At 60.9% G+C, this 68,226-nt stretch overlaps 1 protein-coding gene, 1 long non-coding RNA gene and 1 pseudogene across 5 annotated transcripts; 1 reads left to right on the forward strand and 2 right to left on the reverse strand.

Annotated features, from left to right (window-relative positions):
- The first annotated feature begins 5,598 nt into the window (after positions 1 to 5,598).
- On the forward strand, positions 5,599 to 29,116 carry FAM53A (family with sequence similarity 53 member A). 4 transcript variants are annotated; one of them, XM_029236017.1, is made up of 5 exons: positions 5,599 to 6,160; positions 15,562 to 15,809; positions 18,701 to 18,755; positions 20,014 to 20,723; positions 28,410 to 29,116. In XM_029236017.1, exons 2-5 carry the CDS (start codon positions 15,732 to 15,734, stop codon positions 28,701 to 28,703), a joined length of 1,137 nt encoding a protein of 378 aa, XP_029091850.1. In that variant the 5' UTR covers positions 5,599 to 6,160; positions 15,562 to 15,731; the 3' UTR covers positions 28,704 to 29,116. The 4 variants fall into 4 exon arrangements, with proteins under 4 accessions (XP_029091850.1, XP_029091848.1, XP_029091847.1 ...); XM_029236015.1 differs by lacking the exon at positions 28,410 to 29,116 and having other exon boundaries at positions 5,599 to 6,169; positions 20,014 to 24,422; XM_029236014.1 differs by lacking the exon at positions 28,410 to 29,116 and having other exon boundaries at positions 20,014 to 24,422.
- A 7,329-nt stretch (positions 29,117 to 36,445) lies between these two features.
- LOC114903326 lies at positions 36,446 to 36,541 on the reverse strand (annotated as a pseudogene).
- A 4,795-nt stretch (positions 36,542 to 41,336) lies between these two features.
- LOC114903191 lies at positions 41,337 to 43,739 on the reverse strand. Its single transcript, XR_003795649.1, has 3 exons — positions 43,451 to 43,739; positions 43,208 to 43,336; positions 41,337 to 42,354 (listed from the first exon to the last, which is right to left on the reverse strand). It is a non-coding gene; the product is annotated as an uncharacterized LOC114903191 (long non-coding RNA).
- Positions 43,740 to 68,226: the final 24,487 nt, after the last annotated feature.

Raw genomic sequence — 68,226 nt, forward strand, 5'->3', positions numbered from 1 at the left:
TGTAACGTTGGGGGAGAGACAGTTACAGAAATGGAGCAGATCAGTGGTTGCCAGAGATCCTATGTATGTATTGTGTATCTATACGTCACCTATATTAACCGATATCTATATCATTCTTATCTCCCTCTAGCTCTGTGCTGAAGGTCTAGAAACAGTAAGCAACCTGGCAGTGCCCATCCCTTGCCCCCATGTCGTGGTCTTTTTTTTTTTTTTGCGGTACGCGGCCCTCTCACTGTTGTGGCCTCTCCCGTTGCGGAGCACAGGCTCTGGATGCGCAGGCTCAGCGGCCATAGCTCACGGGCCCAGCCGCTCCGTGGCATGTGGGATCCTCCCGGACCGGGGCACGAACCCGCGTCCCCTGCATCGGCAGGCGGACTCTCAACCACTACGCCACCAGGGAAGCCCCACATCGTTGTCTTGAAATAGCATTTCTCACGATGAGGGCCTCTTGGAGAGGCGGCCTGTCCGAGGCATGGGGCAGGAGTGTCCACCGCGAGCCTGGGCACAGCATCAGGCCGGGGGCCTTGCGTTGAGGTCCAGTAGCGTCATGTCCAAAGCAGCTGGCAGTGGCCTGGAGAGACCCCCTCACTGGCCAAGACTGCAACAACCTGATCTTCAGTGGCGATAAAAAATGCCATGGATTAAAACCCATCAAAATGTTTAAGTTCACGAGTTCAGAATGATACCTTGGAAAAAGAGAAATGGGCCACTTCTGGAGGCTGGTGGGAGCTACCTCACTCGTGAGAGCCGGTGGCGGGAGGGGATGATCCCAGCGTCTCTCCGGCGGCCACCGGACCAAGCTGCACCCTGCAGGGCCCACACTGGACGGTGTCTGCACGAGGACTCCGACGATCAGTGACAAAGAAGGCAGTGGAGGGTCTCCCCTGGGACGGCCACTCAGACTTCCAAGTGACACAGCCAGGCATTTGAGCCGCCCCAGCCTTGCCCAGCACCACCTGTAGTTTGGCCAGTTACCAAAGCTGAGTCTGACTGAAGCCCTGGGTCTGACTGCCGGTCGGCAGGAAACCCAGAGGAAGGAGCCGGCGCTGGGCTTTGCCCACAGGCTGCAGCAGCCACGTGCAGACCGTGGACCACTCCAGGGATGGCACAGTGGTCCCGGCTCTGCAACTGCGTGGAAAGGAAGGGAAAGGGATGGAGGATGTGGGATCAGAGATGCCAAAGGGACTCCAAGTAGGGAAACGGACAGGACTGAGCTCCCGTGGGGTCTGGGCGCTGCCCCCAGGGTCCGTCAGCTGCTTCTAAGGTCCAGGAAAGGAGCGTTTCTGGTCCGGCTGGGGGAGGGTGTGCCTCTGGCCCTGACGAGCCCCCTGGGGAGGCTGCCTACGTCCCGATTTCTCTCTTTTTTAAGCAGCATTGTTGAGAACAGTTCACATACTGTGCAATTCACAAAGTGCACAATTCAGTGGCTTTTAGGGCCACTGAGTTGCGTGTTCCTCACCACAGTCAACGTTTCACATCCACAAAGAACCCTGCACGCCTCCGCTGTTCCCCGGCCCCCAGCCCTGGACAGCCAGTAACCCCCTTTCTGGTCTCTGTACGTCTGTCTCACCTCGTGATGTTCCTCGAAGCCCACCCCTGACTTGGGGCTGGGCTGTCCCACCGCCGCCCCCAGCGCCCAGCCCTGGCCCGTGGTCTCTGCTTGGACCTCCTCAGAGCCCCCGTGCTGGCCTCCTGCCGCCCTGGCCCGATGACCGGCTCCACCCCTGCCCTCGGCCCTGCTCGTGAGGCCCCGCTCTGACCATCAGCTGCTCCCCTGGGGCTTCCCGACGGCCCAGCCAGGGGGCAGCTCCCCCGCCCCACAGGGACACTCAGCCACCCCATGCAGCCTCCTCGCAGTGGCCCTGCTGGCTTGCCCTTCTCCCAACGCGAAGCCCGGAGCACCTCGGGGCCTGGGCACCGGCAGACCCCTCTGGAAGGAGGGAGGCCCCAGGGCCGCCAGGTGGCTCAGGTGCATGAGTGGCACCCCGGAGTTGGGCTGCCTGACTTGCTGAGCCCGTCGGTCCAGACTACCTCGGTGGCTGTCAAGGCTGGTGCTGGGCTGGAGGAGGACCCGGACCCCAGCTCTGAGTGGCCGGTTTCCAGACCCATCTCTGGCACAAATGTCACAACCTCCCTGGGTCTCGGTTTTCTTATCTGAGAAGTGGGAGCTGAGCCTGAAGGGAAGGACTGGACCCAGGACTCTCTGGAAACAGGATGGCTGCACCCAGAGGCGGACACTAGTGGATGGCAGGCCAGGGCAGCCCAGGGTAGGCTCTCGCTACTGGAGGTTAGCCCCTGGGTCAAAAGAGGGGTTCCACTCCTGCCCTCCCATCAGAAAGCCATCCAGGCCCCTGGGGACCCAGAGAGGCTTGTCTAAAAGGCTCTCTCCTCAGCCCAGTCTGAGTGCCGGGCGTCAGCGAAGGGCACCCTGGGCCAGGAAGGCCAGGGAGGGACGGGGCAGGGCCCTGGGTGGAGGGTGGAGATGTCCCCTCAGGCTTTGGGGCCGAGAGGGGCCTCCTGGAGACTCTCCTTCCAGGGCTCAACCTCCTGACTTTTGCCTGCTCCTCCTCTCACTTCCACTGGGCTTTAAACCCCCAAGGGACATCCCCTCCTCCAGGCCCTTCCTAGCCCAGATTAGGAGCTCTCCCACCAGCCCACCCGCCCTCGTATTCCTTAGCTCGCTCCATAGTGCATCGCGGCTGGGCACCAGTTACTGCCTTTTGTGCGTGTGGCAGGTCCCGGGCCTCACGGCCCCTACGTAGGGCACAGCGTAGAGTGAGCATCTGCCCTCGTCCGCCCGTGTGCACAGTGCCCAGCCCTGTGGCTCCTGGTGAAAGCATGAAAGCGCTGCTGGCTTTAAGGCAGCTCCAGCTCCGCCTCCTGGAGGGTGCCCCCGCACCTCCCACCCCCAGCAGAGGTCAAGAGCCACCGTGCATGCGGTGTGCCCCTTCTGCTGCTCCTGGCCGCTCTGGGCGGGGTCACAGGCTGGGGGGGCTCGTCCTCACTCCTAACAAGGCTCCGGCAGAGGGAGGATGAGCACCGGGGTGGGACGAGTCCCTTTGCTCTGTGCCTCAGCCTCCCGATCTGAAAGGGTCGGTTCTAGCACCTTCCCTCCCTCGGGCTAATCCATGCAGGGCCTGACAAAGGGCACTAGTGTGGGCCAAGCCCTCCTGATGGGACAGCCACAGCGGCAGGAGCCAGCAAGAGCTGGCAAGGACCTCTGGTCTGTAACTCCATCCCCACAACTTTGTCCCCGGTTGCAGGAGGGTTCTGAGATGCTCTTCAGTTTTATGTTAAATCATTAAATCCAATGAGAGACATTAATGGGGCACAGACTACCTCTCTTGATCCACTGGAAACCTTCAGTAAATATGCAAATAAGGGCTGAGCGGCAGGGGGATACAACTTAATCAGTCCGGAGGCTTCTGACAAACACAAAGGTGACCTTGGTGACTTGAGGTGGTCATCACGGGTCCAGATGGGCTACAGCAGAAGACCCAGCTCCCCTCCCCCACACAGGTGCCCCCAGGTGTCTGTGTCCTGCTCCGTCCTGGATCACAGAGCCACTTGTCCTCGGGGAACCTGACCAGCACCGCTTGACTCTTGGAGGGGATTAAAGGATGGCGGTGTGGATGCCCGTGGAAGCGGCCTGGGCGCCCACATCGCCGTGCCCCCCGCCTCCATCTATCGCTGGCCCTGCTCCCTGCACCAGCTATGCCGGGACTCCAGTTCTTCCAGGTGCCTGCAGGGGGACTCTTCCCCGCCAGTCCTGGTGACAGGTGGCTTGGCTCGGCTCTAAAACCTGTATAGGACAGGCCTCACCAGGCCCAGAAACTGCATGGAGGCCCTGGCCTGGCGCTCAGGGGCCACACCCCTGATGTCTCCCCCAACACCCAACCCCAGGAATGCCCAGGAGGCTTACATTCTCACCTCCTTCGGGTTTCTTCCCAATGCCACTCCCTTTTCCACCTAAAAGAGCCACCACCCCATCCCTGTCATGCATTTGTCTGGCCTCAGGGCCCACTGCAGGGCCTGGTCAGCGTGGAGCCCCCTCGTCAATGCCCCTGCCCCCAGGCCAAGAGTGGCAGGTGGCTCTTTCCCATCTGAACCCCTTCTTACTACCTGCACAAAGCTCAGGGCCTGGAGACTCAAGTGGGGGAACTGTGGACCACAGGGTCCCTAACGTTTCTCCCAGCCCCAGTGACCCCCTCCCACGAGTGAGGAGCGTTTGCCTGCCCTTACCCGTTTAATGAACCATCTCGTCTGAAACAAGCCCACGCAGACGCCCGGCCTCAGAGCTGCCCCCTGAGCTGGGCCGGCAGGGCGGGTCTGATGCGGGGGCCAGTGGGCCAGTGGGCCTGTGGGCCTGGGTCAGGACCCAACCGGCACCCAGGATGGAAGGCTGGAGGGCGAGGCAGGGCCCCTTCCAAGGGCCAGTCCCCTGACCGCCAGCCTCACCTCCCAGAGGTCCGGTCTCAGCCGTCACTGTGCTCGGACGAAGGCCCACACTTCTCTCCTGCCAGGAGCGCTAACCACGGCCTCTGAGCCCCTGCCGCCCTGCCGGTCGCACAGGGCGGAGTCGCCGGGAGACCGGAGAAGGCAAGAGACTTGCTCGAGGTCACACAGCAGGTCACAGGCAGGGCGCGGTGGGCGGCGAGGCCGAACCAGGGCTCCGAGCCGTACGGTGTGGGGAGTGGGGACCCCGAACGGCCTGGCCGCCGGCGGGGCCGAGCCCTTCGCGCCGGGGAGGCCACTCGCCCCTGCGCCGAGCGTGCCTTCCCGCTGCCTCAGGTCGCCGTCGCCGCCCGCCTTCGCCTTCCTGGACACTGGCTCACGCCCACCGCCCGCAGGCGGGCAGGTAGGTGGGTGGGTGTAGCCCCGAACCCGGGGCCGGGGCCAGCACGGCGCACGCGCCGTTCGCCCGCCCGCCGCGGAAACAAGCTCCGGCATGCGCAGGCCCTGCCCCCTTGGCTGAAACCCCGCCCCACAAGGCACGCCCCTTCCGCCGTAAGTCCCCGCCCACTCGCCGACCGAGATACCGCCCCCACGACATAGGCCCCGCCTCTCATGCGCTCGGAGCGGCGCGGCTGTGGGAAGGCGAGTGCCGGCCAGCTGATGGGCGGGGCGGTGGCGCGGGGCGGGGCCTGTGTCGTGGGGGCGGGGCGCCGGCCGCGGTCCTGTTGCCTCTGAGGCGCGACGTCCTTTGAGGGAGGAGCGCGGCCTGAGGGCCGGCACCTCCCTCGTTCGGCCCGCCCGGCCGAGCTCAGGTGCGGAGCCCGGCGTGGCCCGCGAGAACCCGGGGCGTGCGTGCGCGCACCCGGGGCCGTGCGTGCGCCCGCCCGCGCGGGGCCGCGCGTGAACTTGGGCCAGAGGGTGCCCGCTCCTGTCAGCGCGCTCAGCCCGGCCCGCGCGGCCCGATGCTTTTCCACTCGCGTCGGTGCCGAGCGTTTTCGCCGCTGCACACGGAGAGCGCGGCGGGCGGGTCGCTGAGGGCGCGGGGACCCGGGGGCTTGCGACCTGGGGTTGGGACTCCTGCCGCGCGCACCACCCCCGGACCGGCCCGGGCCCCGGGCCCCCCACTCCCCGGTCCCCCTGCACCCCAAGACCCTGCCCACTTCGGGGCCCCCTGCGCGCCCCAAGAGCCCCGGGCCCCGGGCCCCCTGCGCCCCGAGAGCTCCGCGCACCCCGGGACCCCCGCGCGCCCCGAGAATCCCTGGCCTTGGAACTCCTGCGCCCCGGAATCCCTGCTCCCCAAGAGCCCCGCGCCCCGGGACCCCCGCGCGCCCCGAGAGCCTGCGCACCCGGGGCCCCGTACACTCTACGCGCCCTTTGGCTGTAAGGGGCCCTGCCTGGGGCGCGCTGCCACTTGCTGAACCGACTTTGGGTGTCGCCTTTGCGAGCTGTCGTCGTTCCGGTGCCGAGACGCGCGGCCTGAGCGGTTCCCGGGACTCATGTGCCTGTCATCTTGCAGCGAGAGAGAAGCAGGAAGTTGGACGTGATAAACTGTGCGTCAAGGGAGCCCAAAGGTGGACCCGCACGACGGGGGAGACCAGAGCCTCCCCGGCGAACTGTGGAAGGTGATTGGAAGTGGATTCCGAAGCTGCTTTCTCTGCATAGACGAGGGTTGAGTCTCTCAGACTTTTCCTGGGAGTGGAGAGAGGTGCGTTAGGTAGAGTGTGTTTTTCTTTATTTCTACTTTATTTTCCCTTTACTCCAAGTACAGTCGCAGATCTGAAGTGTTATGTCTGTGTTAAATTGACTCCAGTTGTTTGCATTTGGTCATGGGCTACCTGTACTTGACTCTAAGCTTCCACAACTTTACTTTTGTTTTTAACTCAGTCACTCACTACTTAGTTGAGTTTATGATGACCTCTTTGTATTGAGAGCTTTTCTAGATAGGTTTGTTTGACTTCAAGAATGGCTTCAGTTTCACAATGTTTAAGAAATTTAACTTGAGCTTATAGGTTCTGCTTCTTCATCTCACTGTCTTATCAAAGCAGGTCCGGACAGGGAAGCGCAGCCTTAGCAGTCGGATGGTAGAAGGCCGGGAAACAGTTTGATTTTGAAGTTCTGGAATATTACCCCCCAGTTGAAATTGAGATAGCAGTTGGTTAGGAACAGTGGCTTTTCTTTAAACTGGTCTCCTTCCATGGTTCACTGTCCAGAGAACCATTAGACCTTGGTTAAGGATCACGGGTGGGTGGCACGTGTGGTGTAAAGGGTTTGCTCTTTGGGTGGATCCCTACATTTTTTTGACTTACTTTGGATTTGGGGAGAGGAGAGGCGTTCTTGTAGCTGCTGGGAATGTGTAATGGAGAGGCTGCCAACGTTATTGTCTTTTTTTTCCTTTTTAAGTGGGTGCATCAGGACCTTTCCTGGTTATGGAGACATTTGCTCATGCGCACCTGGGTGCACAGGGAGCAGGCACATAGGAGGCCTGTTTGTTTGCTGGTAGATAAAAGAACCAGGGCAACAGTCCGGTGTTTTTTGTTTATTTTTGCGTTATGCGGGCCTCTCACTGTTGTGGCCTCTCCCGTTGCGGAGCACAGGCTCCGGACGCGCAGGCTCAGCGGCCATGGCTCACGGGCCCAGCCGCTCTGCGGCATGTGGGATCTTCCCGGACCGGGGCACGAACCCGCGTCCCCTGCATCGGCAGGCGGACTCTCAACCACTGCGCCACCAGGGAAGCCCCAGTCTGGTGTTTTTTACAGGTGCATTGCAGACATTCAAAAACGACTTTTTTTTTTTTTTAAAGCAAATTAAAATTTTTATATAAACCCTTTTGGCTTTTTCTGCTGTAATATTTTTGAAAGGAAAGTGGACTTTCACAGTCTTTTAAGCATTTGTTATAAGTGGTCGTAATTTAACACGTGTGCCGGGGACCCAGCACTTTCACGCGTGTTTCTTAATTTGATTCCTTGCAGCCTCATGATGTGGCTGGTTCTTTCCCAGAGACGTGACGTCACGGACCTGGGAGAGCCCAGCTCGAAGCAGGCCAGCCGGGGTCTGACCCTGGGCCTTCTGTCCAGCTGATCAGAGCCCACCCTACATCCTTTCTCAGAACGATCTTTCTGGGTGTGGTGTCTCTTCTGCAGCGCGGTGCACTCTGCACGCACTAGCAGGGAGGTAACGGGCATAGTCTCCTTTTTATTGATATCATGTAAGTTTCTTCTCCTTGTTGCCTTGCAAAGGTCACAGTTCAAACATGGTTTCCGGGCAACTTTAAACTAAAACTCCTGTTGTCTAAACCCTCCAGTTGTGTATTTTAATATTAGCAAGATGTTGGTTAGTTAGGACAGGTGATTTCTGTCTTCTTTTCTCGTTTTGTTTTGAAGTCTTTTCGAAAAGACTTCGGTGGCCTTGCGCACAGTTTTTCGGTGGCACTGACACAGGGCTGTCTTTGCCTCAGACTTTCCCAGGGGTCATGAGTGTGGCACCGAATGTGCCCTGTTAGGGAAGGCACCGAACCCCTGACGTGGAGTCGTACCCCAGACCCCGCCAACTGAAAATCATCGGGCGTTTGCGGCGGCTGCAGTAACTTTTCCCTTGTGGCCTGTATGCAGCGTGGGGACATGGCCACTCCCCTTTCCTTCCCCGCCTCCATGTGATGCAGGAGTCGGGACCGTGACTGGCTCCAGCAGCTCGAGGGGGACGCTTGGCTCCCTTCGCTTTGCTAAGTGTCACTGCTTTGGTTACTATGACAGCACAACAAATTCACTCCAAAACTGGTGGCTTCAAACAGCAACGCTCATTTATTACTGCTCAGGGTCTCAGGGCCCGGAATTTGGAGGAGCTTGACTGGCCAGGGGCTGGGGCTGAGCGTCCCTTCGGGGGACATTCTGGCTCCGGGGCTGGGAAGATGTGGGGATCGGGGTGGCTGGCCTCTCCGTCACTGTGATCGCCCCGTGCGTGGTGCCTCCAGGGTGTGTCTCTAAAGGCACCAGGCCTCTGCAGCGCCCGGAGGTCACCTCGCCTCTGTCCGGTCGAGGGGCACCTCAGCTCCACCTTCTCCTGGGGGCCGCTGAGACCAGCACACAAACGGTGCTAGTTAATAACTCATGTCCAGTCAGGTTCCAAGTTTTGTTCGAGTGTTCTTGGTGAGGAAATGAAAGAAAATCTCTGAGAAGCTGGAGGTGGTGCCGCTGTGCCGGCCTCGAGCTTGTGACTGCATGACGCGCCTGGAACTGGGGACACGCTGCTGGGTCTGCGGCGCCAGGGGCTCCGTGCTGTCTTTTCTGTGAAAACCCCAGAACCGATGCTTTTGGGTCTAAAGTGGCCTGGCTCTGGCCTCCCCGCGCTCTGGCACCACTGACTGAGCAGGTCCTGGAAACTTTTCTCCCCGTTTCGCGCTTCAGGAGCTGGCGGGGGAGCTGGAGCAGCCTGTCCAGAGCCCAGGCTCGGGCCCGGGGTCTGGTTTGCAGCCAGGGCTGGGTCCGGCTTGAGGGCTGGAGGGAGGCTGCATTTCCAGTGGCCCTGTCCCCCCGCCCCCAGCCCGGGCTGCTGCCGTCTGCAGCCTGCTGTCCACGCGGATCCACCTGTTCGGCGTGTCCTCACTGACCTCCCCGAGTGCCGGGTGGCCCTCGATGGAGACGCCGTGCAGGCCCCTCCCAGCGTGAAAGGGGAGCAGGGTGATGGGCGCAGGGGACACCTCCGGCCTGAAGCTGAGTCCAGCTGAGCAGAGTTGGCTGAGGGAACCGAGACACTATAGCAGGGACAGGACGAAGAAACTGTTAGGAGGAGAGCCCTGTGCTGGGTCAGAGCCTCATAGATGAGCACACACGGAGGCTCACGGCGCTCAGAGGCGTGCCGGGGCCCTCGGGTTAAACAGGGGAGCAGAAATAAACATGTCACTGGAAGGCGTGGAAGATGAGGTGTTGGCCATTGTGGAAACAGATCGACAGCAACAAAAACGAGACAGAGACGGACGATCAGGGAGGGCCAGCCCAGGAGCGCAACGCAGAGCACCGGCTGTCCCTGAAACAGACCAGGGCAAGGGGGGACGGGAGGGGCTCGGCAGTGACGCTGTCGAACCTCCGAGGCCCCAGTGGCTCGGGTTCCTGGTTAAGAAGACCCTGCTCAAGGCCCTGTGTATGTTTCCCAGCCTTGGGAGACAGAAGAGTCAGAAAGTCCGGCAGGCATCCAGGGAGGAGAGAAGGGGCGCGGGCATCACACGCCCGCCAGGCACCCTGCTCAGGAAGCCACAAGGTGAGGGTGAGGCCCAGGGCCCAGCTGGCCAGCGCCACTCCGGCCTGAGCAGAGGCCGGGGGTCCAGGAGTGCACGGGCTAACGGCCGTCCTGACGTCTTTGACCAAATGAAGCTTGCTTGCCGAGTTGATAATTCTTTGGGGGAGTTTGAGGGAAGAGTTTGTATCGGGCAGAAACTTTGCGTAGGAGAAAAAGGAGACAAGTATTAACCTGAGGAAACGGGCTCCCTGTGTGGCTCGGCTGGGGATGCTGTTTACAATGACAGAGTGATGTCGGCGATGACTTACGGAAGTGTTGGTGGGCCGCACTGGGAGGCTGGGAGGCGGGGGAGGCAGGGAGTTGGTGTGGGGACGTGCTGGCAAGACCTCAGCCCTGATGCTCCCCAAGTCAGAGACAACCAAGGACAGCTGTGCGCATGCACCGTCCAGCATGGACTCGGGGTACGAGTGCAGAGCTGCGGGGAAGTGCCCTGGCAGAGGCGCCGCTGGCGCCCGTCCTCTGCGTTACAGAAACGCAGCAGTGTTGGCTTTTAAACCTATGCGTTGCCGTGATACGATAGACGTGGCTTGTTGTAGGCTGAATTGCGTTGAAATCCTAAACCCCAGTGCCTTGGAAATAGGGCTGTTGCACATGTAATTAGTTAAGGTGAACTCATGCTGGAGGAGGGTGGCCCCTAATCCAAGACGATTGGTGTCCTTATAGTAAGGGGGGTTTTGGACACAGACACAGTGAGAGTGAGGCTGCCACAGGCCAAGGAGCTACCAGGAGCCGGGGCAGAGCCCGGAACAGACTCTTCCCCGGTACCTTCAGGGGGAGCACAGCCTCCAGAGTCGGGAGACAGTAAGTGTCTGTTGCTTAAGCCCCCAGCGTGTGGCCGCCCTCAGACACTCACGTATGGCTTTACAAATGCTGTCTGACTCTATGTCAATAAACTGAAATGAAAAGAACAGAAAAGCAGAGCCACTTTGGCGCCCTTGTGGAGGGTGGGGTCCAGAGGATGAGATGGGCCAGAGCGGCCGGCCAAGAGGCCCTCAGAGTCTGGGTCGGGCCACGCGCGGGGCTGCCCGTTGAGCAGTTACTGTGTGCGTGACACCCCTGGGCCTGGAGGGTGCCTTTGTGGGGATGTGAGGGGCCAGGAGGCCCCGAGTGAGGATTTTGGCCTCTGTCCTGCAGCCACGCAGGGTGTTTCTGGTGGTTGGAGCCCTGTGGCTACTTCTTGTTGGGGCCAGCTGAGGGCTGCTGAGTGGACGGGAAGGGACAGCTTTGCTGCTGCGGCCGCCCAGGCTCACAGGGGTGGGCAGGGAGAGGAGCCCCGGGAGGTGGGCAGCCGGGTCACTGGTTTGCTTGTGAGGAAGGACCAGCGCCTTTGGAGGAAGGACAGCGGCTTTGAATTTCTCACGGTAGGAAAAGTGGCGAGGCGTCCACAGTCGGGCCTCCTCTGCGGCGGGTCCGCCTGACACGGGAGGAGACTGTCCCCTGGTCAGGGGATGCTCCAGTGTGTGTGCGTGGGGTCTTGGAGCTTCTGAACTGGGGCTGTGGGTGGAGTCAAAGGTCACCTGTGCTTCCAGGGGTGCCGAGGAGCCCTGGCCACACGTCTGCCTCAGTCGTCCTGGGGCTTGTGGGACGGATCCTCTGTTCCCCGGCCCTCAGCGCCCGGCCGGCAGGGCCAGTTAGTCCTCTCACGTCTGGCGTCTGCGTCCACCTGGGCCCCCAGGGTCCTGGGTTTGTCCCTCTGTCCTGGCACCTCCTGCTCAGATTTCAGTGTTGGCTCCATCGTCCTCCCAACAGGCCGCCCTGCCGTGGATGGGGTCCTGCTCGCTTCCTTCTAGCACCTGCCACCAGCTGGCATTGTTCCCAAGGAGAGCTTGCCTCCCTCAGGGCCAGGACGCTGTCCTGAGCTGCTCCAGCCCCGGCTCGTCATGCTAACCGTTGAGCAGGGACCTGCAGGGCATTATGCATTGTGCCTGTGAGGTTCCATCCTGATCGTTTGATTTCTTATAAGGGGAACTGGCTTGACCTTGAGGGTTGACACAGTGTGTCCTTCCAAAAGGTCTGCTCAAGTCCTGACCCCAGGACCTTTACATTAAGATGTAAATTAAGATGTAGTCATACTGGGGACTTCCCTGGTGGCGCAGTGGTTAAGAATCCGCCTGCCAATGCAGGGGACCCAGGCTCGAGCCCTGGTCCAGGAGGATCCCACATGCCGCGGAGCCACTAAGCCCATGTGCCTCAACTACTGAGCCTGCACTCTGGAGGCCGTGAGCCACAACTACTGAAGCCCGGGCACCTAGAGCCCGCGCACCACAACGGAGAGTAGCCCCCGCTCACCACAGCTAGAGAAACCCTGAGTGCAGCAAAGAAGACCCGACACGGCCAAAAATAAATAAATATTTTTAAAAAAGAAAAAAAAAAGATGTAGTCATACTGGATTAGGGTGGACCTCAACCCAATCACTGGTGTCCTGATAAGAAGAGATACAGAGATACAGGACGCACAGGAGAGGCTGCCTGAGGATGGAGGCGGAGGTGGGTGTGATGCCGACACAACCAAGGATGCCAAGGACCGCTGGCCGCCACCAGAGGCTGGGAGGGAGACAGGGAGCGGATCCCCCCTTGGAGGCCCCAGGAGGAGCCAACCCTGCCGACACCTCGACTTCTGGCTTTGGGTCTCAGAGCCCGGAGGAAGTAGGTTTCTGCTGTCCTAAGCCCCCCATTTTCGGTTCTTCGTGGGGGCAGCTCCGGGGAGCTGGGATTTGAATCTGCATATTAGCAACTGTGAGTGGCACGCGTTCCTTCCCCAAGACGAAAATGAAAACGTTACCCAGGATGGTCGTTCTCCTCTGCCCGGTGCTCAGCCCCCACCCCCAGCCCCGGGTGGGCAGCTGGGCGTCCCCACTGGGCGTCTCTTACTTTGTCCGCAGCTGCTGCGCCCTGCGCACACCGGCCCGCAGCAGCCGGGAGCCGTGTTTGCCCTGACGCTGTTTTGTTGCCTTTCTTGCACATCTGCAGTGGTGGCGGAGGACCATTCCACGTGGAAGCTGGCCGTGCCCCCTGGGGGCCGCGTGGCTCCTGGCGTCCGTGTCGGATGTGGCGCAGCGCGAGGGTCGCATCGGGACCCGAGGTGCTGGCTCTCACCGCCGTGCCGATGCAGATGTCGGGCGTTGTCCCCTGGAGCCCTTTTTCTGACCCAGGACCTCGTGTCCTCCCAGGGTCATCAGCAGGGCAGGACCCCCTTGTGCGCATCTTTCCCGGCCCTGACACTGCTGATTGCTGCCCGTCACTTTGCACAGTTCACCTCATTTGGGTTTGTCTGACTTTTCCTCACAGCTAAATTCAGCTTCTGTGTTTCTGACAGGAATCCCGTGTCCCATGCTGTCACTGTGCCCTGGAACAGGCTGTGCTCACCTTGGCCTCTGGCTTTCACGGTGGCCTCCAGGCTCCTGTGCTGTGCGGTCCACGACGGAGAGCCTTGCAGGGAGACCCTTTGGGGCCCTGTGAGGCCTCCAGGCTTCTGTGCTGTGAGATTCATGACAGAGACCCTTTCAGGGAGACCCTTTGGGGCCCTGTGAGGCCTCCAGGCTCCTGTGCTCTGCGGTCCACGATGGAGCGCCTTGCAGGGAGACCCTTGGGGCCCCGTGATACCCTGCCTCTCCTCGTGCTTCCACCCACTGGCTTTAGCTTCAGCGATGATTCTTGCCTGGAACTTTATGCGGTGCTTTTCAGGTGGTGATTTAAAAGACATTCCGTCCTTCCTTCTACGTGTCTTAGTTGGCATTCTACCAAAAGGAAGAGCTTCCCCCTCCCCAATTTCCTTACCTTTTCAATTATTATTATTATTTTTTTTTGCGGTACGCGGGCCTCTCACTGTTGTGGCTGCTGTGGAGCACAGGCTCCGGACGCGCAGGCTCAGCGGCCATGGCTCAAGGAACCAGCCGCTCTGCGGCACGTGGGATCTTCCCGGACCGGGGCACGAACCCGCGTCCCCTGCATCGGCAGGCGGACTCTCCACCACTGCGCCACCAGGGAAGCCCACCTTTTCAATTATTTACTTCAGTGTGGATTCGTGCATCTTATTTTTTCTGTGGAGTATAGTCCACTTGCCTCGTTCGCTTCGCAGCTGCCCTGGGGGACCTGTCACCACTCTCTGCTCCTGTCCTGATGCTCTGGCACCTGGAGATGCCCCAGCCTCCTCTGGTCGTTTCCCTGCCCCAGCCCTGGACATCAGCCATCTCTCCAAGGACCGTGGGGCCTGTTTTTAAAGTACTAGTTGTTTTATTATTTTTTTCAAATTTTGCCGTGGCTGCTGTTACCTTTCTAGGGTTTTGTGTGCTGTGTGCCACCAAGAGGGTTTGACAGGAGGGTCTGAGAGACCCCCGAGCGGTCGGCTCGGGGCAGAGGGCAGAGGAGGACGCTGCCCCCTTGCCGTCTGTCAGAGGGCAGTGCCGTGGGCGTCGGGGGCTTGCAGCAAGGGAGGCTGATCTGTCACGTGTTGGGATGAAGGGGCCCTCGTAAAGCCCCTCTCATGAGGGATTTCTGAGTGGGGCCCAGGTGGCTTTGTGGGGAGTGGCAGGGAGAGTTGTTCTGTGGCTTGGCTGGTCCTGCCCAGGGACTGGGGGCTGGCGGTGGGCGTGTGGTGTGGCCAGCTCTGATCTGGTTCCCGGGTTCGCAACGCATTGAAGCAGAACCACTGCCGGTGCAGAGCTGCCCCCTGGGGAACTGCTGGCCCTGACCCTCCTGTCTGGGCCTTGGGGTCCCTGGCTGTGCTGGAAGAGATGGCCATCTCTACTTAGGACAGGGGGAGCCCAGGGGTGCTGTCAGCACCAAGCATGCTGGGTGCTGAAGACCCCGTGGACGGGCTTCAGGCTGAGGGGCGCAGACGTGGGCGCTGTGGATGGAGAGCAGCTCTCCTGGCCTAGAACCAATCCTGGGTGTGGATGGTGCCTCTGGTCGGGGCGAGCTCACGGCCTCTGGGAGGCAGTTAGGAACCGGGCTCTGAAGATTATGGAGGTTCCATCACTGCTGTCGTGTTTAATTTCCAGCAGCTCTTTTAGTTTTCTCTAAATGTTCCCTTTTAGCGATCTTACTGTGTAGGTATGGCGCCTTCTCGCTCGGAAGCTCTCGTCCTCTGGCGTCATCTGTTTTCTCCAGTTGCTGGGGTCTTCCTGTCTGTCCGCTTCTGTCTGTGGCTTCCTGGGCTGGGGGCCCTCGGCAGCTGCTCACGGGCGGCAGCGAGCCACTGAGAAGGGGGTGCCTGCATGGTGGGCGGGTGGCCGGCCCTCTCCCGTCGGCGTCTGCGGGGAGCCGGGTCCTCCGAGTGTCCTCCCCGGGCCGCCGCCAGGTGGGTCTGCTGCCAACTCTGCACCCCCGCCCCCCTCCCAGGAGGGAACCCCAGCTTCAGTTGGGGGCGGGGCTCTCACTGGCCAGGTGGAGCGGAGGGGTGTCTAACTGTTGCGGTCAGTGGTCAGCGGTGACTGGTCAGCGGCCAGGTGGGTCCAGCCGTTCATGGCCAGCTCGTTTCCGGGGTCTCGCTGCCGCTGGCTGAGGACTAGGTTTCCAGCAGCTTCTCGAGTCCGAAGCGTGGCGGTCGCGCCTCCTCCCGTCTGGCGCCTGTGTTTGGAGCAGGGGTGGGGCGGCCTCCCTCGCTGGCTCTCACGCGTGTCCACCTGCCATCCTTCACCCAGACCGCTGCTTTTATTACATTTTCCAGGAGAGAGCTCTTGTGGTAGTTTTCACGCGGGAGGGTCTTTGTTAGGCAGCAAGATCAGAATATTCACACACGCAGTACTGGCGGGTGACAGAGTCATTAGCTGAACGGCTTTGCCTGTAATCCTTATGATGGTTTGTTTCTCTTTGCCAGAAACAGGCACGAAGCTCTGAAGAACCCTCGGAAATGGATCGCTCGTCTTTAAAATGGAAACGTACCCTTGAGGGTTAGCTCAGAGCCAGCAGCGGCCCGGGCCTCCTGAAGCCTGATGTTACAGAACCCCAGGGCCTGTCGGTGCGGACAGAGGGCACGGGCCCCAGACCATGGTCACCCTCATCACTGAGAAGCTGCAGAACCAGAGCCTGGATGACCTTGCCCGCAAGAGCTACGATGCCGGCCCGGTGAGCTGCCCGGCCCATGTTAGGGGCCACTGCCTGGGCTGGGCCCTAGCTGGGGGAGAGGATGAGGGGAGGTGAGGAGGGAGGGGGCAGTATCCCAGGGAGGCTCCGGCGCCTTCGCAGCCCCCAGAGCCCGTCAGCGTCGTGATGGTGGGTTCTCAGCATCATTAAAAACAAACTTTGAAAGCCTAAGCTACACATAAACGCATATGGTCCTGGGTGCTGAGTGGGCAAACGTCCACCCTGGTCGGCAGCCGTGCCCACCAGACGCTGCCTGTGCCTCCGGGCGCCGCCCCTCCTGAGAGCTCCTCTTGAATTCTGTCTCTGTGGGTTAGCTTTGCCCGAGGTGGAGCCGATTTCTAGGGCCGTGTTGCCATGACCTTCAGCTCACACCCTGCCTGGTTAAACTGGAGGTCCAGAGGGAGGCGGCTGAGCATCCGCACCTGCCTGGTGCTGGGGGCTGTGCCTGAGCGTCTCCCCGGGCGGGTGCTCAGCGCTGTCGTGTCGCCCGCACCCAGCCCTTGGCCTGTTGTCGCCTGTGGTGTCCTGCAGGGAAGGGGGCACGCGAGCGGGTTTCGCTGTAGAGAGAGCATGACAAGAAAAGTCCCACTTATAACTCTTCCCGTTGTGACACATCATTTCACCTTGTGTGACTTCCCCACACGTCCTTCGTACAGGATGCACGTGTGTGGGAAATAATGCCTTTCTGTACCAGTGGGCGTTTCACTGAGTTCCTGGCGAGGCTTGCTGATGCGTCCGTGGGGTTCCTGTGCTGCGGGTGCATAGATGTGCTTAGAGCACCTGCTCTAACATTCACTTAAAAGAAAAAAGAGGAGGGAATTCCCTGGTGGCCTGGTGGTTGGAATTGGGCGCTTTGACTGCCCCAGGGCCTCGGTTCAGGGAACTGAGATCCTGCTAGCTGCGCAGCCAGAAAAAAAAAGAAAATAAGAGGTGTAATTTACATAGTGAAAGACACAATTTAGTGTATCTTTCTGAGCAAGAAAGTCCCGGTCATCTCTATCACTGTTTGATTTTGGACTCGGGGCACCCCAGAGAGCAGGGCAGCTGTTCTCGATGCTGGGGTCGAGGCGAAGCAGGTGATGTGCTGGGGACAAGTAGAGTGGGGAGGGGCGTTGGGAGTTGACACAGGGCTGGAATTCGGTGGAGCAGAGGCTGTGGGCGGTGAGCCAGCTGGAGCCTGGGCCGGACGCGGGAGTGAGAGGGTAGCAGGGCCCACAGGCCCCAGAGCTTGGTGGGGACGCAAGCCCTGTGGGGACAGGAGCCGGTGGGGACACGAGCCTGGTGGGGACAGGTGCTTGGCGTCCGTTCTCAGTGAGGGCCAGGGCTGGAGCAGAGGCCATGACTCGGGTCAGGGGAGCAGGCCCCCTCTGCTGCAGGGCTGTGCTGGGGGCCTGGGAAGGGTGCCAGGTGGAGGAGTGAGGGGGGGTGCAAGGTCAGGGAGGGTCAGCGTGTGCTGGCCCCCGTGGACGTAGCCTCAGCGTGCTGTGTGTGTCCTCCAGCACGTCCGGCTGTGCAGGTATAGTTGGGTTGGCAGAGAGCTCAGCTTTTAAAGCCTTGAGTTTAAAAAATACTTTTTTATTGAGGTGTACGTTTCACCTAGTGAAATGCGCAGATGGGGTTTGGTGTGGATTGGGTGAGTTTTCCAGTCGTGTACGCGATAACCTTGTCACCGTCACTGCAAACCTCTCCGTCGCCCCAGGAAGTCCCCTGGGGCCCCACGTGGCTTTGCTGTCTCAGAAGTGCCAACATGCAGCGTGTACTCCTGGAGACTGGCTTCTCCACTCAAGGCGAATGAGTGCCCCTGGGTTCACTGTGTGGACGGTACATCAGGAGCTGTTCCTTTACTCTGTTGAATGGTCCGCGTCTCCTGTTGCCAGACACTTGGGATGTGTCCACGACTGGCTGTTAAGAATGACACCGCTGACTGCGTTCGCGTGCAGGCCTTTTGTGGAAGTCTGTTCCCACTGTGTTAAGCGAAGTCCTGCCCAGAGGCCCGTCAGCGCCCCAGCCGTGCCGTCTCCCTGGTCGGGAATGGTGGCATCTGCTCACGACTCTGACCGCGTGTCCCTGATGACCAGTGAGATCAGGGCCATTTCCTGTACTTACTGGGTGTCTGTATGTCCTTTTTGCTGTCCTTTTGCTCATCTTTCTTTTGGGTTGTGTGCATTTTTCTCACTGGTTTGTAGGAACTCTTTGTATATTCTGGATACAAGTCTTTTCTTGGATGTGTGTTTTGCCAATATTTTCTCCTATCCCATGGTTTGCCTTGTCACTTTCTTTCTTTTTTAAAAAAAACTTTTATTTATTTTTGGCTGCGTTGGGTCTCATTGCTGCACGTGGGCTTTCTCTAGTTGCGGCGAGCAGGGGCTGCTCCTCGTTGTAGTGCGTGGGCTTCTCATTGTGGTGGCTTCTCTTGTTGTGGTGCACAGGCTCTAGGCGCACAGGCTTCAGTAGTTGCAGCATGCAGGCTCAGTAGTTGTGGCTCACGGGCTTTAGAGCGCAGGCTCAGTAGTTGTGGCACACAGGCTTAGTTGCTGCGTGGCATGTGGGATCTTTCTGGACCAGGAATTAAACCCGTGTCCCCTGCATTGGCAGGCGGATTCTTAACCACTGTGCCACCAGGGAAGTCCGCTTGTGGCTCTCTATGTCCTTTACTCAACTGAGTAATTGTGAGGCTTTTAAAATTCCTGATTAAGAAAAGAAATGTATCCCGGGGCCCATGTTTTTCTTTTTAATCACCAAGAAAGACAGTGTTGGGGACAAACAAGTTTATTGCAGGGATAAAAACACAGGCCTGTTTCTTGAGTTGGCACTCTTTCTGAATCCGCATGTGTAAACCCACAGTACTGAAACTTCTTTCTCTTCACTTTCAGTGTTCTGCCCAGAAACTGAACACAAGTGGCCACTCGTTCCCTTCTGAGACCGACGGTAAGTATTTAAAAGCCCCAGCGGGTCTTTCTGGGCTGCTGTGGGCCAGGACCCCGTGAGCAGGGCTGGATGGGGAGGCTGACACGGAGCGCGAGGCCCCAGCTGCGCCCCCTCCTCTGCTGGCCTCTCCCTCCTCTGGGCAGCGGTGCGGGTTGGAGAGCTTCCTTTCTGGAAGTGGCCTGGCAGTGCAGACCTGAAAGGCCCGCCCGGTGGGGTCTTATGGCCACCAGGGAAAGGATGGGGGTCCGGCGGTACGCACGGCCTGTTCCACAGCGCTGGTGTGGCGCACACCCGGCCAGTGGTGGGAGCCGGGGTTGTGCGTGCCTGGAGGGCCTGGGTCTGCCAGACCCCTTCCCTGCACTGCACGCCCCTGCCACGTGTACCCTGTGGTCTGAATGGACCTAGGAGGCTTGGCCGCCCGAGCGTAAGTCTGTTTGCGTGAGCGTGAGTGTGGGCGCCGTGGCCCCTGTGACGAACCGTGGCTGGTGTCCGTGGTCGTAGTGAGGTGCTAGTGGTGCGACTTCAGGCCGGACAGTCCAAGTGGCATCCAGGTCTTCCCCTGCGGCCCTGCTCACCTCCACGGGGACGCTGTGCTCGGCTCCCTCCAGGCTGCTCAGGTGCAGCTGTCACCAAGGTCTCGGGTAGTATGGGCCCGCACGTGGCCCTGGGCACCGTCTCCGTCCCACACAGGGACAGTCCTGGCTCGGAGCCCCTCGGGCTTCCCGTAGGCCACGGAGCCGGCCCTGCCGTCCTTTCTGACTGACTGTGCATCCTCGTGACCCGGGGTCACCTAGGGCCTTTGCTTGTGCCTCTCCCAGCGGTGGGTCCTGGCCTCCATGCCAAGGCCCCTCAGCTGGGGGTGACCGCAGAGCAGCTGGGCTGGAGGGGCTGCTGGCCGCCCCTGGGCCAGGTCATCAGGGCTCTGGGCTCCCCCAGCCCTGGCCCCACTCCCCTGGCTGCCCCCTTGCCCAGGTATGCTGCCTGCGTGAGCCCATCTGTGTCGAGCTGCTGACCCCTGTACGCTCGGCCTCTCGAGTGACCCTTATGCCCCCGTCTGATGACGAGGAAGCTGGGTCTGTGGTGTCAGGTTTCCCGTGCCCCTAGGCGTCCCCACCGTGGTGTGAGCTGTGACTGTGCAGGGCAGGGGCGGGGAGGAGGGGCATCCCACAAGCAGGGCTGGGCCCACCCTGAGGCCAGGTAGGGCTGAGGGCGCGGGGGGCGCGCGCCCCTCACCCGTCTCTCCTTCGTGTTTCCCCAGAAGACAAGCACTCCTGGAAGGTCGTCGGTGGAGGACAGCCCGTTGGAAGCCAGGGGGCCACGGGCCCTGCCATCCCCTTCCCTCCTGGCCCCTGTGGCCCGAGCGCCAGCCTGGGTGCGGTCAGTGCCAGGGACCTCAGGGACGGCGCAGGGCCGCCCTCAGCACCACCCACCAAGCGACACTGCCGCTCCCTGTCGGAGCCCGACGAGCTGGCGCGCTGCCGGTCCCCGTGGCGCCCCGGTGGCTCCAGAGTCTGGGCTCCTGTCTCCAAGAGGCGGTGCCACAGTGGCGGGAGCGCCACGCTGCAGGCCAGGAGTGCCTGGTCGCCGGGCCGAGCCCTCCCCGCTGCCAGCTCCGCCTCACCCCCTGTGCCCCGGCCGGCCTCGGCTTTGGCCAGCAGCGGCCTCCTGGCCCTGGGCCCGGCTCGGCAACCCGCTGGACCTCGCTTGCCCTCGCCGCGCCGCCGCCTGTCCCTGTCACAGGAGCACCTGTTGCCAGTGGACGCGGCCCCACCCTCAGCGGGCAGCACGCCCGCGTCCACACCCACGTCCACGCCCGCGTCCACGCCCGAGCTGGGCCGCCGCCGGGGCCTGCTCCGCTGCCGCTCTCAGCCATGTGTGCGCGCGGGCGGGAAGGGCCAGCGGAAGCGCAGGCGTGAGGAGGATGCCCGCTGGCCGCGCCCGGCCCTGGACTTCCTGAAAATGACGCGGGTGAGGCTCCCTCTTGCGTCCAGTGCAGGCACCCCCTCCACGGGGCGGGGTGCTTATGGGGGGATCCACCCCCCACGCGGGCCTGGGCTGCCCTCTGCAGGGTGGAGACAGGAGCCGTTGGTCAGGGCGTCGAGGCTGAGCGGGCGCCGTCCGCCACCAAGCCTTTCCTTGCCGTCCTTCGCGGAGCCTGCCACCAATGATGCCTCTTTGGAGAAGGTGTTGTTCAGAGTTTGGGTTGTGAACCAGCTTGAAGATTCTGGTGTCCGGGGTCACCGCCTGCCCCTCCCATGCTGTTTTCTGATCGCGGGCAGTTCAGAGCAGAGTTAAAGGAAAGAGCCGGTTTCCAGAGGTTTGACCTGTGCATCTTTGCAGGGGGATGGCAGGACCTTCTGGGGGTGCTGAGGAGCAAGGACGGGGCTCTGGTGTGAGAAAAGGGAGAGGCCAGCCTGCCAGGCCCCCTCATCACAGAGGCGGCTGTGCCTGGGGTCCTGGCGGGGGCGCAGGAGCCCGCAGGGTGGGACTGAGGTCTCCGTGGTCCACAGAACCCAGGTGGGATCCAGGCTGCATGATGCCATCTATACCCACTCTCGACCTCACTGTCAGCTTTACCTTTCCTGACTGGTGGGTTTTCTGGAAGCTTCTTCCCAGTGGTGGGGAGGGAGCTCCCAACCCACGCTTGCTGGCTGTGAAGTTTGAGCGGAGAGCTGGGGTTTAGGAAGGGGATGTTCCGAGCTTTGCCACGTGCCACGGAGGAAAGCTGGCCGTAAGCCCGATACGCACCCCCCAGCTCCGAGTACTGCAGCGTCTGCGGGCCCCGAGGGGGCAGGACTGTGGGGACGTTCCCACCAGGGACTCCATAGTAGGCAGGGGGAGCAAAGCAGGGGGAGCCCTCACTGCTGGGTGGGCGTGCCAACCCCTCAGACCAGGGAGGAGGCAGGGATAGGGTGAGGAGGAGGGTGTCAGGACCACTGACCACAGATGTGTGTGGACCCAACCTGGCAACTCTCGGGTTGCTGAGTTCTGGGCCAAGCATGGTCACGATCGCCTTGTGATGGAGAGGCTGCCGTGCAGGGCGGCTGGTGGGGGAGCAGAGAGGAGACGGGAGCTGGGGTGTGGGCAGGACAGGGCTGAGGTGCCGCCCCCCAGAGGGACAAGCCCGGGGAGGGCAGAGGCTGCTTGTCTCCTAGGATGGCTCCTCCTGTTACGGGCACGTGGCTGTGGTCCTAGAGCTAGCTCCCCTGCGCCCCTACCATGCAATTCCCGGGCCCAGCAGTCTCGTCCCGTGTCCCCTTCCTTCTCCAGCCATCCTGCCCCAGGCTCCTGGCAACCTCTCTCGTACTCATCGGTGTCTGCCTCTGATTCAACCCTGATGTCCCCAGCAGAGCCATCTCTGAAATGAAAGTATAAGATAGTGTATCAGTCATCCGTTGCCTCGTAACAAACACCCCACATCTAGCAGCGTAAACAGCACACGTCTGTGCTATGTTCTTGTGGGTTGGGCACCCAGGAGCGGCTCAGCTGGCCGGTTCTGCTCAGGGACTCCCTGAGGTCACGGCCATGCTGTCGGCCAGGGCTGTGGGCACCTAAGGCTGGACTGGGGCTGGGGGAGCCACCTCCCAGCTCCCTCACGTGGAGGAGGTTTGGTGGGATTGCTGGAAAGCCATCTGGGCCTGGGGTGGATGTGGATTTAAACAGACCCGCACCCACTTTCTCCAGTCAGGATCTAGTAGGGTTTTCTGTTTCTTCAGTTTGTTTTGAGTATTTCTGGGGACTTGTCTGTTACAGTTAAGGTTTCGGTTTTGGGTACAAAGTTGCTCATTGTATTTCTCAGGCCTTTAAAATTTGTAGTCTGTACTTTTTTATCTTTAATGTGAATGATGAAGTGTGTGTGGCTAGGAACATTGCAAACAGATCACAACGGCCACCTGTTGAAAAGCATCTGGTGAAGAACCTTCCCCCCGTGCCAGTTCTGATCCCCATTTTGAGGCGTGGGGTCAGTTCCGGGCCGGGTGCAGAGGTCAGTGCCCAAGCGGGCCCCTCGGCCGGTCGGCAGCCCCTCCATCCCTCACCAGGCGACGTGACTGTGACCTGTGTGGACTCACACCGCCTCTGAAACGGAATGCCTGGGTTTTCCCACCACACACCTGCCGTTCTCTGCAGACGCCAGCCGAGTGTCCAACAACTCACTTCACTTCTGACACGAACTACCTGGGGTTAGTGCAGACCCTGCAGGTCAACGCTCAGCCCCACAGGACGGCCCCACTTCAGGCACCAGCCCCAAGTCCAGGGCCTCCTGTACCTATAAATAGGGGGTTCCCACGACCCCTCCTCGGGATCCATCATTTGCTGTAATGGCTCACAGAACTCGGGAAAGCACCTTATTTATGACACCCGTTTATTTTAAAGGCTACAACACAGGAACCGCCAGATGGAAGGGATGCGTAGGGCAAGGCATAGGGAGGGCGCAGAACCTCCACGCCCCTCTCCAGGTGCACCACGCTCCCAGCACCTTGACGAGGTCACCTAGGAACCCCACCATTGAGGGGATTTTATGGAGGTTTCGTTGCATCGGTGTGATTGATTAAGCCATTGGCCACTGGTGATTAACTGGGTCCCTGGAGGTGGAGGTGGGGTGGGCTGAAAGTCCGACCCTGGAATCCCAGGCTTGGTTCCGCTGGTGACCAGCCCCCATCCTGAGGCTGCTGCGGGGTCGAGTCGTGTTGGCGTGAACTCGGGTGGGGTTGGAAGGGGCTCCCCCGCCCCTGTCACTCAGGGAACCCCGAGGAGTTGAGAGCTCTGAGCCAGGCACCTGCAAGAAGACCAAGTATGTTCCGTACTCCATCACGATGTTACAACGTACCCAGAAGACACGATGATTTCAAATGTGAGGGGAGTGAGGTGACAGTGGCCAAGCGGCCACGGGGTCTGAGTGGCGAGGTTCGGCCTCCGTGCGTTTGGGGTGTGGGGCCTGTAGGGCGGCAGGCCCGCTTCGGCACGCCGCGCGAGGAGCGAGCTGAGAGTGTCGCGGGTGTTTGCTGCGGGGCTGCAAGCGGGAGGGCCAAGCACCGTCTGCAGGAGTGACTTGAGTCCCTGGTCCCGGTCCCTCCCTTGGGCTGGCCGCGGCGGTCACTGGGCTCTGCGGGCGGCTGGGGCATAGAGGACCCGCTGTCACCAGGCGTCCGCTCCGCGCAGGACGTCGCCTCGGGGAAATGCCCGTCGCTCAGCCTGGACATCTGGCGAATTCTGTCCGTTTGTACCTGGAGACCCCCAGGTTTCCTGTCCCTTAGTCCGTCTCCCTTCCACGAGGCTTCCTAGGCGCGGGAGGAGCCCCGAGAGGTCAGAGTGCACAGGTCCCTGGACACAGCGCTGGGGCTCCGTGCTGTCCGAGGCCGGCTCCCACCCGGGCCTGCCGCCCGCAGCTGCCCGGAGCTGCCAGGCCTGGAAGCTTGTTGGTCAGCTGGGTTCCCACTGCTTTCTCACAGGAGCAGCCTCTTGGTTCTTGTCCTTATTTTTGTGTCATGCACACAGTGCCTTAGAGATTGTGGCCGGAATGTGGCTGTGAGCCTTCCCTGGGGAGGGCCCCCCACGAGGCCAGGGTGCTGATGTGCCTCCCCAGTGGCCACAGGGGCGGCCGGACCCTGACTCCCAAGTCTTGTGTGGATGTCACTGGGCCGGTGAGAGGGCGGGGGGCCCGGCACCGAGAGGTCAGGCAGTCGCGGCCTTTTCACGGCCTCCTGGACTGAGGGGGGCAGAGGGTGAGCAGGTGGGGCTGGGGGCCTCGCCCTGGCCGTCCGTCCACCAGCCCGGGGTGGGGGAGGGCACCATGGGAGGGTCCGGCAGAGGCGGGGAAGACCCGGGGCGGTGGTGGTTGACCTGCAGCTTCTGTATTTGTGAGGCTAGTTCCCTGTCCACATGTTTCAAGTTCGTTTTCTGAGCAGCTTGTGTCTGCCTTTCATTTCGTCCTTTTTATTCGTGCTTTAGTTTCCCCCAAGTTGAGTAAACAGACCATGTCATGGTAGATGTACTCTGTCTAGTCTGCTTTAACCTGTTCGCTTCTCCCGATCGACTGTCGCGTGAGCGTATTGCTTTAGACGAACGTGGAAGGTGATGAGTGTAAAAACCGCACGTGGCGGGTACACCCATCTCTCTTGCGGAGGGGACACTGTTACCGCTGTGGGTGGCACTGTGGGTGGAGGTGTGCCCAGTGGCCTCGGGGCCACGCTCTCTCCCCTCTTCTGAGAAGGTCAGTGCCGGGGTCAGGCGAGGTGCCAGACACGCAGGGCCCAGGGCACGAGGCATGAGAGAGGCTGCGTTCGTAAGGCCCCCGTAGCCCTGTCGCTGAGGTCACCACGGGCTCTCTCTGGTGAAATGAGGATCCCCGGGCACTGCAGGCCGCCCAGCAGGAGACACCCCAGTGGTGCCATCCTGGCTGTGCGACCTGGTGACGGCCCCCCCAGAGAGACCCAGAGACAGGTGGCCGTCCACTGCAGAGTGGACTCGCCAACCCCGAGACCCAGGGGTCAGCCTTCCTTGTCACCATCTCTTTCAGCGCACGGCTTCTTGAGGAAGGAGGGGGGTGGCATGGATTCAGAGGCCTTGCACGTCCTCTCCCGTTGCCCAGGACCGGCCCCTTCACACTCCAGACGCTGCCCTCAGCTTCCGGGCCCCGCACCATCCCGTCTGGTCCTGGTTCCCCAATCTCCTCTCTGTCCTCCAAGCATTTCGTGAGGACAGACCTCGTGTGTCTGTGTTTGTCGGTTGTGCCGGGTCCTTGGGGGTCAGTCGGGTCCAGGGGGCTCCCGCATTGCTGGGGAGATGATTTCGGGGCGTGATTTTCTTCAGTCTGCCTTCTGGGGCCCCCGTCCTCAGAGGGTGGGCCTCCTGACTGGTCCCCTCTTTCCCTTTGTCGGTTCGCAGATGGAGGATCTTATCCCTGGGTGTTGGGGACGTTTTCTTTGTCTTGCAGCGCCTGTTTCCTCCAAACTGCTTCCTCTTTTGGGTTATCCTCACTGCTGCCTTACATACAAGATGCTGTTCCCAGGTGTTTGGTAACGTTGGGACGCCTGCCTGCGTTTAAGACGGGGACCCAAAGGCCGATCGGCGGCCCCATGTGCCTGGGTGTGGCCCTTCGGCCGTGAGCTTTTTGTGGGGTGCTGGGACCCCCCAAGTCTTCACCCCCAGTTCCACAGAGAGGCCTCTTCCAGTGCTGCCTGGGGAGGCTGGGAGTCCAGACGGGGTGCCGACCCTCAGGTGGCCCCCGTTTCCACATGTGTCCTGCTCGTGGTGGACCCCCCCGTCCCCCCAGTCCTGTGGTGTCCACCGGGCCGGCCTCCGCCCGTGGCGGGTGAGGAGGGCCTTGGCTCGGCCAGGTCGGCCGCGGTGCATGTCCGGGTTCCTCTCCTCGGCTGGAGCCCAGGCTGGACCCGCGCCCGGGTGCTGGGCTCCAGGGGCTCCGGGCAGCCGGGGGCTCCCGCCTGGGCTGTGGCCGTGGCCTGTGGGCAGGGCCAGCTCTGGTCTCGAGCATGGACACTGGGCTGTGCTTCCAGGAAGAGACCTGACGAGCCTGCGGCTGGGCCGGGCCGGCCGTTTGCTGGCAGGATGGTGTCTGTTCTTGCAGAAGCTTGCGGCTCAGTCTCACGGGGCCTCTTCGCTCCAGCCGCGGAGGGTTGAGCGTGAGCTCTTGCCTGCGTCAGTTGGGTGGTCTGTGGTGGGCGCGTCCCCCAGGCTGTTTTGCACACAAGGTGAAAGACCCTCTAAAACTGAGGGCCCCTGATTCAGAACTCAAAGTTTTGACCTTTGATTGTTTTTGTAAAATTTATTTATTTATGTTTAGCTGCGTTGGGTCTTCGTTGCTGCGCGCGGGCTTTCTCTAGTTGCGGCGAGCAGACCCTACTCTTCGTTGCGGTGCACAGGCTTTTCATTGCGGGGGCTTCTCTTGTTGCGGAGCATGGGCTCTAGGTGTGCGGGCTTCAGTAGTTGTAGCACGTGAGCTCAGTAGTTGTGGCGCACGGGCTTAGTTGCCCCACCGCCTGTGGGATCTTCCTGGACCAGGGATCGAACCTGTGTCCTCTGCATTGGCAGGCGGTTTCCTAACCACTGTGCCACCAGGGAAGTCCTGACCTTTGGTTTTGAAAAGATATTTTCTGTTCATCTGCTTAGATGCAGGTCACCGTCAGACCAGAGCAGCACCGTCCGGCAGCGAGGGTCACACGTGTCAGGTCAGGCCCGGCCCTCTGGAGCTTTGTGACGCCCCTTTTGGGCTCTTCAGTGTGAAGAGTCAGTGGCTTCGAGCTGTGCGTGGCCTGAGCCGGGAGTGTCCAGAGCTGCTGCATTCACGCTTGAGCCGCAGTTGTGGTCGTAGGCGGGCCTCCGTCCTGGCCACCGAGAGGACCTGTGGGCCGTGGTCCTCCCGCCAGCTGTCAGGTTACTACCGTCTGGGTAGGGCTTCAACTTCCGTGCTGTGAATCAAAAGGAGAATTTTGTAGGTGGAGATGTGAGGAAGGACACGTCAGCTTCTGCTGCTGTGGGTGGAGGGCTGGGCCCGCCGTGCTGTGGGGTCTGCGTACGAAAGTGACCTTGACTGTGGCATCCACCTTGATTTGAATGAAGAAGAAATTATCTCACGCGTCCTCATTTTGTGACCAGGGCTTGTGGCCAGTTGTCAGATCTTCAGGGACTTGATTCTTCAGTGTTACTTCTTGGTGGCTCACTCTTTACAGTAGGACAACAGCCGAAATAAGGCCGTTGGTCTGGTGGAGCTGAGTGGCACCCCCGAAAGCACTGGTTCCAGAGGGAGCTGCGTGTGTGGTTCTGGGGGGCCTGTTCCAGGGAGACGTGTGTCCAGGAGCCTGACCGCGGGAGGCCTGGGGACACCCTCGCCCCGTGGCCGCCACCCCCACACACACGTCGCCACGTCGGATTCTGCCAATGCCCTGAGAAGCCCAAAAACACGTGGTGACATGTCTGCGGGGCACGGTGGGCAGCCCAGGGGTGACGCCTGGACACGCTGTGGACAGCACGTGGCACTGCACGAAGCTGCGGGACCAGGAGTTCAGGGAGGGACCAGCGGCAGACCATCGGCAGAGCGGCTCTCAGGGGCGCGGGGTGGGGAGATGCCCGCCAGGCTGGAGGGGGTGGAGGCTCAGGGGAGGCCCCCTGTGTAGAGTGTGCGTCTCAGGTGTTCTAAGGTGAGGACAGTCACGGCGTGTCGGTGTTGAAAGCGGAACCATTGGAAGAGGGAGGGCTGAGGGGAGAGGAAGGTGGGCACCGGGGGTGGCTGTGGGGCTCGCCTGGCAGGAGCTGGGGGCCCTGGTGGGGGTCCCCTGAGGCAGGCTGTGGAGGCAGGCGCCGGCTGGGCTGACAAGCGGGGCCGTTGTTGCGCGAGGACCCCGGACCTCCGGCCAGTCCTTCCGCAGGTATTTGATGGGATCGTGGACACACCTCCGGCCTCGAGTCCCCGGGTCCCTGTCCCCCATGAGCCGGGTCTCAGTGGGGCCATGGCCCTGGGCAAGGCAGGGGCGCGGGCAGGCAGGGCTCTGAGAAAGTGGCCCCGAGGGTGGGAGGGCGTGTGGCGGGGCCCAGGGGACCGAGGACGCCTTCTGTGACCTCGGGGACCCCTCTTGGTGGGATGCCACCTCCCCTGTGGCCTCCTGGAGATGCTTCAAGCCCGTGTCTTTTCTGTTGCAGACGTTAAAAAATTCAAAAAGCCTTTGCTCCCTCGATTATGAAGACGAGGATGAGGAAGACGCCCAAGTGAAGACAGCCGTGTCCTCCCCATGCGACCCGCACGGCCCCATGAGCACCGCTGCGCCCAGCCCCGGCGACGCTGGCCCCAGCCCGGGGGTCTGGCGGGGGTGGGTGGCCGGTGAGGGCGAGGGCGGGAGTGGCGGGGACCCGAGTGACTGGGACAGCGCTGGGGAGGAGGGCATCTTCCCCCTGGGCCGCGGCGAGCTGGACCTGGAGCAGATCGAGAACAACTGACCGGCAGGCGGGGGAGCCCCGGCTCTTCCCCGCGAATGCGCTGTTTTGAACTCGAGGTGTCGCTTTGATCCAGTCTTTCCTAAAGAAGTGTTCTGCGTTTTTACTGCGTTTACGGTTCCGAGAAAGCGTCTCTGTTTTGAAGTGAATTTTTGTGAGGGCATTCTGTTAACAGGGTCTGTGCACAGACCCTGGGGTGGGTTTGCGTTCCTTTGGTGAAACGCCTGCTGTGAAGGGCACTGCGCGTGGTTCAGCTGCTCGGAAACACTGGGCGCGTGGCCGGCCCCTCTGTGGACGCGGTCGTTGTGTGCCGGGCTGTTTGGAGCAGGGCCGCGTCGCTGAGGACTTGGGACGGGCCGTGAGGACGTGGTCCTGGCAGCCCTGCTCTGTCACTTCAATAAAAGGCATTCATTTGCTTTGCGGCGTGGCTTCTGCCGCTCGCTTTTCTCCCCAGGTCACGTAGGCCTGGTTGGCCTCGCGTCTCTTTTTGTTCATTCTAACAATAAAATCATAGGCTTTCTACCAAACACGTTGATCTAAGGAACTTTGGGTAAGAGGAAGGATTTGCGATAGCGAAAGGAGATGTTTATAATCTTTGGAGAAATATTCTTGCTTTTCTTTCCTGAGAAAATGGTCGTGGGGCCCTGTTGTTAACTGGAAGCGCCTTCTGAACTGGTTTGGGCTTAGCTGGGGGCCGGGCAAGGCTGGGAAGCGTGCTCTTCCCCATGGGCCCCCCATTGGCCCTACCCTGCGAGGTGGGGGGCAGGGTCTTTGAGTGCTGCGCGGCCGCCTGCCGGGCACCCACCCTCCTCTTGCCTCTCGGGAAACTCAGCAGCACCTGTTCTGACACAGTTACTTGCAGAACTGAAGTGGCGGTAAAGGCTTCTTTTCCCATCAGTGTCGAAGAGGTCTTTCTTCTCTTAAAACCTCGGCGGCAGCCTGAGGGCCCCGCTGTCCTCAGAGGCACAGTTGGGCTCCTGGTTGCTCTCCTGGGAAGTGGGGGGGGGGGGTGGATGTCTGTGCCGCAGACAGATGCAGAGGGGCCTCCTGCCTTTTCTGAACAGCCCACATGTCCAGTCAGAGGCCCTTGCCACTGGCTGGGCCCGTCTGGGGTGTCACCTGGGCAGCGGGGATTTGGAAGCTGCCTGGGTTTTTTTGGGTTTTTTTTGTTTTTTTTTTTGCGGTACGCGGGCGTCTCACTGTTGTGGCCTCTCCCGTTGCGGAGCACGGGCTCCGGACGCGCAGGCTCAGCGGCCATGGCTCACGGGCCCAGCCGCTCCGCGGCATGTGGGATCTTCCCGGACCGGGGCACGAACCCGTGTCCCCTGCATCGGCAGGCGGACTCTCAACCACTGCACCACCAGGGAAGCCCTTTTTTGGGCTTTTTTTGGCGACGCCGCGCAGCATGTGATATCTTAGTTCCTTGACAGGGATTGAACCCTTGTCCCATGCAGTGGAAGCGTGGAGTCTTAACCATTGGACCTCCAGGGAAGCCCTGGAAGCTGCCCAGGTTTAGCTGAAAGAGAAAAGAACAAAAATAAGTTGCCGAGGGGGCCGGGGTGGGGGCGAGACGGGAAGGTGGCTGCAGGGGACGTGGTGCTGGTGGTGTTGGGACGGCTGGAGAGCCCCCAGGATGGCTCTTCAGCAGGGGCTGGAGGAGGGGACCCTGGCCTGGCAAAGGCTACTGTAGGGCCCAGGCGGGGAAGCGCGGGAGAGAGTCGGCGACGGCAGGGGCAGTGCTGTGTGCAGGAGTGAGCCCAGCCGGGCCCAGCCCCGGGGGGCCCTGGGCAGGTGGCGGGCGGGCAGGGGAGAGCTCCCCACAACCCTGTCCAGCTGGGCCAGCTGTGGATCTCCAGGCCGAGCACATCTGTGTCACTCCAAGCTGCTCGGGGTCAGCCTGCAGGTCTGGGCGGCCGCGGAGGGGCGTCTTAGGAGCCCAGGTGAGCACCGCTGCTCTGCAGCTCCCAGCCTCCTGACCTCTTCCAGGTGAGTGCCTTGTGACCCCCATGCTGGTTGCCCCCAGATAGTAAATACCTTGGATTTGGAGGGTCACGTACAGTCTTCTCCCCGCAGAAGTGGAAAATCCATCTGAGCTCTCTCGGGCAGTCACCGTTCAGGGGTCGCTTGCTGGTGCCTGAATTCGGGGAATTAAAGGATAAAGTCAAAGACAGAAGGAGGAATCGATGGTAAAGTAAGAGCAGAAACGATGGAAGCGGACAGAGCCAGAGTGAGGAGACAGACCCAGAGCGAGGAGACGGGAGTGTTGCCTCTGATGAACTCAGGTGACGGGCCGAGCGGGACGGAGCCCAGAGGGACAGTCAGGGGTGACAAGAGGACAGAGCCTGAGGGCAGCAGGGCCCCTGCCGATGGTGAGAGGGCGAGGCGGGCGGCGGGGAGGAAAGGGCGAATTCCCAGGGGAATAGTGCAGAAGCCAGTGCCGGAAGTCAGAACCCAGGGCTAGTCCTGCAACCACTGAACAAAACGGGCCGTGGCTGAGCATCTTCCTGCAAAGACCACACCCACCCCAGAAGACTTTGGGCAAATCCTACAAAATACACAAGATGGAGGAGATTCCAGTTGGAGAAGACACGCCCCCGAGAATCCAGTGTGGCCAGGGAGGCCCTGACACGACGGCGTGGAGGGGCGGTGGGGGTGGGGTGGAGCTCAGCGGTGGTCGGGGTCAAGGGTCAGAGTGGTCAGGGTCGAGGGCAAGCAGGGTCCGTCTCCTGGCCTCCACCCCAGGCCTCCGGACAGCAGGGAGAGGGCCCTGGTCCCCTCACAGTGGCCACCAGCCCGTAGGTGCCAAGCCCCTCCGCCCTTTCCCCGGGCCCGCTGACCTTGACCCCCTCCCCCACCCCACTACTCAGCTGGGCCCCCCTCCCGGGGTGCCCGCAGCCCATCCCGACCGTGGGCCTCTGCCCTGGTGTCGAGTGGGAGGGGAAGTGCCTGCCCATCATGCACCTTTTCCTATTTTTCTGCAGCTGTGGATATAGCTTTTAAAAACCTATTTAAGTTGATTTTGGTAATTTATATTGTCTTAGAACGTCGTCAGTTTCATCAAGAATATCCCATGTACTAACCTGTCACTTTTAATCCGGGCTCTCTGGTCCCCTCTTCTGGCCCGCACGGCGTCTGGGTTCTCTCGCTCTGTTGATTAGCCTGGTCAGACGTTTGTTTATTTTATTTATTTATTTTGAGGAACCAGCGCTTGGATTTACTTTTGAGTTCCCCCATTTTCCTCGTTTCCAATTCATTAATCCGCCTTTATCTGTACTCCTCGCTCCTGCCTCCCGCGGATTTACTTTATTGTTCTGTTTTCCCTCCTTGTGTCGAATGTTGAGTTCATTTATTTTCAGTCTCTCTTGCTCAGTAATAAAAACATTTAAGGTTGCGAATTCTCTGACAACCGTTCCTGAAGCTGGCCCCGGGGATGTGCAGTCTCTCTCCCAACACCTGTGAAATCGTCTGTCACAGCAACTTTCATTTGCTCTCTGACCTAGGAGTTATTTAGGAGAGTAGCTTTGAATTTCCAAATCATCTGGCTTCTTTTTTAGATCCTTTTAGCAATTTTTAGTGTCACTGCATTGGTTTAAATAATGAGGCGTATAAACGTCTCACCGTTTGGAATGTGGTGAGGCATGCTTGCATGTGTGTGCATGTGTGTACCTTCGTGCACACATATGCAAGCGTGCACACCCACGTGCCCACACATGAACCTGCGTGCACCCACATGTGTGCACCTGTGGGCCCACGTGTGTGTGTGTGCATGCATGGGCGTGTATATGCACGTGTGGGGCTGTGCCCACGTGCACGTGTGTGCATGCACACGTGTGGGGAATGTTATGTGGTTTCTGGCCGGGCGAGGGCTGTCCAGTCAAGGGCGTCCAGGAGGGGACTCAGGCCTCGTCCACCTTCCAGTTTTGTCCACCCGGTCCTGGGTCTCTGGCTGAGGTCTGGGCGCTGGAGCTGGCATCCCCAGATGCTCACGGTGACATCCCTGATCTCGCGCCCCTTGCTGGGTCTCGATGGCCAGGACTGCTTGTTAACAGGCTGAAAAGACACCTTGGAGGCCCCCGGGCGGGCGGCCTGGGAAGGGCTTGTTGGGGATCCTTGTGCTGGTGGCAGAGGGTGGGGCTCGTCCTGTGGCCCCAGGTCCTCCCTCCAACCCCAAAGACAAGGAGCAGAGCGCGGGGAAGACCCGGGAGATTCACAGGAAGTCCAATTTTATTCCTAGTTTGCTAATGATAAAAAATCATGAACGAACGTTGAATTTTCGTTTATTCGTCAGTTGAGATGATCATACGATGTTTCTCCTTTAATCTGTACATGAGTTTTCTAGGGCAGCCACAGCAAATACCACAGACTGGGGAGGGTGCGTTGGGGGCCTCAGACAACAGGCATTTGCTCCCCCGAGTCCTGGGGGCTGCAAGTCCCATTTCAGGGTGTGCGCGGGGCTGGGTCCTCCTGAGGCGGCCTCTCCTGGGCGTGCAGGCGGCCACCTCCTCCCCGTGTCCTCACAGGGTCGTCCCTCTGTGTGTGTCTGTGTCCTAATCTCCTCCTCCTGTAAGGACACCAGTCAGATTGGATCAGGGCCCACCCTTGGGACCTCATTTTACATTATTCACCTCTTTAAAGACCCTGTCTCCAATTTTTTTTTTATTGTGGTAAAATACGTATAACATAACATTTACCACGTTAACCATTAAAAAAATTTTTTTTTATTGGGGTATAGTTGATTTACAACGTTGTGTTAGTTTCAGGTGTACAGCAAAGTGAATCAGTTATACCTATACATATATCCACTCTTTTTTAGGCCATATAGGCCATTACAGAGTATTGAGTAGAGGTCCCTGTGCTCTACAGTAGACCCTTATGAGTTACCTATTTTATATATAGTAGTGTGTCTATGCCCATCCCAGTCTCCCAATTGATCCCTCCCCCCCTTACCCCCTGGTAACCATAAATTTGTTTTCTACATCCATGACTCTACTTCTGTTTTTAAGTGCACAGTTCAGTGGCATTAAGTACATTCGCGTTGCTGTGCAGCCGTCACCATCCATCTCCAGAACTTTTCCATCTTCCCAAACTGAGCTCTGCACCCATTAAACACTAACCTTCCGTCCCCCTCCCCCGGCCCCCACCATCTGCTTTCTGTCTCTATGGATCTGACTCCTCTAGGGACTCATATAAGTGGAATCACACAGTATTTTTTTTTTTAACTGACTTATGTCACTGAGGATAATGTCCTCAACGTTCATCCGTGTTGTAGCAGGTGTCAGAATCTCCTTCCCTTTTAAGGCTGAATAACATTCCACTGTGTGAATGGACACTTGGGTTGTGTCTACCTTTTGCCTGTTGTGAGTAACGCTGCTATGAACATGGGGGTACAAATACCCCACTGAGACCCTGCTGTCAGTTCTTTTGAGCGTGTGACCAGAAGTGGAATTGCCAGGTTCAGTGGTGACTGTTTAGTTTTTTGAGGAGCCTCCACACTGTTCTCCAGCAGCTGCGCCATTTCACGTTCTGCCAGCCGTGCACAGGGCTCCAGTTTCTCCACATCCTGGCTGACACTTGTTTTCTGTTGTTTTTTTTGTTTGTTTTTTGTTGTTGTTTTTTTTTAATGTTGAGCCTTCTTCTAATTTATTTATTTTTATTTTTGGCTGTGTTGGGTCTTCGTTTCTGTGCAAGGGCTTTCTCTAGTTGTGTCAAGCGGGGGCCACTCTTCATCGCGGTGCGCGGGCCTCTCACTGTCTTGGCCTCTCTTGTTGCGGAGCACAGGCTCCAGATGCGCAGGCTCAGTAGTTGTGGCTCACGGGCCCAGTTGCTCTGCGGCATGTGGGATCTTCCCGGACCGGGGCATGAACCTGCGTCCCCTGCATCGGCAGGCGGACTCTCAACCACTGCGCCACCAGGGAAGCCCTCGCCTTTATTTTTGAAGGATAGTTTTGCCATACATGGAATTCTAGTTTGTCTCGTTCCTTCTTTAAAGAAACAATTCCGTTGTCTTCGGGCTTGCATAGTTTTTGGTGAGAGGTCAGAAGTGATTTTATTGTTGAATCCCTGTAAGTGATGTGTCTTTTTTTTTTTCCTGGAAGCGTTTGAGATTTTCTCTTTAGTTTTGGTTTACAGCAGTTGGCCACACCTAGGAATGGTTTTTCTTTGTATTTATCTTGCACGGTTGCTGCTGTTTCAGCCAGCTTCTGAACTCAGTGGGTTGTTAGATTTTTTGCTGTAGTCTTCTCTCTTCTGCCCTCTGGGCCTCCAGCTCCATGCCTGTTAGACACTTGATAGTTTGGACTGTCGACCAAGCCCGCTGACCCCCCACCGCTGCAGGCAGACCCACTGTGCCAGACAGGTGCCCACCCCAGGTGCCCGTGAGGAAAGGCTCGTCTCTCTGTGCAACTCAATTCTTCAAGCTGCCCTGCAGGCGCTGCTTTTCCTGCATCCCTGGCTTTAATGTGATGAGTTTTCTTGTCGGAAGCCGAGGGTTTCAACATCCTCTGCGTTCTGACCAGAAGCGGACGTCACTGGGTGTATATTTTTACATCCTTTTGTGTTAAATCTTTCGGTAGCCTTGCATGTTAGGTCTTTGGTGAACAGACCAGAGTGGTTTTCTTAATCCCACCTCCAGCTTTACCTGGAGAATTAGGTGTTTTTTCACTTATTGTAAGTCTTCTGTCACTGGGTTCTGTGGCTTCTCCCTCTCCTGGTCGTGATGTTATGAGTTCTGTTTCTGCTCTGTAAGTGGGTGCCCCGCCGTCATAATGAGCATCCTTACCTCGCAAAGTCTGAAGCTCACCCAGGTCTTTGCCTCCCCCCGAACACCAGGACCTTGGTCACTTTAATTCCGGCCCTGCCCTTTTGGCTTTCTGTCCTCTTCTTGTGCACGGGCAGCCTCGTTTTACCCCCAGGACGTTGACAGTGCTGTCATGTGCTGTCAGTGGCTGTGGGTGTCCCCACATATGTCCCACCCTGATGGCTCTTCGTTGCCCTTTGCACCGCACATGTTTCCTCGGAGTCACCCTCGGTCCTGCCGCCAGGGCTTCTCCAAGGAAACTTGCAAGCAGCCAGCTTCCCTCGGCGGGCCAGCTAGCCACAGCACACCCGCCATCTGTGGAGCCTGATGGAAGTGTGGGTGCGGCCCACAGCCAGCATGAACCCAGGAGGCGGGGGTCATGGGGTGTCTCTGCCCTTTCAGCTCAGGGGAACTTTCTCTGGGTCTTGCATGTGCCCCGTGCTGGAACCCCTCCCCGGGGAGCTCCCCTTCAGCTGGGAACTCGCTCCAAGAACAAGAAACCACAGTGACAGATGACAAATGAGACCCCACAGCATTGCACGGACTGCAGCGGAGAGAGTGTGCTGTGGCGTCTGGGATGAACACCAGCCTTGCCGCTCCCAGGCCGAGACCTGGGACATGTGGGGTGACCGAGACGCTTGCTGTGGGTGCCGCCGTGCGGGAGGGTCATGTCGTCCACACCTGCGCAGCCAGGAGCTCCCTGGGGCGAGGCTGTGGGGAGCCCAGGCGGGCACAGGTGGGCGGGCACAGGTGAGGGGCTAGAGGGGGGCTGGGGCCAGGCAGATGCAGCGGCCACAGGACCAAAGCCTTCCCTCTCCGGTATTATTATTTTAAAAGTCTTACACAATTAATTGCAAACATCTTTTTACTGTTAGTGTATGAGATTTATTGACTTAGGTATTAATTTCATATATTACTATACATCCAAGTTATCTCATTTTTTTTTCTTTTAAACATGGAACGCTTCACGAATTTGCGTGTCATCCTTGCGCAGGGACCATGCTAATCGTCTCTGTATCCCTCCAATCTAATTGTCTTTTTGAAACTTGCTTTGAGGTGGAACTCACATGACATAAAATTAACCATCTTAAAGTGGCAGTTACGACATTGACAGGGTTGTGCAGCCACCATCTCCATCCAGTTCCGAGGCATTTCACCCCGTGGCCCCAAAGAAGCCCCCTACCCTTGGCCATCACCCCACCAGCCTGCTCTGCTTCTGTGGATTTACCCATTCTGGACATTTCACGGAAATGGAATCGCACATCAGGGCCCTTGGTGCAGGAGAGGAAGAGGCCTCGGGAGGCGGGGGACGGGTCCTGGGCTGAGTGTACCCACGAGATCAAGGCTCGGCACCTGGCAGCCCTCGGGCCTGGCTGTTCCCAAAGCGAAGCGTGTCGGGCGGCAGAGGTGAGCAGGGACCGCACAGGCTGTCTGGCCCACGAGGGGGAAACGCTGCCTCTGGTGCTTTATGGAATCTGCGGACCCCGCGGTCGGTGCCCAGTTCTCCCAGTCTCCCAGCCCCGCCACCGACGCCTGGCTGGATGCGTGGCCGCCGCTAGCCTGGTTATGCTCGCCGTCGACAGAAGGACACAGGGTGCTGGACCAGGGTAGGGAGGTCCAGGGCCCGGCCCCCGGGAGCCCCAGTTCTTTGGGCCCCAGCGTAGCATCCGTCCAATGGGGATTGACGCCCATTCTCCTGGCTTCCTGGGAGCACGGCCGCCTCGTGGGTGCAGCTCGGCTCAGGGCGGCTGGCAGGGGTGGCTGATGCCCTTGTGCGCGAGGCGTGGGTCCTCTGTCCTGCTGTCCTGGCACAGACCTCCACCAGCCCTGGCAGGCGGGCGGCAGGACACCCTGTCCGTTAACAGATACCAAGGCCTCCTCCTTCAGGGGTGCTGGGGACACAGGGGGCAGTGGGTACTCACTCAGGCCCAGGGCCTGGCTTCGCCTCCCAGCATGGTACCTCCTCTGTCTGAATGGACCCAGGGCGTGAGGGCGAGGCGGACTGACCGGGGCAGGGTGTTGAGCGGCCACGGTTTTTGCCCCTCTGTCGTGGTTTTGGCCTTTGAGGGGGGGGCCCTGATCTCAGAGCTGCCTTGGGTGGCCCAGGTGGGTCTGTGTGGTGAGGACAGCCACGGCAGCCCTGGGACTACCAGGGACTCAGGGCTGGCTCCCTCCTCCCGGGGGGCTGGCTTGGGCCTGAGACACTTGTTCTGGGAGCCCCCAGTATGCCCTCCATGAAAGCAGGGTGTGAGCAGGGCTGCCCTGGGCGTCGGGCTCCCGTCTGCCAAGGGTCCGCTCTGTGCCGGGCCCGGGCGGTTCTCCACGCCGGGCCAAGGCCACGCTGCAGGGGCCGCGGGGGAGGCTGCAGGTGGACCTGACGGATGACAGGCTAGTGCACAGAGGGGCCTCCGGGGGGCGGAGCCTGTGGCCTGGGGGGCTTTGTCGCTTCATGGGTCAGGGAGGGAGAGGCTGGGCCTCACCTTGCCAGGCAGTGTCTGCTGCCTAGGGCTCCCCGGCCCATCCCACCCGCCCTCCGCAGCCCTCCGGACCCGGCTCAGAGATCCCGGACCAGGGCAGGGAGGGGCAGGGCTGCCCCAGGGCTCTGCAGCCACACAGGCCCCCCACAGCCAGGGCTGTGCCGCAGACGGCCCCTGAGATGCTCACTGTGCAGCCGGTGATGCCCCAGCTGCTCACACTTGGATGCGGGTGTGCCCAGAGCAGCTGGGATCACAGGCCAGGGCCGGCGGGGGCGCCTCCCTCCCCATCCTCCTGAGGGTGTGGGCTGGGGCCGAGGGCCCGAGGGCCCGAGGGGAGCAGCTGCGCGTGGGCATCGCACTGTGGCTGCCCAAGCTGGGCGGGGGTCTTGGATCGAGGCCTGTTTCTCAGCTTGAAGCCTGAGGGTCCAGACGCTGGACGCTCTCAGTGTGTGGGGCTAGGGGTCCTGGCCTCACGGGGCGACCGGGACACTCGTGCAGGAATTGGAGGATGGATGCTCACCTCCCCACAGCTGGCGGAGCCAGGTGGCCCTAGACCGAGGCAGTGGCTGCTCTGCCCAGAACTCAGCCCCACCCCCTTGGTCCCCCGCTGCCCTCTGGCTGGGCCTCTGGGGTGCATGGTCCAGGCCCAAAGAGGGGCTCTACTTCCACTGGCCAGCTCCTGGAGGCCCCTGTGGCTGGGTGGTCCTGCGGTGGCCGGAGGCTCCACCTGCACTTTCCCTGGCGGTCGCTGGGTGGCAGCAAAGATTGCCCCTGGCAGTGGCTGAGACCTCAGCCTGCCCGGCGTGTGGGCAAGCCTGCGGGGGGTGGGGGTGGGGTGGGGGGTGGAGGGTGGTCTGGAACCTGGGGTGGGAGTGGAGGTGGCGCAGACCCTGGGGCCCCGGGTGTGGTGGCGATGGTGTCCCCCGGTCAGTCTCCCCACTTCAGTGTCCTCAGGGCTTCTGGTGGCTCCTTCTACTTCCCAGAGAGGGCTGAGTCCAGGAAGGGGATCAATGCCATTCCCAAAGAGCGCTGGCCACCCTGGGGAGTGTGGACAAGATGAGATGTCCCCTCCCCAGGGAGGCCATCCATCCAGGAGGCTTGTCAGGAGTGCAGGAGCCCAGGGTCGGATGGGGCAGGGTGAGCTGTGGGTGTGGCCCCGGTGGCTGTGGGTGTGGCCCCAGTGGCTGTGAGCGTGGCCCCAGGGCTTACTGAACCCAGCGCTAGTCACTGGACACTGCAATTTACAGATGGGGCTCTGAGCCCAGAGAGGGTGCGGGACTCGCCTAAGGCCACAGAGCTCACACAGCCGAATCCCCCAGGGGCCACTTCACGGTGGGTGGGTTGCCAGGGGGAGACCGGGGAAATTGAGGTTCAAGCCCCAGGCTCCCACCAACCTGCTGCGTGACCTTGGGAGCAGCCACCCCACTGAGTGGAGACCCTGGGAGGGACCAGCGCCCAAAGGTGAGGGCCTGGGACCCCCTTTTCCTGGGCTCCGTCCCTCACGCCCTCTCTCCACGTCCCGGCCTCGGCCTGGCTGCAGCCCTTGGCTGCTTGGCCCAGCCTAGACCCCGGCTCCGTCTGGCCAGTGAGTTTGGCACAGGTGATGGGAGGGCAAGTAGCATATGGGACCCAGGCCCGGTGGGGGGGGGTGGGAGGGGCGGAGGGCGGGGTGGGCCCCTCAGGGTCCCTCGGTCTGGGGCCCCTGGTACCATCGATCCTGCAGTTATTGGAGGAGTGATGTCGGCACGTACCTCTCCTGGGAAACGTGCGTCTGCAGACATTTCACCTGCACCAGCTGTCGCCGGTGGGCGGAATTAGTCAAGAACAGTGCCACCTGCTGAGCAGCTGCCGTGGTCTCGGCAGTGCCCTGGGGTCAGAGGTGGAGCTCGTGTCCCCTCCATCTGCTGGGCCAGGTGGGCCCTTCGTCCCCGGTACTTGGCCCACGGGGACCTGGGTGGCTGGGCTTCCCGGCCGGGCACTGACCAGGAGGCCTGGGGGCGCGAGAGGTAACAGCTGGGTCGGGGGGACCCTCGGGGGCTTGGGGCCTAACAGTGCACGGGCAGAAGTGGCTGGGGGACATGAGGCCCCCCTCCTGCACCAGGCCCGGGAGAGGCAGTGGGCCCTCCCCTTGAAGGTGGGCTGGGTGGGGGTGACTGTCCGGGTCTCCCCAGAACCCTGGTGGTGCCCCAGTGCTGACCGCAAACACCACCAGAACCCGAAGCCCAGGGATAGCCCCCACGGGTCCCCAATCCCCAGCCCGAGATGCCCACCCAGCCCTCCCCATCACATCTCCCCCTGACCTGCCCCCCCCCCCCCGTGAAATCACTTGAACTTGGCACTGACAGCCTCCTGGCTGCCTCCGAGGGTCCTGCCCCCTCCTCACTGCCCCCCCCCGCCCCCCGCCAGCCTCCCACCTCCTCTCCAATCCCTGCGTCGCCTCGGGCTCCCCCGGCCCTGACCACACGCGCTGAGACCCTGGATGGCGGGTTCCTCTCAGCCGTGAGCGATGTCCCTGAGCAGTTCCTGCAGGAAAGGTGCTGGGTAAGAGCCCATGGCAAGGAATGTTCCGCCTGGCATCTGGGACCCAACCCCAGGGCCAGCCTTCCCTTGGAGAGGTCTGCAGATGGCTGGTGCCCTGCAGCGGGGCCGGGGGGCCAGGCCAGCCTGGCTCTGTCGCCTCCCTCCTTTTTGGAGGGCTCTGTTATTGCTTCTGAGGATGTAAAAAGTCCCGTCTGCGGGGGCCTGCGGTGGGCATCTCCCTGAGGGTCCTGCCCGGAATCCTGATTCCCCCAGACCCCCCTTCTGGCAGCTGAACGGTTTGCCGGTGCCCCTGGGCCGTGGCGTCTGCCTCTCAAGCTCCATTCCCTCACTGAGTGGCGGGTCCCCGTGTGTCCCTCGAGCCCTGCTCCCCTGTCACCTGGGGCCTTGGAAGCTTTTCCCAGTGCCACACGGCTGAGAGGGACACTGAACAGCTCGCACTCCAGCTGCCTGGCTGTAGCGGGGCTGCGCTCTGGGGACCTGCCCTCTCTCTTTGTATGTGGAAGACAATTCACTGACTCTCCCGAGGGGCCTTCGGGTGCCCTGGCCTGCAGCACCCTGGGCGGGGGTTGCCGCCACCCCCTTTCATGGACAAGGAGATGAGGCCTAAGGGGGTGGGCAGACGTCCAGGCATAGACCCGAGCGGACGGTGGCTCATCCGCCCTCGCCCCGCCAGCCGCTCCCCGTCCCGCGGGCAAAGGGGTTTCTCTGCTCCTTGGTGACCGGGGGGACCCGGCAGGAGGTGGCTGGCTATCCCTGCAGACAGGGATCCGGACAGTCGGACAGGCTGCCCGCAGCTGGCCGGGAGCTGCCGAGGCAGGGAGGCCGGGCCTAACACCCCTTCCCTGGGTCCTCGGGTGTCCTGGGGTCCCTGGGAGGGGATGCCCCGTCTGCCAGGCCGGGGGCTGTACCAGTCGGGCACCAAGCTTCTCAGCGGCCACTGGAGACGGAGCCCGTCAGCGCTGCCCCCTCGACTTTTTTCTCCTCCCCAATTAATTAATTTAAATTGACCATTAAGTCAGCTGAGTTTTTGATTGATATTTTCATTAGCAGCCCTGTCCGACGCCCTAGGAATGTATGGTAATGTCCAATCTGCAGCGGCCGTGCTTCTCCAGCCGCGCTGAGTTATGGCTGGCACGGCGCGCGTCTCCCAGGGTAATTTGAATTCAGATGAGCTGCCGCAGCGTTCCAGAGCCTGGCGGCCGGCCGCTGACGGATGGCACTCAGGTTACCACAAGGTCACTGGCGCAGCCACTACCCTCTGCGGGAGGGGCCGGCGGGCCTTGGGCGCCCCGGAAGGTGGGCGGCCAAGCGGACTCCGTGAAACCGGCGGACGGGAGCGCCTTCGGGAGAGCGCGGCCGCCGGCCTTCTGCCTGCTGTCCGCGGAGGGCGCGGGGTGGGGGCAGCTAGACGCCCGCCCTCGCTGGCACCAAGGCTGCCCCTCCGCGAGAGGGTAGGGCGGGGGCCTCGTCCCTGGAGAGCTCTGACCAGCAGGTCCCGGAGAGCTCGGCCGGCCCCCTGGAGCTGCTGATAGAGGCTGGGATCTGCCTGCAGCCGTGCATCCCTGTCCTGCAGCCGGGGCTCCCAGGCCTGGTCACCGCCAGTCCCGAGAGCTGGACTTGCCTTACCCCATGCTTCTCAGGGCGGGGAAGGGATGCCGGGCTGGTGGCCACGGCGGGAGGCCGTCCAGCTACGTGACCGGGGCAGCTCACCTCTGTGCTCTGTGCCTCAGTTTCCTCATCGGTACCGTGGGATGACGTTGGGCCTTCTCCTCGGCTTGGGGCGAGGGGCTCAGGCAAAGCGCAACTCCTCTCCAGGCCTCTCCTCCCACCTCCTGCTGACCTGCCGGGGAGGGGGTAGGACCTCCTGACCAGCCCCTCTCCTGGGCCCTCCAGGGCTAGGGTGCTGCCTGTGGACCCCAGGCCTAGGCAGGGGCTCCCAGGGGCCCTTGAGGCGCTTGGAAACATGGTGCCCGACACAGAGACCCCAAGGGCTGGCGTCTGGGCTGGGCCAGAGCGAGGCAGAGCATGCGTGGGTGGGATCTGCATGGCCGTCCTGGGGGACCACTGGGTCGGGGAGCAGGCCATGGGCAGGGGCTGAGAAGGAGCCCCACTGAAGGGCCGCTCCAGACAGATCTGCCTCTGGTCCAGGCGTCCAGGCCCAAGCTTGGACCGTCACAAGGGCTGGACAACGTATCCCAAGGCTGAGCTGTGTCCTGAGTCAGTGGACTGCAGAGGGTTGGCTGGACCTCGCCCCAGGCACCGTGACAGAGACGGTGCGAGATCAGAAATTTGCCCCCATCTGTGGGTCCTGCTGGTCCCTGAAGACCCTGCTGGGGTCTCGGAGCTGCGGAGGCGGGGCCTTGGGACAGCCAGGGAGGGGGCATGAGTCCCGCCCAAGTCCCGCAGGGAGGAGTTGGCACTGGTCTGTGTCCTTGGCCAGAACTCTGTGGGGCTCATCCTGGCCCCTGTCCTCGCTCTCTGCTGGGTTGGGAGGCAGACTTGCCCCACAGGGCTCCCCCATCCCAAGTTTCTGGGCCTTCACCATCGTGGCCGAGCCAGATATCCTCTCTGGACCCCATTTCCCGATATTCCTTGCAGCTGTGTGCGGCCAAATAACAAAGGTCTGGCAAAGGAGATGTGAGTAAAAGTGCTGGACAGAGCTTTCGAGGGCTCCTTAAAAGTAGCTGACTCACCTGGGAAAAGCACCCCCTGTCCTTTGCGTTGCTTTTTTTCTGCTTCCTGAACAGAGGTGTGATGGCTGGGGCTCTGGCAACAGTTTGAACCATGAGGCGACCTTGAGACAGAAAGCCATGCGCAAGGAGCTGGAGAAGAAGGACAGAGATGCCTGGGTCTCCGATGACTGTGGAGACCCAGACCACCCTGGTTGGCCACCTGCAACTCTTGTCTCATGAGAGACACGTGAACGCCTGACTTACCGAAGCCACTTTTGCTGTTGCTGGTAGTGTTTTGGTGGTATATGCAGCCAGCGCAATTCCTGAGTGAGGCAGGAACCAAGGAGGATCCACCGTGTGTGGGAGCAGCTCCTAGAGAGGCCTCACTTGTTCCGGGACAGAGCAGAGGCTCGCAGGGCCAGTCCTGTGGGGCGGCGTTCTACAGCGGGAGGGTCTGTTTCATCCAACAGCTGAGGTCAAGGTTACTTGGCTGTGGCCTATTACTGGAAAACACAGTGGCTTTTATGAGGCATCGACTTGTTTTTTAATACAATGTAAGGAAACGTGGGACAGAGAAAAGGAGGCGGAGACAGGACGGTGGGTGGGAGAGGACAAGTGAGGTGGAGCTTCCCCCGAGCCAGCTGGGGAGGAAGGCCCCCCCTCACCGGGTCTGCTCCGGCCTCCCCACCCAGCCCGCCCGTCTGGGCTCAGCCTGGCTGAGGGCCCTGTGCTCTGCAGTGTCCCCGCCCTCCACATCGCGGCCCCCCCACCCCCCCGCCCCATCCCCGCTCCTGGGACCACGTGGGTCGCCCACGCGCGTTTGGATGTGGGAGCGCCCGTCTCAAAATCACTTCCTCATGGGTCAGGGAGATGCCGGGGTCACCAGCCTGCGGGGTCTTCCCCGAGGTGCCGCATCCCCTCCCGGGGGTGCACTCGCGGGAGGGGTCCTCCTTTGCTCAGGTGCAGAGAGCAAGGCGCTGTCAGCCTCACGATGCAGGGGAAGCGAGGGAAGGTTGCGCCGGCCGCCTGCCCTAGAAGATGGGCCAAAGGAAATCCTCGCAACAGACCAGAAGAAGCCCGGGACCTCAGCAGGAGGAGCGACGGGGACAGACCAGCAGAGGTGGGCGAACATGAAGGTCCCTGTCCCCCAAGTCCTCTGAATTCTGAGTGATGGTTGGAGCCAAACTGCACGTGGCCCACGTGGTTCCCAGTGAGCGGGAAGGAAACAGTGAAGATGACAGTGTTTCAAAGGGGGCAGGAGAGGACAGAAGGGGGCAAGGCTTGCACACGTCTTGGGGGTACCCTGTGTCTGAATAACACCCCAGAAGCTCTGGAAAGGGACCCCTTCAAAATCACCAAGGTGAATCCGTAAACGACCCCCAAAGTCGAGGAGCAGCTCTCCTGCGCTTTTCCTAAACCAGTAGCCTTGGCTTTCGGTTAGACCCGTGACCTGTGTTGCATTAATTTGGGGTGTGCTACGAGGAAGGAGGGGAGTCCGTCTCTTTCCAAAGACTTTCCTTCCCCCATTAATAAGCATTGGTGTCTCGTCAAAAGTAAACACGCCACGTTTCTACACGTCCACTTCTGGATTCTGTTCTGTCCTACTGTCTGTTGGTCCGTCTGTCCCACTGCAGCTTTGCAGTAAGTCTTGACATCAGTCTTTCCCTTCCCTTCAAAAATTTCAGGCCAGGTTTCAAACATGTTTTACAAAAGATGCCATTGGCACTTTGATTGGGATTTTGTGCTAAAGCTACACCAGTTTGGGGAGAATTTCCATCCTGATGGGACTGAGTTTTCCAACCCACAGACACAGTCGGTGTCTCCATTTACTTGCCTTTAATTTCTCTCCGTTATCCGTGTGGAGGTCTTGCACATGTTTTGTTAAATTTATTCTCATGCATTTTATTTTTGGTGCTAATTTAAATAGATTAAAAATTTTCATTTTCTAATTGTTTACTAGTAGCTTGCAGAAATACAATTGCATTTTGTGTATTGACCTTGTGACCTTGCTAACTCTATTTGTCAGTTCTAGGAGCTGTTTTCGGGATCCCTTCGTGTATTAGTTACCTGTTGCTGCATAACAAATTACCCCTAAAACTTGTTTGCTTTAAGCTTTTTATGATCTCACGGCTTCTGAGGGTCAGTAGTCTGTGTGTGGCTTAACTGGGGGCCTCTGGCTCGAGGGCTCACAAGGTTGTAGTCAAGCTGCTGGCTGGGGCTGTGGTCTCACCTGACTCCCCCTGCCACCAGGCATGGCAGCTGCGCCCCCGGCGTGAGTGGGCCAGTTCAGAGGGGAAGGGGGGCGCCCCACAACGGAGGCCAGTCTTTTACAGCCGAATCTCGGAAGTGACGTTGTTCTGGTCCCCACATCCAGCCCACACCGAAGGTGTGAGCGTCGGGGGCCACCTTGGAGGCTCCCTCCTGGGTAGGGTTATGCGTAAGGAATTTCATCCTTGAATAAGCTGTCAGGTTTTGAAACAAGATTATGACGTGATCGTTCTAGGCAGAGCTGTTTCCCAAAACGTAAAGATACTGAAACACATTCTGAAATATGAAAGGACCCTGAGAAAAATCCCTCCCCCTACGTCTTCTTCCTTTAAAAATTACTGAAGGATGTTCACCTGAGAAATGAATCAAGTTAGGAATAATCAAGAAATGGAGAAATGGAGGTTTCTTTTTCAGGTTCCATTGCTCTTTATTTTAACAGCTCTGATGGGATGCGAGGGGCTCGAGGACAGTGCCCTCTCGCGGCGTTTCTCTGGCTGGCACCCGCTGCTTCCGGCCGGCCGGCACATCCTGGTGGGATAACGGCCCGGTCCTGACAGCAGTCCTGCCGGGGCCTTGGCTGCTGGGTGAGCGTCTCGGAGCAGGTCTGCCTTCTGCTCTCACTGTCCCTGGGCCGACAGGCCTCAGCCTTTCCTGGGTGGTGTGGCTGGTGTCCTGGAGATTCTGTAGCCTCCTCTCCATTGCGTTTCTGCCTCAAACATGTACGAGACATCCCTTCCCGGCACTCAGTGATGTCCACACCGACGGGACTCCTGGGGTCCTACACGCCTCGCACAGGGGTCGCGGCCAGTCCACGGGGAGGTGGGAGGCCTCGGGCAGGTAGGTGGTGGGGCTGGGCACGGGCTTGGGGCACACGTCCTCGTCCCCTCAGTCAGCCCGAGTCAGGCTCTCAGCCTCCATCCCCGGCCTCCAATCCAGTTCACGTTTTTAATGCAAATATAACCAACATGTAAATTTAAAAACACAGTAAATCAACTATACTCCAATAAAAACTTTTTAAAAGTTAAAAAAATAAAACAAAAACAAACAAAAACGAAAACACAGGATGCCCGTTTATGAATCACGAATGAGAAAAAAGCAAAGAAGCCATAACTCCTAAGCCAAACGACAGAAGCAGAGAGACCAGGAAGCAGCATAAAAACAGCTCCTGAAGAACACTGTAGATGTGAGAGCAATATACGTCGTGACCGTAAGTGTAAACGAGCCACGCGCCCTGTGGAAACGTGACGGCTGTGTCTGTGTCCGACGCTGGGACCGTCTGCTAGTGCAGCTGTCGCAGGGGACAACCCGCGCTGGGCAGCCTGCCCCGACCTGCTCTCGGCCGCCAGGTGCTGCGCTCGCGTCCTCCTTCCCGCTGTTCTGTTGGTGCCGGGGCCGCCATCTGCTTCCTGCTGGAATCCCGATGTTACACCTGCAATGAACTTCAGGGAGAGGTTACACATGAAGGAGAGTAAAACCATGCTGGGTAAACACTGAGCCACAACGGGAGGTCAGGTAAGATAACGTTGCCAAGCCGGATTCGTTATCCTTTTCTGTGTAATAAGTCACCCCAAACCGAGCAGCTGGAGGAACAGCCATTACCTCATGGCTTCCGAGGGGCAGGGGTCGGAGGCAGCTTGGCTGGTGGTTCTGGGCTGGGCCGGAGCGAGGCGGAGCAAGTGTGGGTGGGATCTGCGTCGCCCAAAGGCTTGAGCGGGGTGGGGTCTCCCAGGCCTCTCGCTCACCTGCTGCTTCCGCCCACATGGGCCTCGGCAGGGGCTGGAGGCCGCCCTCTCCTTCGCTCTCCGGTCACCACGACCGGGCCACCCTCCGGCCTGGTGGGGGCGGGTAGGTACCCTTTCCCAGCAGGAGAGTCTGCAGGCCTGTACAAATGTCCATAGGCCAAATGTGATTAAAGGTAGAAAGCATGAGAATGGAGCAAAAGTAAACTTATATTGACCAGAGGTAAACTCCACAATGAAGAGACTGGAGCGATAAACTTCTATGGGATGAACAATATAGCATCAAAGTATTTAAAGAACCCTTATAACAACAGCAAAGAAAACACGATAGGGGGCTTCCCTGGTGGCGCAGTGGTTGAGAGTCCGCCTGCCGATGCAGGGGACACGGGTTCGTGCCCCGGTCCGGGAAGATCCCACATGCCGCGGAGCGGCTGGGCCCGTGAGCCATGGCCGCTGAGCCTGCGCGTCCGGAGCCTGTGCTCCGCAACGGGAGAGGCCACAACAGTGAGAGGCCCGCGTACCGCAAAAAAAAAAAACACAAAAAAACACGATAGGGACACAATTGTGATGAAAGTCTTTGACCAGATCAGGGCATAAAAATTCACACGTGTACATAGGATTTGAATAAAATTATCCAGAGATAATTTAACATATACATATATATATGCATCAAACTTCCTACTCTACATTCAGAAGACCCTCATTTTAAGCAATTAGGGAACATTTACTAAAAGGAGGTATCTAGTGGCCCACGAAGACCATCTCAATAAATTCCTCAAACAGAAGAGACCCCGTTTATAGTCTCTGGCTGCAGTATAACACTCGGAGTCACTAACAGAAGCTGAAACAACTCAACATGCTCACACCGTGGAACAATCTCATCTCTTTCTTTCTTCCCTAAATATCCATTGACTCAAAGAGGAAACAAAAGCCCAGTCGTTCAGGGCAGTTTAGAAAATGGTGATACTGAGACTGTTACACGTCAAAACTCAGGAGCTCGGGTGTTTGATGAGGAGCCTTTAAACAGAACAGGACAGGAACGCACTGCCTTCGAAGCCCTCCTGTGCCCCTCCCCGCCTGGCGCCCCGGCCAGCTCACGCCCTGCGCCGGCCGCTGAGCCCTACTCAGCCCCGGATGCCCCCCACGCCCCACCCCGTGGCATTTCCAGCCTCAGATGCGGAGCTGAGAGAGCCTCCCGTGCAGTTCAATGAGCTTTTCCTTCCCAGTCGGTGCAAGGCCTGCCTCTTATATTTTACTTTATTTTATTTTGTCTCATTTTTGTCTTTGGTCTCACTGTCCCCTGATATCCAGTCTCTCCTTCTTCCCTCGTTGGAGCCCGTCTCCCCGCCTTCCTGGGGTCCAGGTGGGGCGCCCCTGGGTCCAGCGCTCCAGGGAGGGTGAACGACAGAGCCAGGAGCCTGGCCCAATGGCCGGAGGCCCAGCAGCTCGAGCCTTGAGTTGCGGTCAGCTGGTCTCTGTCCTTCAAATGCCGGCCCCTGGCCCCTCCCTGGCCTGGGCACCTGCTGGCCTGTGTCTTTGCTGTGTGGCCGGCTCGGAGGGGCAGGGCGAGGCGCTGGTTCTGGACAGATGGCGGTCTTCGGTATTTGCGGAGCCTGTCTTTGCGAGTCCGCCTGCTGGCGAAGGCCCACTTGTCCCACCGTCGGCAATGCTTGCGGCGCCTTTGAGGCTGTCCACGGATGGACGTGTGCGGATGGACGGGCCCTGCCTTCTCGCTTTGGCTCACCCGTGACAAGCCCTCTTCCTGCCCCTTCGGGGCTGCATTTCCGCTTCTGTGCTTTCGGTGGTGATTTTGCGGCTTCCGCGGCCCCCGGCCGAGGGCTCTTCACATCCAGAGTCCTGAGCGCGCGAGGCCGGGACGTGCCCTGCGGAGGAACCCGTGTGCCGTGGAAGCTCCGTCCGGGCCGAGGGACAGCGCTGCCGGCCGGGTCAGTGCTTAACGAGCCAATGACGGTGTCTGTTCACTAAGTGGTCTTTTGTGTTGACCCATCGGGGAAAACGCCGTGCCGAGAGGCTGGCAGGAAGCAGCCCGGTGTTTCCCCAGGAGCCAGGGGTGAGCGCTTGCGGGTCCAGAGATTCCGAGCTTCCGGCGACGATAGAGCACGCTGGCCACGAGCAGCGAGGAGGCCGCGAGCAGCGAGGAGGCCGCGAGCAGCGAGGAGGCCGCGAGCAGCGAGGAGGCCGCGAGGAGGCCGCGAGCAGCGAGGAGGCCGCGAGCAGCGAGGAGGCCGCGAGCAGCGAGGAGGGCCGCTTTGGCTCAGATGTGGCCTCTGGCTGTACGTCCCTCCTTTCCCATGGCCTTTGTGGTGATGATCCGTCTGTGGCTGCGTTCCCCCTGCCCCCAGTGTTCTGGGACGACTTCCACTGCCCTCATTCCTTCCCCTGGTGGCAGATGTCTGGCTGCTCCGACTCTGCAAACGTCAAGCCTGCCCGTGGCGGGGCTCCCGGGACCCTGGCGGTGCGGGCCCGGGAGTGGGGCTGCAGGCCCGGGATCCGCACGGGCTCTGGGACCTGCTGCGCAGCTGCTCCGGTGGCCGGGCTCTGCCAGTGTCGGCTCTGGGCTGACCTCAGAAGCCCACTATTCCGCAGGGCACCGAGTGTGTCCGATTCTGCGTTTGTCTGATTCCTGGCTGGGTCGACCTCTTGGTGAACGGCTTAGCCTACCGGCTTTCCCCTATGTTGTTTGTCTGCCCAGTTATTCTGTTGGGTTCTCCAGCTTTTTTGCATCAATTTCCAAAACTTTGCTGACGTGGCCTCAGCCCCTAGATCTTTGCGTTTGGCCTGAGCTGGGAACGCAGCTCTATTTTTCTCTGTATAATAATCCAATCCCCGTTCATACCTAGTTTTTAAGCGATTTAACAAAACAATAAATAGATGTTGAACTTTACCAAACACACTTCCTGATCTTTTGAGATGCTCGTGTCATTTTTCTCCCTTTGGCCCTCGATGGAGCTGAGTCACTTTGACACACGAAGCACGAGGTGTCATTTAGAACACACCACTGGGTTCGATTAGAAGAGCTTCATTTAAAATGAAAATGTACTTGTGGTACATACATGTATGCCTGTGTGCATACACACATCTGCACATATACACGCGTCTGTATAGGCACACACACCTGTATGGGCACACACACCTGTACACACATGTGCCTGCCCATGCACACACAGATCTGTATACGTACATGCACCTGTACAAATGTGTACACACGTCTGCACACACACCTGTATATGTACACGCACCTGTACACACGTGCCTGTGCACACACAAATCTGTACATGTACATACGTCTGTACACATGTGTACACATCCACATGTACACACATCTGAACATATACACAGGTACACACACATGCCTGCACACATCCCCTCCACATCTGATTTCTTTTCAGAGCCGTCTGTGTGCCCTTATTTTGGTGTAGGGCCATCACCTCGGTTCACAAGGTAGGGACTGCCCTCTTCTGTTTCCGGAACGGCCTGTGTCAGGCAGTGAGAGAGGCCTGGGGGGTTCGGGGTCTTCGGTGGGGGAGGTGGTACTTTTCAAAAACACCCATTTGAGGAAAGGCATCCCTGGTGGCGCAGTGACTGAGAATCCACCCGCTAACGCAGGGGACGCGGGTTCGAGCCCTGGTCCAGGAAGATCCCACATGCCGTGGAGCAGCTAAGCCCGTGCGCCACAACTACTGAGCCCACGCGCCACAACTACTGAAGCCCACGCACCTAGAGCCCGCGCACCGCAACAAAGAGTAGCCCCCGCTCGCCGCAACTAGGGAAAGCCCGCGCGCAGCAACGAAGACCAAACGCAGCCAAAAGAACAAACAAAACCTCCGCCCATTTGGACGCATTTTCTGGATGCTGCTTTGAGCACTTGCTCTGGTTGCCGTGGGGCAGCTGTGGGAGACCAGCTGGGCAGCTGGCCGTGGGGAGCGGTGGGGGAGGGATGGGGGCTTGGGTGGGGGAAGGGCAGGCTTCCGCAGAGAATCAGCCTGGGTGGGGGCGCTGGGTGGGATGCTGGAGAGGTGTGGCAGGGGGCCTGTGGCCGCTGGGTGTGTGCGTCTGAGCTCTGCGAGGCTGCCGGCGAGGGAGGGGAGTCCCTGAGAAGTGGGAGGACGGGGCGTGGTGTCCGGCAGTAAGGACCACCCATCCATCCAGGCAGGCAGGACTCGGAGGGTGGGTGGGATCCGGCTCTGGAGAGAATGGGTGGGCGTCTGGGGGCAGCACGTGTGACCAGGAGGGCTGATGGGAGGGATCCCAGTGCCATCCCTTCCTGGGGGAGGTGCCAGCCTCTGGATAAGGGTCTGGAGCTCTGGCCCCACCCCTCCCCCCAGCCTTAGTCTCCCAATCTGATGTTCCCGACACTCATATCACCGGGTGAGGGTGCTTTTTGTGGCCCTTCCTTGGGGATCCACTGCTGCTCGCGGGCAGCAAAGCCCCCTCCAGCCCAAGTGGTCAGCTGAGGGCCGGGAGCCCTTGGGGCTTGCCAGTGGGCATGGATGGAGGCTGGGCACAGATGCCCCGAGAGAGTTTGTGGAAGGGTTTGTCCATGCGAGACATGCCCGCTGGCCTGGAGCCCAAACCAGGGGCGGAAGACTGTGCTCATCCCCTGGGCTCAGCACTGGTGTCGCCTCCCCCAGGAAGCCTTCCTGGATGCCCAGCTGGCATCTGTAATGACTCAGAAGCTCCTGGTGCCTGGCCTGCCTCTTCCTGGAGGTCATGTAGGTGTGAGGAGGCTAGAGGGCTCCTGTGTGTAGGTGCCAGGCACGGGCAGCAGCCGGGAGCTCAGAACCGCGATGGGGAGGCTTCTCTCCGCTCCCAGAACCAGGCCAGGTCGGGTGGAGCCCACAGCGCCGAGAAGATGCTGCGGCTCGAGGAGAGAGCCTAGCGTGGCCTGAGCCCTCGGGTCCTGGGGAGAGCCTTGAGGTGAGTGCGTGTGTGCGTGTGCATTCCTGTGTTATCGGATTTGTGCCGTTGTGCACGTGTGTGTGTCTGGCATGTTTGTTGCAGGACAGCATGCGTACATGTGGGGTGCTGCGTGCTCATGTGTCTGTGTGTACAGGCGGGGGTCTGTGATGGTGTGGGGTGATATCCACGTGTGCGAATCTGTGTGTGCTCGTGCCATGTGCATGTGCTGGTGTGTGCATGCTTGTTCATGCTTGTGCACAGGCAGGCACACGTACCCACCTGCTCCTTTTACCTGCACGAACATCTGTGCACGTGGGTCACTCAAGCACGCTCAGACGCACAAGCACCTTTGTGCTGTGTACACTTTCACGTGTGCATGCATGCACGTGTGTTCACGTGAGCATGATTATGTGTGCTGTGTGTGCACGAGCGTCGAGGGGCCTGGCTGTGGGCACTGGTGGGCGCCCGGGCTGGGCGTCACCTGGCCCCTCGTGGGCTTCTCTGGAGGGACCTTGTGTGGGACCCCACGGCACAGAGACCTTCACCTTCGCGGGCAGTGCCGTCAGACGCCCCACATGACCTGGTGTAAATACAGCAATCCCCACTTCAGATAAATACAAGATGCATCAAAAGATTTAAGGCACCTGTTGTGCATTTAAAAGAATTATATCTTGTTTACGGTTGCGTATAAAACGCACAGCTGACTTATACAGCGGCTGGTCCATCGCAGAGGAAATCTCATTTCAATCATAGACGGCAGGATTTGATTTAAGAATTCATTCTTTAATGGGTCCGCAATGTTCAAATTTAAACCCATTCAATTCATCAGCCAAATATTCAATACGGGGCACAGGGAACTCATTTAGGCAAACAGAGACTTTTAATATAAATTTTCCGGGAGATTTCTCCATCGATTCCGCAGTTTAGTGCAAAATGATTTGTGCGATACATTCTCGGGGATCAATGCTACTGGTCAATGGCTCCTATAAAACGCCTCCCCCGCCCAGCGTGGGTCAAGGAACTCTGGCTCTCGGGGAGCTGTTCCCACGGCAGGCACGGCTGAGTCATCCCACCTCTGTGCGCGTGCCCACTGCCAGCCCACTGGGGGGCCACCTCCCCATGAGCCGACCCGGGGTGGGCGGGGGCCCCCTCTCCCCTCCGCACTGGCCTGCCGTCCCCTGAGTTGAGGAGACCCCCTTGGTGGATCTGCTCCGCTTGGTGTAGCCACTGTCCCCTTGGGCCCTGGTGCCCCTCTGTCTCGGTGCCCAGCAAGGGTGCACACAGCCAGGGAAGCTGGCTGCCCACTCACGGGCCCAGGCCACCTGTGCCGGCCAGTGGGTCACCCCCCTGGGAGCTGGTGAAAGGCATTTAGGGCCAGGCCAGAGCTGCCCTTCGTAGCCAGTGTCTGGGTCTGAGGGTTGGTCTCTGGGACAGACGGTGGGGTAGATGGATCGCTGGCAGCAAGGCATCAGACTAGGGTGGCCTGGACTGGAATCTGGCAGCAAGAGGGTCTTGGGGGGCGCAGGGGCTGGACCCCGCAGCCCCCATACCCTGGCCCAGTCTGAGCAAGTAAACGGGGGTGCCCCCTTCCACACGCCTGGCCGGGCCGAGTGCCAGACCGCTCGCTGGACAGCACGGGGGCCTTTTCCTGTGCCCCCATGTCCCAGACGAGGGGCTGGGCCTCAAGGACCTGCCCAAGGTCACAGGCAGGTTTCAGAGCCACGCCGCAGGCATGAGGGGCTCTGACCTCTGGGCGGCTGAGAGGGCCCTGCTGAACGCTGCTGTCGTGGGTTAGGGGTGGCTCCCGGGGGGGCGGGGCAGAGGTGGGCAGTGTGCAGGCCGGTGTGCTGAGTAGGACGGGGCAGGACAGCCAGCCCAGCACCCAGACGGCTGCAGCGTGGGCAGCTGGGAAGGCACGTCCTGGTGGGGCTCTGCGATGGCTGAGGGGTGGGTGGGACATGGCGGTGGCCCCTCGCTGACGGCTGACCGTGAGCACTGAGGGCCGGACACGGTGAGCCCTGGGGGCAGGTCCTCAGGCCTGGCGCCCCTTCCCCTAACCTGCCCCACCCCGCCCGGGGGGTCCTGCTGCCCAGCCCTCTGCTCCCTGTGTCCTCCAGACCCCTCCCCAGCCTAGCGTTGGGGTGTCCCTTGCTGCTCCGGTCCTCCACACTGGGGGTCCCCTGGGTCCTCAGGTCACTGCCCCCGTGGACGCTGGGCAGCCCTCACGTCCTTCCTGAGAGCCCAGTTCATCACCCCGTCCCTTCACCTGTTCCTTCTCTGGCTGGCTCAGCCCACACTCATCCCTACTCCCTCTGCCCTGGGTTGAACCAGCAGGCCTCCCCTCAAGCAGCTCTGGGCCTGGGGGGTTGGATCTGCAGACTAACCCCACCCCTGCCTGACCAGGAGCGGAGAGCTGGCAGGCCGAGTGGGGAGCGGGCTTTGGGGGAGCTGCACGGCCGCGGTTGCCCCTGGGCTCTGTTCACTGGGGGTGGGCAGTGGTCTGGCCCTGGGAGGGTCCTGGGGAAGGGCGGGCCCCTGCGTGCTGCAGCGAGGAAGGGCACGGATGGGCTGGCAGGGAGCTCAGCAGCCATGATCTGGGGGTCAGGGTAACCACAGCTCAGGGAAGCCACGGTGAACGTGGCTGAGCCTCAGCGAAAATCCAGGCTTCGAGGGAGGCTGGGTGGGTGCACATCCGGGCCTCCCGGTGAGAGCGAGGGATATAGGGAGATGTGGCCCTGCGTCCTGGGGTGGGTGGGACCCAGGCAGGGGACAGACAGTCCCTGCAAGGAGCCCAGGCGAAGGTCCTGGCCATTTACTAGCTCAGGCGCCGGCCCCGCAGCCCTGTGATCCTCCAGCTACCTCAGAGAGCTCGAGGTGAGTACAGGTCAGGTCAGCAGATGCGTGGAGGCCACCCCAGCCCCGCCCGTGGCCCTAGGCACAGGGATACTCCAGGAATGAAAAGCACAGCCGTATTGATTTCATTTCCAAATTATTAATCAACTTCACAGCTCAACAGGAATATTGTATTGTTCAGCTTGGGCAGGTCCAAATGGCTCTCCCTCAGGCGCGGCGCAGGGGCCGGTGAAGGACACGGTGATAAACGTCCCGGCCCCCACGGAGGCTGCTGTGCCCCCACCGGGCCAGGTGGGTGCTGGGAGGGGCCTGGGATCGGAGCAGTGCAGGTGGCACTGCCGGACCCTTGGCATGGGACCCCTACCGGGGGCTTCTGTCCCCTTTCGGAAACCTGGGCGGGTGGGTGGAAAGGCCGCGCTAAGTTCCTTGTGCCCCAGAACCCTGCCGACTGCCCTGGTGTGCCGCCCGCCCTCCGTGTCCCACCGGCCTCCGTGGCCGGGCTTGGGGGGGCTCTCTGTCCCCCTGTCTGCCCGTCTGGGTTCTGTCTGACTCTCCTTCTCTCCCGGCCTGTGGTTCTCAGAGGGTCACGTGGCACCCCTGCCCCTGGGGTGGAGTCATCATCGACTCACCGAGCCCCGTCCCCAGGAAGCAGGGCCCCCACCCAACCCCGCTCAGCGGAGGGCGCACGGGGCAGGGGCCCTGGACGCAGCAGCGGCAACGACTCGGGGTGTGACGGGGCGGGGCCCCGGGCGGAGGCGGGGAGTGGGAGGGGGACAGTGGGGGCTTGGGGTGACTCGATTTCCCCACGGCGTGTGAATCAGGAGACCATCAATTTCGGCCTTATGTGAACACACCAGGTACTGGGGAACACCAGTCTGTCAGGAATTGGCGGTCGTCATTTCTAGTGATTTTGTTTTGTTGAAAGTCTCCTTGGCTTTTAGAAATACAACCGGAAGCACATCCGAGTGAAAGGGTTTGTGTGGAGAATTCACTCTCAGATAACCTGTGGGTGAGGGTAGAGACGAAACCAGATTCCTGAATTGATAGCTGTTGAAGGGCAATGGGTACTTGGGGTCCTTTATACAGATCTTGCTACTTTTATGTGTGTATTAACATTTCCATCATAATGCAAATAAATGCAAATCAAAACCACTCTGAGATACCACTCATGCCCAGGAGGATGGCCACTGTCAAAAACAAAAACCAAAACAGGGAATTCCCTGGCAGTCCAGTGGTAAGGACGCAGAGCTCTCACTACCATGGCCCCGGGTTCAGTCCCTGGTCGAGGAACTGAGATCCCGCAAGCCGTGTGGTGCAGCCCAAAACACAAACAAACACCCTCCCCAAAAAACCCAAACCAAAAAAGCCCAAAAAACAGAGAACAGCAAGTTCTGACGAGGAAATGGAGAAATTGACACCCTTGGCGCTGTCGGCGGGAATGTAAACGGGACGGCTGCTGAGAAAATCAGTACGGAGGGTCCTCAACACATTAAACATAGAATTAACATATGATCCAGCAATCCCACTCTGTGGTTTATACCCCACAGAATTGAAAGCAGGGTCTTGAAGAGATGTCTGTACACCTGTTTCATAGCAGCATTGTTCACAACAGCTAAGACATGGAAGGCACCCAAGTGTCCAGGGAGGGATGAATGTAGTCCGTCCACATGGTGGAATAGTATTCACACTCGAAGGGAACTCCGACACCTGCTATGACACGGATAAACCTGAGGACATTCTGCCCTGGTATCTAGAGGAGTCAAATTCACAGAGACAAGAGTGCACTGTGGGCGCCAGGGGCTGAGGGAGAGGAGGGGGAGTTAGCGTTTGCTAAGTACAGAGTTTTTTTTTTTTAAGTACAGAGGTTTTAATGGGAGGGTGAAACAAGTTCTGTGGGGACTTCCCTGGGGGCGCAGTGGTTAAGAATCCGCCTGCCCATGCAGGGGACACGGGTTCGAGCCCTGGTCTGGGAAGATCCCACGTGCCACGGAGCAACTAAGCCCGTGCGCCACAACTACTGAGCCCGTGTGCCACAACTACTGAAGCCCATGTGCCTGGGGCCAGGTGGGGCTGGGGGGTGGTGTCTGCACACCAGGAGGAGGGTCTGGCTGAGGAGAGGTGGAGGCGGGAGGAACCAGAACCTGCCCAGGAGCCCAGAGAGCAGGTGCAGCCCGAGGGGGCGCAGGCTCAGCCCAGGGGCGTGTGGCGTGTGGTTGGATGCAGGCCCCACTCCATGTGGCTTTAGGCGGAGACTCTAGAGCATGCCTTGCACTTCCTGGGGCCTCCCGGGGTCGGGCGGGGATGTGCTGGCCTGGGAGGCTGGGGGTGATTCTTCCTCTGGAGGCCTCACCTCGACCCCGGGACCAGCCGAGCTCTCTGCCTCCCCGGGCACCCCCTCCTGCCTGCAGTGACTTCCGTGTCCTCCTCCGTGTGAATTCGGGGCTGCGACACCCCTGGCCCCAGAGGCCCCTTCCAGGAGAGACCCTCCCCTGCTGGAGCCCCCACCCGGCCCCACCCTCCCCTGCCTGCACAGTGGGGTCTTCCGGAGGAGGTGGAAGCAGGGGTGGTGCTGGACCCGGAGCGGTCCAGGGCGTGCGGCCTGGGTGACACACCTGCTGGGTGATACGGCAATACCCAGGACTCCCGGGCAGCGGTGGGAGCGCTGGGGTGCCACAGGCCTGGCAGCTTCTGCCCTGCGCAGGGGGCCTTGGTCCAGCATCGGGGGGCACATGTTGTGACTTCTTACTCTTAAGGTTGCTCCAACCCTTTCTTCTGAGGGGCCCCCTGGGTCACATCTCGTGGCGGCAGAGGTGTGCAGAGCCCTGGGCGCAAAGGACGCCCACCCCGCGGGATGGCCTGAGCCTCCCACTGGGACTGCTGCCGGGAGGTGGGTCCCACCTGCCGAAGCAAAGCCAGACTGTCCCAAGCCTGGGGGTGGGGGCGCAAGACCACTCTCTCCGGGCTGCCCCATACTCGGGGGAAGTGCCTCTGCCTGGTCGGCCTCACAGCGGGGCTGTCGGGGGTGCCGGGATCCAGGGGACCAGGGCTGGCAGGAGGTGCAGTGGAGGGAGATGCTGTGCTGTGCGTGGCCACGGGCTCAGCCCTGCCCCCGGGACCCCTGGGTCCTGCCCGTCCGGCCTCCCTGCCACGCAGGTGGCAGAGCCCGAGGCTCTGGCCACCACAGGCCTCGGCGGCGGCTCTCTCTCCCGGCCGCTGTGCCCGCGGCCCTGACCCCGAGGGGCCCCTTGTCCCCTGCAGAGGGGCGCCCCCCCTTGGCTGCGTGGCCGGCCTGGCAGGTGCTCGTGGGTGAGGCGGGGCCGGGTTCCGCCGACTCTGCTTCCCTGGGTGCGACAGATGGGGTTCAAGGGAGCACCTTCGCCCAGCACTTTCTGCTCAAGCCCCACACCCGCGTCCTTCCCCGGATGCCGGCCCGTTGTCCCCAGGCCCCCCCAGCCCCTGTTGGAGAGCTCAGCTTCTGCAGATGGGAGGGGACTTCCTCTTGGCCCTGAGAGCCCACCTGTGCGGTTCCAGTGGGTCCTGGAAGGCAGCAGGCTGAGGGGCTGGAGCAGCAGAAGGGTGGCCACGGCCAGGCCATCCCCGAGAACTTGGGCTGAAAGGCGCCCCCTCCTCCAGCCTCCCTCCTGCCGCCCCAGGGGAGGGGCCGAAATCGTTCCCTCTCCCCCACCCCCAGTGTTGAAGCGAGTCAATTTTTTCAAACCACATTTGCTGTCTTATTGTTTATTTTCGGGCAGCAGCAGCAATTTTCGATACCCACCTCAGATATGGCTCGGGTCACCTGTCATTCCAGAAAGGTCAGCGATTCATTTAAAGTCTCATCACTCTTCCCGGAAGCAGGCAGACACCGTTTCACCTGCCACAGCCTTTGTGTGGGCCACAGACCGGCTGGTTGTCTCCTTCCTGTCCCACGAGTGCACAGCAAGGCCGTCACCCCACGCGGGGGGGCCGCACCCACGCCTGCCCCGGGCTCCCCCAAACACGCTTTCACTTAGAGGCAGCTCTGGGGCCGGGCCCCAGCCTGGCCCTTCCCACGCCGGCTCTTAAGATGGAATTGTCCAGTTGTGTGCCCCCTCAGCCCGCTGCCCTGAGGCAGGCGCCGGGGCGGAGCCCGCAGACTGCCCGTGGACCAGCCATCCACCCTCGGGCCCAGGATGTGACGGGACGCTGACGCAGGTGGGACTGGGGTCCGGGGCTCCGAGGGCCATGGAGCCTCCCGAGGTACTCAGTGGAGGCCCAGCGTCATCGTGGCGACTGGGGCGGGGCTGTGCTGACGGCCCCACGGTCAGGTCAAGGATGGGGGCGCTCTCGCGTCCCAGAGGACAGGCAGCCCCAGGCCTGGGTGGCCCTTGTCCGGCTGCCCCCAGGTGTGGCACTGGGTGTTCTCTGGAGGCCTCTGGGCTCTTCCCGCAGCTGTGGGAGCTTCCTGCCCCCTCTCCACCTCCCTGTAGGGTGGGGCCCCAAGGGCAGGGTAGGTCCTGGAGGGCCCAGTGTGCAGAGCCCCGCACAGCCTGAGCCTGACAGACCTCTGTCCATCTGTCTTGTTTACGCCCCACCTGCTGCAGGAGGACAGCACGAGACAGGAAGGTTCAACGTAAGTGGTGGGCACGCGCTGGGGCAGTGGGGCCGTGGTGAGCACATGGGCCACGATGGCTGGAGAGGAAAGCGAACCCAGTAGGCTGCTCTCCATGCCCCCCCGGGGCCACTCCGGCGGCTGGGCAGCTAGACGCGGCCTGCGTGCCTGCCTGGTGGTGCAGGCTTTGCATCCCAGGGCCGCCCGGTCCTGAGGTGCGGTGGATGGGGGTGCGTGTGAGTGGGGGTCCCCCGGGACGGCAGTGCCTACCCGCATCCTTCACCGAGGCCCTCCTGGACTGGGAGGTGTGTGTGTGTGGGGGTTGCTCCCCTCCTGGCCCTGCCCGCCGGTACAGGTGGTGTTTCCGGCTCCTTCTGGCTTGGCGGGCTGCCACGCCCACCTGTCCATACAAGGGGCCGCCTCCTTGGTGGGCTCCTGGGAGGGTGGTGAACACACAGCCCCTGCCCATCCCGCCCAGGCCACAGCCCTTCCCTACAGAGGACCCACCCCCTCCCCCGACTCCGACTCCTTCTGGGGTCCTGTGGCCTCTCCCCACCTCTATGCCCCAGCACCCCTACTCCCTGAAGCCCCAACTCCCCGGGCACGGCCCCCCCAGTTAGGAGCCAGCCCCCCACCCTCACCTGCGGGATCGTCCCTTCGCCTCCAATGAGGAGCTGATCAATGTGGCCTCGGCCACCAAGCTGGGCCACTGACATGGGCCACGAATCGTGATCGCTGGGCCTGGCCTTCTGCCGCTGGGCTGCCTGGGGGCTCAGAGGCCAGCTGCCAGTGCCCCGCGGTCTGGGGAGGCAGGCGAGAGCCTTTCCTGTGACCTGTTCTGGGGGGTGGGGGGAGCCCACCCTGAGATACGGGTTCCACCCACCGTTCCTGACTGGCCCGGGGTGGGGCCGCACCCCCCGGCCCTTGGCCTCATCTGGCCTGGTCCCCACAGGCTGCTTTCTGCCCCTCCTCACGGGGCTGCCACTCAGAGGGGCTGGGGTGGGGGGTCGGGCAGAAGGAGCGGCCTTAGAGCCCACGGGCCGGGGTCACGGAGGCCGAGCCGGGCCCCTCCTGGTGCCTCACGGTCCCCAGGAGGCCTCAGCTTGGCTCTCCTCCGTCTGCCCACACCCACCCAGCCACCCCTGGCTCCTTGCTGCTGCAGGGACCCCCATGGAGCTTCTCCTTCTGGGGCAAATGGCAGGAAACCATGGGGTCCAAAAAGTTAGCTGAGGAGTGAAAGACATGTGATGCCCCCACGGGGGGAGACACCTGGGGTGGGGGCATTTGGGGGGAGGTGGAGGCCTGGGCATGGCGGGGGCCTCATGTGGAGATGGCTGAGGCCTGGCTGAGAGCAGGTGGCTGTGCTTGGTGAGAACGGAGCCGGGGCCCTGCAACAAGGGCTGGGGGGAGGTGTGTGAGCTTGGTGTGTGCCTGGTGTGCACCCGGTGTGAGCCTGGTGAGCGCCCGGTGTGAGCCTGGTGTGTGCCTGGTGTGAGCCTGGTGAGCGCCTGGTGTGTGTCTGGTGTGAGCCTGGTGAGCGTCTGGTGTGTGCCCAGTGTGTGCCTGGTGAGCGTCTGGTGTGTGCCCGGTGAGTGCCTGGTGTGTGCCGGGTGTGTGCCCGGCGAGTGCCTGGTGTGTGCCCGGTGAGTGCCCGGTGTGTGCCGGGTGTGTGCCCGGTGAGTGCCCGGTGTGTGCCGGGTGTGTGCCCGGTGTGTGCCGGGTGTGTGCCCGGTGAGTGCCCGGTATGTGCCCGGTGTGTGCCCGGTGAGTGCCCGGTGTGTGCCCGGTGTGTGCCCAGTGTGTGCCCGGTGAGTGCCCGGTGTGTGCCCGGTGTGTGCCGGATGTGTGCCCGGTGTGTGCCCGGTGAGTGCCCGGTGTGTGCCGGGTGTGTGCCCGGTGTGTGCCCGGTGAGTGCCCGGTGTGTGCCGGGTGTGTGCCCGGTGTGTGCCCGGTGTGTGCCTGGTGAGTGCCCGGTGTGTACCGGGTGTGTGCCGGGTGTGTGCCGGGTGTGTGCGTGTGAGGAGCACGGCTGCTGAGCTGAGTGTGCCGGCGAGGCCACTCCTGGTCTCGCGGAGGGACAGTGGGGTGTGAGCCCTGAGTCACCCAGGGCGAGGCTGGAGGATTCCTTTTAAATACCCCGCCATCAGCACGGTCGTTTCCATTCAGAGGTCAGTCTGCTGCCGGCTAAGCCTTGGCCTCGGCGCGGTCCGCCAGGGCTCTGAGCGCTGGCCCGCCCCCTGCCGCGCCCTGGCCCCTCTGGGCCTGGCTTCCTCATCTGTGAAATGGGCTGCGTTCCCGTCAGCAGCCCTCTGCAGCCCAGGGGACAATCCAGGCAGGGGGGCTCCCGGCTGGCGGGCCCATCCCCCGTGGGGTGGAGCTTCCAGAAGATTCCAAGTACCCCTCTGGGGCCTGGGTGTGTGGTGCGCTGAGACAGCCAAGGTCTGGCTCCACTGACCGCTCCCACCCTCACCCGCCCCATGCTCGTCTCCACGTGTGGCCCGACCAGCCCCTCCTCTCCACCTGCTCCACTGGTCAGCGAGCCCCTTCCCCACACAGCCGGCCCTGAGCCCCTGAACCCCCTTGGGTGCCCCAGTCTGTCCCTGTCGGGATCCCTGGTCCTGGATCGTACGCAGCCGCTTCCCCGGGGGCTGGGGGCGAGACCAGAGCCTGGGCAGTGGTGGGGGCGGTCTACGAGTGAAGGCTGCAGAGCCGACCCCCAGCAGGGTGGGGACGGGCAAAACTGAGACCCCGGAGAGGGTGTGAGCCCTTGGGGAGAAGGCCCCTGCCCGGGGGGGAAGGGGAACCCCTCCTGGCCTGAATCAAGACCTCCCAACCCTCCCGCCTCACACAGAGGCTCCCCGCCACATGCTGCTCCAGGTGGCCCTACGTGCTTCGTGGGTCACACAGCCTCCTGCCACCCACCCACCCAAATATCCACCCCTCACCCTTATACCCATCCGTCCATCGGTGTGTCCACTAACACACACAGGACACTGAGGGGGCCAGGCCATGGCCCGGGCACTGGGGACCCCAGAGAACACAGCAGGCCCCACGAGTCCACCTCCCCTGCACGGACAGGTGACTGGGGGGTGGGGGGCAGCTCGGGGGCAGGGCTGGGGTCCCTCCTGGGGTCCCATCTGAGCTCCAGTTCAGCTCCAGGGTGCCTCCCTGGCATACGCAGCGCCCACCCCAGCCTGGGCCGCCCCCCAGAGCAGAGGAGGGAAGGCCCGCCCGCTCCCCCCGGCTCGCCCGCAGGTCAGCGCCTCGCGGGCACCCCCGCCCTCTTACTACCTGTCCTTGGGGACGTCCGCGCACAGCATGCTCCCTGCCCGAGGGACCCCTACCCCGTGTGTCCTGCTGGGGGTTTGGGCGGCTGCCTCTGCCCCCTGCCCTCCAGACCCTCTGGTCTCAGTGATGGAGAGCCAGCCAGGCGAGGAGGGGACAGAAGGAAGCGGCAGGGGAGCCCCTCGCCCGCACGCACCCCCGCACACGCAGAGAGGAGAAGGAAGATAAGTGATGGGTAGTATTTTAAAGCATATTAACCCAATTACAAGTATATTTTTACAATCGTGGCTCCAACATTTATCACGCGGCGTTATTAGCCCCCGGAGCTGGGCTGTGTCAGATGGAGGCTGTGAAACGGGAGCGTTTCATTACGTTCTGCCCGCGTCAGGCACTCCAGCCTGCGACTCTTAAACCGCATGATTTTATCAAAATCTTTGGAAATTGAAGCAATCACTAAAAGGTGTCGGGGAATTAAAATGTTCTGTCTCAGTGAAAGAGATACACTTCTTGTAACATGTATCAGGGGTCTTTTTTTCAAAGACACGTTACTCTGCAGAGAAGAGGCATCAAACGTAGGAGGGGGCATTCCAGAACGGTCCTGCCACGCGATTCTTCACGCTTAAAAGTCGTCTCTGAGGGATGCGCTGCCGGAGCCTCTCTCCGGTGCCTCTCTCTCCCTGCGGGCTTTTACGGTTTTGTTTCTCACCCTCACTAGACGTCTGGGGGTCAAGTCAGCCCCCATCAGCCTCAGGCCTGAGGAATGGAATCCAGGCAGCCCGGGCACTCGAACGGGGGTCCCAGCCCCTGTCTGCACCCCCCTGGGCTGGGGAGGCTGGCGGGAGGGCTGAGGTTTGGAATCTGCCCCCAAATTTCTCAAAGACACTCAAACGCGGCTGCCCTTCTGGGCCAAGGTCAGTGGGCAGAGCAACGGCCTTGGTGCTGACCAGGGCTGTGCTGCTCCCTGCATTTCGGACCTTAAGGGGGGCTGTTTTCCCGTCTCCCTGGGCACAGCGGGGACCGCCCCAGGGCTTGGAGGGCCCCAGAGCCAAGGAGCGGCCCTCGGTCAGCCGCGTGAGATCCTCAGCTTTGCCGGGGGACCCCTGTGACCTGGAGGGCTGTGGGGGTCTCTGCAGAAGCACAGGCCCTGGGCGGTGACGGCTGCTTCCTCCACGCCCGCCCTGCTCAGAAGTTCCGAGGAGGGGCTGGGGGCCGATGCCCGCATGGGTCCCCGTGGTCAATGCCAGCTCAGACCCTGCCACACACAGGGTCTGCGGGGTCAGGCTGGCCTGCGAGGAGAAGCCCTGTGCTAGCAGAAGACAGGCCAGTGGTGGTGCAGTGTCAGGAGGGGGGCAGGTGGGGTACGCTGGCCGGCCTCAGGGATGTCATTGAGCTGGGGTCTGCAGCAGAGGCTGGACCGGGGGTAGTGGTGGGAGACGCCTGTGGAGGGGCAGCGGGAGGACAGAGCAGGGAGCAGGGACGGGGGATCTGGGTAGCCCGGGCCTGGCCTCGGCCCCACAGAGGTCACGCAGGAGCTGGGCGTTGCCAGGACACGGGGCTGCCTGGGCGCCTCTGGGCCTTGGGGCTCCAGGATCCAGCCGAGGTTCCCACCCAGCACCAGGCCCGTGGGTGCTCTCAAAGAGCATTGCCCTCTCGAGCCTCTTGATGGACGCTGGACCGAGGCTCCCAGCACTAACTTTCCAAGGCCGCTGACGGGTCTGTCTCTATCTGTCTCTCCTTTTAGAAGGAGTGCTAGGGCTTCCCTGGTGGCGCAGTGGTTAAGAATCCGCCTGCCAGAGCAGGGGACACGGGTTCGAGCCCTGGTCCGGGAGGATCCCACATGCCACGGAGCAACTAAGCCTGTGCGCCACAACTACTGAAGCCCGCGCGCCTAGAGCCCGCGAGCCACATCTACTGCAGCACATTGCATCCATGCACCACAACTACTGAGCCCGTGTGCCTAGAGTCCGTGCTCCACCACAAGAGAAGCCACCGCAATGAGAAGCCCGCGCACCGCAACGAAGAATAGCCCCTGCTTGCCGCAACTAGAGAAAGCCAGCGCGCAGCAAGGAAGATGCAACACGCCAAATATAAATAAATGAAATAAATTAATTTAAAAAAAGAAAAAGAAGTGCTATTTCAGAAGCACCATGGTTGAAAAGCTGGGAGCGGCTGGATGTCGTCCAGTGGCTAAAGGGTCACACCCACCCTAGTGGGAAGGGGTGATGGGTGCCGGCGGTGCCGGACGGTGGGAGCGTCCAGGGAATTGGGCAGCGCCAGCTGGTCCACCGACAACTGCAGGCTGTGTGCGCTGCGGGGGCATGGGGATGGGGGACACGAGGGACCCGGGGTGGCGGCTGCGTCTTGGTCGACGCCGGTGTCCTGGCTGAGATCAGCTGCCTTGGGGGCAAAGGGAACGTGGGATCGCTCTGTACAGTTCCTGACAACTTCATGTGATTCTGTAACTTTCTCAAAATAAAAGTTTAACTAAAAACAAGTAGTTTTACAACAGTTGTAATAAGAAATTCCAGTGTGGAAAGATGCAGAGGGAGAGCACCGGCCCCTCCTCCCATCCGCCTGTGGGCCAGCCTCGGGCGCTCACCCACCCTGCGTGGGCCGCGCCTGACCCACCTGTGCGGCCCGGCACCTGGCCGGGTCGGCTGCTCGGGTGCTCGCGGTGTGGACAGGCCCACGGGCTCTGACGGGGCTCAGGCGCTGTCACGGCCGTGACTACCGTGCGGGGACTCTGGGTTTCTCCCACCCCACTCCATCCCTGCTGGCGCCCACCTCCCTCATGTGCACTGGGGCCCTGGACCCCTTTCCCAGAGGCCACGTGGGAAACCCAGAGCGGATGAGGGCGGTGGTTGAGGCCAGCGCAGCCCGGGGCCAGGGGAGCAGCCGGCTTGTGGGCGCACGGAGTGGAGGGGGCTCAACCCAGCCACCCTGGAGCCCTTTCGTGAGGGACAGATGCTCGGCCATGCTGCCCAGGCCGCCTGTTGCTGGACAGAAGGCGGTGCTTTCTGGGGGGAGCCTAGAGGGGGGAGCGCGGATGGAGGGAGAAGCCCCCCTTCGGGGGGGTGTGGGAAGCATGTGACCCACCCAGCCCTGCCCCTGTGGGCATGGCCACGGCCCTCACCAAGTGGCCCAAGGGTGTGGCTCCTGGGTTGTGCCCCTGGGTGTTTCTGTGGGTGGCCTGGGGGTGGCCCTGAGCTACTGGGTGTCCTCCCTTCTCTTGTCCCTCTGTCACCAAGTGCACATTGAGCCTGGCTCAGGAGCAGGGACCCTACGTATCACACCACAGGGACATTGCAGGAGAGGCAAGACAGACACCTTCTCCTGTCCCCGGTTAAGCTCAGCCTGGCCTGACCTGACAGTGACCCATGAGACACAACCAGTCCTGTGGGGGCCAGAGGAGCAGCCTGGCCACTGGGACGGGACTCTCCTTAGACAGGTCAAGGGAGAGGAGGAGACAAAGGGCCCGAAGGGACCACACAGGCCTCTCAGCTCCTCTTAGCCCGGCTGGGCCCGGAGGGGACCAGGCTGGCTCCTGGGAGCTGCCCACCGCCTTCCGGGACGCAGGGCAAACTGCAGGGCCCTGGGCCACCTTGTGGTGTCAGGGAGGGTCTGTGCTCGGGTGGCGTCTGCTCAGGGGCTGTATATTCAACAGCTTCTCGTGCCCCTAATTTATACCAGGAGGCCGTTTCCCAGAGCCCCCCCCCGGCCCCCGTCCTGCCCCAGCACCCACTTGGGACGACCACTGGTTCCGTGTTGCGGCAGTGCCCACGAAGGCCCGGGGGAGGGGCAGCTGCATGGGGCATCCTGTGGATGGAGCTCCAGGGGTGACCGACCAGGGGGACAGACCTGCCGTCCCCACCCCTGGCCCAGGATGGGGCCCGTTTCCCCCACACCCCTTCCTCAGCCTTCAGTGGCGTCCCCCTCTCCGTGGCCCTGAGGCTCTCCGCACGCCTGTCCTGCCCTTTGACCCCCGATGGGTGCGGGGTTTTGTGCCCTCACCCGGGGCAGCGGTGCAGAAGGGAGGGGAGTTGCCCGGCCAGTGAGGGCCGCCCCGCCCTGCCGTGGACACTGGGCGGGAGCTGAGAACCTCGGAGACCTCAGGGCCTTTCAGAGTGTGGTGTCAGGCCCACAGCCCGGGAGGTGGGATGAGGAGAGGCGAGAGCGGCTGCAGCAACAGCTGTCACAGTAGCAGCCCGGCTGTCCCAGGGCCCTGGCAGGACGGGCTGCGGTCGGCCTTTTTTCATGACTGGAAACTGGAGCTGAGTTGTTGGCGCTGAGACCAGAGTCCCCCAGGGACCCCCAGGGTTGTCTCCAGCCGGGGGGTCTGCTGGGTCCCTTCCCTTCCTTCCCTCCCCCGCACCCCATCTGTCTGTCCCTCCAGGCCCGCCAGCCCGCCCGCCTCCACCTCCAGGAAGCCTTCCAGGCAGTGCCGTGAGTTGTAAGTTCTTGTGTTTGTCTGTCCATCCTGCCTCTGGAGCCTTGTATCGAGAGCCCCTGAAGGCAGGGCCCCCGCCGGGTCCCCAACCTCCCTGCTCCTTAACCAGCACCCTCGGGAACGAGGGGCTCTGCCCTGGAGGGGCTCTGGGGCAGTGGAGGTGCCACTTACTGTGCTGCTGTCCTGGCTCTGCCATGCTTTGGGGTCTGGGAGGCCCTCCGAGGCACCCCTCCCTGCGGCCAGGCCCTGCCACTCCCTCCCGGGCCCCGAGACGACGGCAGTGACGTGCCATTGCTCGCCGGGCGCTCTCGGGCCCGTAAATTTCCGGTGGACGGCAGTCCTCCCGAGACTGTATCTCCTGCTTGTTGGTGTCACAGACTTTGCCACGCTGGGGTCAAGAGTTATCCTGCCCGTCTTTTGTGTTCTAAATTTAATTGTTGCACTCCTTTTCTCCCTTAAAAAATCAGTAAAAACTGTTAATTTGATCAATACTTAATTTTTTCACCCGGAGCGCGTTTCTTCTGCTGGCCCGTGATAAGCAGGCGGCGGGGCAGAGGGACAAGTAAATTGTCAGGAATTTCTCCACTCTCCCGCGGCCGCTCCACCACTTAGAGCCGTGTAATTTATACCCCGGCAGTCGCTCTGCAATTACCCTGTCTATTGCTGTCGACAGTATCGCGCTATCTTTTAAATAGATCCGGCTGGGCTGGTCCAGACGAGCCAACAGGACAAATGACGCCATCCCTCATCCCGCGAGCCCTAAAGAGATAAGTCCCTTAAAGAGGGGCCCATTTATCAGCTGATACAAGCTGGGTACTTACAAGCCCACTTCTTTGTTTGGGCTCTTTTCAGATTTCCGAAGCTATTGATCTACCGAGGGGGCCAGGCCGGGGTACGGGGTGAGGTGCGGAGGGGCAGCCCCGGGCCGATCTTGCACGCA

Source organism: Monodon monoceros, unplaced genomic scaffold (assembly GCF_005190385.1).
Source record: "Monodon monoceros isolate NGI ecotype Baffin Bay Population unplaced genomic scaffold, NGI_Narwhal_1 Super_Scaffold_20, whole genome shotgun sequence".
NCBI lineage: Eukaryota > Metazoa > Chordata > Mammalia > Artiodactyla > Monodontidae > Monodon > Monodon monoceros.

Bases quoted from the DNA above. Each gene is read 5' to 3' on its own strand.
- FAM53A (XM_029236015.1), top strand. From the start codon at position 15,732: ATGGTCACCCTCATCACTGAGAAGCTGCAGAACCAGAGCCTGGATGAC. The intron at 15,810-18,700 runs GTGAGCTGCCCG...CTTCACTTTCAG, and splicing joins AGAGCTACGATGCCGGCCCG to TGTTCTGCCCAGAAACTGAA. The intron at 18,756-20,013 runs GTAAGTATTTAA...GTGTTTCCCCAG, and splicing joins GTTCCCTTCTGAGACCGACG to AAGACAAGCACTCCTGGAAG.